We start from the raw sequence: 72,089 nt of genomic DNA, 5'->3' as shown, positions 1-72,089 counted from the left end.
GCGAGGCCTCAAGACTAGGACTTTTGACAAGCTACACAAGTGCGGAAGGCACTGGATTGACGAGTTGCCGATGGTTCTTTGGTCGATCAGAACGACGCCAAATCGAGCCACCGGCCAGACACCCTTTGCCCTGGTATACGGGGCGGAAGCAGTTCTCCCAATGGAACTCATATACAGGTCACCTTGAGTGAACGCTTATGATGAGCTTGAGCAAGAGCAGTTGCGCCAAGATGATGCGACACTCCTTGAGGAAGATCGTCTTTGGGCTGCTATGCGGGCCGCTCGCTACCAGCAAGCCTTGCGTCGCTACCATAGCCGCAAGGTTCATGCCCGAGGCCTTGAGGAAGGCGACCTTGTTCTTCAGCGAGTTCAATCCGCCAAGAATTCCAACAAGTTGACGCCAAAGTGGCAAGGCCCTTATCGGGTGATACGAGTCACCAGGCCCGGCGCAGACCGCCTGGAGATCAAAGATGGGATTCTAGTGAGCAACTCCTGGAACATCGAACATCTTCGCAAGTTCTACCCATAAGGCGCGGGTGCCGGGCCTCCCGGCAGACCACCTTTTGTACAAGCCTTGCCGACAAGGCATGTAACCATTTGTACAAAGCCAGGCGCAGACCCTGAGCATTAGATAAATAAATGAAGCATTGGCGCCCTAGAATTTAGCATGCATGCTAGGTCGAGTCTCTCTCTCTCTCTCTGTTAGGGTTGATAGTGCTCGGCGGCAACTAACCCCTAGCATAGAGGTCAAGTGCATGTCTTTCTGTCTCTTCGAGTTCTCTTTTGGTACGCAGGCTGCACAAGCGTTTCTGCAGAACCATTTGGAGAAAAGAAGATGGACCGACACCCCGACCCCGGCGAGCCAAGGTTGCCGGGGGGCTGCAGATTCAGATAAGTCTTTTCTCCCCCGTTGTGCACTTCCGTATGAAGCTTAAACGTACGGGACTTTGTTCACCCCTAGGCCACCGTGCTCCCTCCCTATTCCCAAGGACTCTCCTTTGGGCCGAGACTTGGTTGTAGTCGCGGTAGAAAGGGGACGAGCAAGGGGCCTAATCCTGCTTTGCCCCTACCTCCGCCAAGGGCGTGAGTGTGGTCGGGCTATAAAGCGGGAGGACGGCAAGGTTTGTTGCCGGGCGACGTTGTTTGCTTAAAATAACAAGGACTCCCTCCTTGGTGTGGGCCTCGCTCACACACAAAAGGACCCGGCAAGCACCCCTTTTCATTAATGCATTGATTAAACAAGTACAATTCATACGGAATGTAAACATGAGCAAGGGGTTACAAGGTCTAAATTCGACAAGTGCCCGCAGGCTTAAGATCTAAAAAAATATAAGTTGCCCGTAATCCCTTTCTTGTCCCTCTCCTCAGGGAGCGGATCAGGATAAGCAGGAGGGCAAAAGGAGTGCCTAGGCGAGGTACGAGCAGCAGAAGACACCAACAGAACGTCCCAGTGGCCGCCCAGAAGAAGGCTGGTGATGATGGTGCTGGGGAAGAAGCTAGAAGATGAGGCAGTGGGCCGCAAATACGCGACGAAGGCGTCGGTGCCATCGTACTCCGACTTGACAGCCCGCCACCCGCCTTCTTCGTCTCCGGCCCTCCAGCGCTAGCAGCCAGGAGCAACAGCCCCGAGAAGTTCAAGGAGCTGGCTCAAGGAGTCGCTGCCAAGAGCTACCCCTCCCAGGCAAACCACTCTGCCGGGGAGAAGGCCATGTGCAGATGGTGCTGCTGCCGGCGTCGCCTAGGGACGGGGCGTCCGACGTCTAGTCGGACCCGTCCCCGTCGTCCTCCCCACCGGTCCCCTCCTCATCGCCATCGTTCGAGCAGGAGCTCTCATCATCGGTCGAGCTTTCCGCGGAGCACCCTGACCTGTGTCCCAAGCGCCCGAAGACCTTGACGGAGAGCAGGTCGCTCTCCACTAACTTGAAGCAGAGAACGTGCCCCCTCATCAAGCAATGGGCACGTGCGAAGGTTTTCCAACCCCGACGAAGGAGCATCACATGAGGGACGGGGAACCCTGTGTTCACCCACATGTCGCCATTGCAACACGCCTTCATGTGGAGCCTCAACCTCAGTGGTTGGTCGATCTCTAGCACCCTCGCAAACGCCTCGGGAAGGCGAAGGCGGCTACACGGCGGCTCGCGCAGTTGCAGGATGAACTCCAGCACCGTGTCCCTGACATGGCCGCTCGACGAAGCAGAAGGAGACGGTGGCGGAGATGGTGACGGAGATGGCGACGATGCGGGTGTCCCCCTGCCGCGCCCGCCTCTGTCTCGACCGCCTCCCCAACCGCGGCCCCGTCCGGCACCTCCACCTCGGGCGTGGCCTTCGCCTTGGGCAGGTGGCTCTTCCTTGATCGCCGCGGCTCTCTGGCGGGAGGAAGACCTGGTCGCCTCCACGGAAGAACGGCCGCGGCCACGCCCTCTCGCCATGGCAGTGGATGGAGAATGGAGGCGAAGGGAAGACACGAGAAGATGCCTCTCCTCTTCCTCCTGAGTCCCCTTTTTTATAGCCAAGCGGGGAAGGCTATAGACTGGCTCTACGCCTATGGAGAGCTCGTTCAAGTCCGGCTCATTAGGTTGGCAACTAGCGAGGTCATCGACCGACCTCCCTGCCCAATCAAAGGCGCATGAGTATCGGCCATAGCGCGCCTTCCCACATCCCGTGCGTCTGTCACCTACCCCACGTCGTGCATGCGGCGTACGTGGCGAAAGGGGCGGGCGTAGTGGGAAACATGGAACGACGGTTCCAAGGTGGGGAGAATAAATGAGCAACGGCCCTGCAGTTTTTCCCTCTTTTATAGGGAAGACGCAAGCCGCCTCTTTACTCTTCACCACGCGATGACGCAAGCATGCTGCGGTCATCCCACGCACGACGCCCACGTCACGCATTCAACACGGGTCGTGGGGAAGCGCAACTGGCGAAGGGGTTACCGCAGTCAAGTCTGCCACGCGTGCCCGCGCACCGTTCTGGGCCTGGCCCAACAATGCCCCGCGCTTATGTGTGGCCCAGGCCCAGGGGCTCCTGTCGGTGTACAAAAGTAGGGGCCTTCTGTACCCCTTTACTTGTGCACGGGCAGTTGTAGCCACACCTGCGGCCACGCTTGGCGGGGTAGAGGAAGCAAGGAACAAGACTACCAGAGCAGTGCTGAAACCAGAGGCGCGAAGAGTGAAGGGGCAAGGGGGGTTTCCCCCGGCAAGAGCCTTGCCGGGGACGACCTACGCTGCCCCGGCAAGAGCCTTGCCATGGCAACTTACCCAACACCGGCAAGACCGCCACCCTTGAGCCTGAGAGTTCCGACACATCGACAACATTGGAACCAAGGCTCGGGAGGCGCCTGCATGGTGGTATGCATATCTTTGTGAAGGCTGGAGGCATGCAAGACTAGATGAGGAACCAGAAGATGAGGGCCCCCGGCGAGACCCTTGCCGGGGACGCCCATGAGACCCCAGCAAGACCCTCGCCGGGGACATCTGTGGGGCCACAACCAGGCCCGCACTTACCAAGGTTTCGTTGCCCCATGGCCATTCCGACACAGCAGCCAGCCTGCCAACTAGGCACGCACCTATGTGGCAGCATGCAGTTTCCAGGCCAACCAGGCAAGCACCTGCATGGTGGCATGCACATCTTCATGAAGACCCAGCCACCGCACCAGCTTAGCAGCCAGCCAGCCAGCATGGCGCTGCATGCCTCCTCACCCTGGGCGCGTGTAAAAGCAAGGCGAGGCGGCAACGGGCGAGACAAGCTTCCTTGCCTTCCCCGATAAAGCAAGAGGACACGTCGGCAGCGCATTAAATGTGTTTTGTCCCACGATGTCAAGGATAGACTTGTACACTGTAGATACTTTCCACCTCCTGTGTGCCACTGTGGCAGCCCCTTTGACATATGAAAGGAGGCCCGAGGTGTACTGAGGGAGGATTCAGACTTTTTGCGCTAGGCATGCACCGCAGCTAGTTCAAGATCTCAAGAACACCAAATATACACCCAAAGTAGGACTAGGGTATTACGCATCGTTTGCGGCCCGAACCTGGATAAAATTCCCCCGCGTTGATCTTCTAAACCCGCTCTTTCCACAGCTCCGCGCCCTGTCAACCGTAGTGGGAATTCCCTGTGATCCCATAGGTGTCGTTTCCCCGACACCGAGCATGAACCCTGCGGCTATGATAGCGACGCAGGGCTTGCTGATAGCGTGCAGCACGAGTAGCAGCCCGGAGACGGTTCTCCTCGAGTAGCACATCGTCATCTTGCCGGTGCTGATCTTACGCTACTTCATCGTAGGATAACTGCTTCTGCTCCATAGACCAGGGAGAAAGGAGTCTACCCGGTAGCCCGATTTGGTGTCGTTCTGAGGGCCCAAAGGACTATCAGCAGCTCATCGATCCACCGTCTGATGTGCTTCCGCAGCTTATCAAAGGTTCTTGTTTTGAGTCCCCGCAGCACTTCAGCATTCGCCCTCTCAGTTTGTCCATTGTTTTTGGGATGTGCGACAGAGGTAAATGAGATTTTGCTTTCGAGGGAATGAACATATTGCATGAAGGCGCGGCTCGTGAACTAGGTGCCGTTGTCGGTAATGATCCTTGCCGGGACTCCAAAACGACACACCAGTTCTTTCAAGAACTTGATAGCTGACTCAGCAGTCACCTTTCTCACGGCAGTCACTTCCGGCCACTTTGTAAACTTGTCGATAGCAACGAACAAGAATTCAAAGCCCCCGATTGCTCAGGGGAAAGGGCCGAGGATATCGAGCCCCCAGACCAAAAATGGCCATGACAAAGGGATTGTCTGAAGAGCTTGGGCGGGCAGGTGGATGTTCTTGGAATGGAACTGGCAGGCTTCACATTAGGTGACTAGCTCGACCACATCTTGGAGGGCCGTGGGCCAATAGAATCCTTGCCGGAGTGCTTTCCCGACCAATGCCCTTGATCCAATGTGGGAGCCGCACATGCCTTTGTGTATCTCAGCCAGCAGTTCCTTTCCTTCTTCCCGGCAGATGCACTTCAATTTCACACCGTTGGGCCTCCTTCTGTACAGAGTGTCATCGACAAACTGATACATACTGGCCCTCCGGGCTACTCTTTCAGCCTCATCTTGGTCATTGGGGAGTTCTCCAGTTTGGAGGAAGTGGACTATGTGCCATGCCCAAGTTGGAGCCTGGGGCTCGGCAACGAGGACTAGCCGCACCTCCTCAACTACGGGGGCACATTCCTCGTTCAAGGGGACCATGGGCCCGGCTGGAGGGTGCGGTCCAGCAAGTTGAGAGGAGTTGTTTCCGGCAGGGTCCTTGCCAGGAGCGGAAGGCTCTACCGGGAGAGGCTTACCAGAGTCCATCTTTCTCCTTTTCTGGACCATTGTCGCTGGGGATACAGAGGGCTGGGTGAGATGGAGAACAAAAGTCCCTGGTTCCACAGGAAGCTTCTGCGCAACACACTTTGACAGGTGATCAGCTATGCTGATTTCCGCACGGGGTACGTGCTCTGTTTGCAATCCGTCAAAGTGCTCGTCCAATCTCCTCACTTCCTCGACGTATGCCTCCATCAATGGACTTTGGTAATCCTTATTGACTTGTCTCACCATAAGTTGTGAATCTCCTCGAGTGATCAGCTTCTTGATTCCCAATTCTGCGGCAATCCTGAGCCTGGCAAGGAGCCCTTCATACTCTGTTGTATAGTTGGTTGCCTCTTCCCGAGCAAAATGCATCTGGACGACGTACTTCAAGTGCTCACCTTGTAGGGAAAAGGCACCATCGAAATACATGATCCATTCTTGGGGCGCCTCCTTGCCGGGGAAAGTTGTTTCTGGCACTTCCTCGTCAGGGGTTCGCGTACATTCCGCGATAAACTCTGCCAATGCCTTGCTCTGGATTGTTGATGTGCTTTCAAACTATTCTGCTGGTAGCCTCAGAGTTTTGGAGTATCCTTTGCAACAGGAAGCGAGTGACAACCATGATCTCATGGGCTTGGAATTAGTGGCGCAGTTTCCTTGAGGCCATGATGAGACCAAAAATCAACTTTTGCACACCAGAGTACCTCGATCGAGCCCCCTGTAGTAGGGAACTGACAAAGTACACTGGGCGATGCACTACTTTCTTCCTTGTCGTGTCATTGGGGTTTCTCTCTCTATCGTGCTCACTTCTGTCCTGATTCTTGCCTGGCTCTGCCGGTCCTTGATCACTCTCTGTTTCATCCACTTCCTGTTGTGCCACCAAGGCTGCGCTAACCACTTGGTTGGTTGCCGCTAAGTATAGCAGCAACGGCTCCTGTGGCTTGGGTGAAACCAAAGTGGTCAGAGAGCATAAGTAGGCCTTCAACTCTTGCAAAGCTGCATCTGCTTCTGGGGTCCACTTCATAGGTCCTGCCTTCTTCAGGATCTTGAAGAACAGCAGGGCGCGCTCGACAGACTTGGACATGAATCTGGCTAGCGCGGCAACGCACCCTGTCAGACGCCTCACATCCTTGATTGTCCTTGGCGCCTGGATCTGCTCGATAGCTTTAATCTTGTCAGGATTGGCTTCGATGCCCCGATGGGACACGAAGAATCCAAGTAGCTTGCCGGAGGGAACGCCAAACACACACTTCTCCGGCTTGAGCTTCAAGTTGATCTTGCGTGGGTTAGCAAACGTCTCCTCCAAGTCCTGGATGAGGGTTGCTCTGCCCTTGGTCTTGACCACAATGTCATCCATATAAGCTTCAATGTTTCTGTGCAGCTGTGGCTCAAACCCAATCTAGACTGCCCTTGCAAAAGTAGACCCAACACTCTTTAATCCGAAAGGCATGCGGATAAAATAGTACGTACCACATGGGGTGATGAACGATGTCTTCTCTTATCTTCCTTGGACATGAAGATCTGATGATACCCAGAATATGCATCCGGAAACAAAAGAAAATCACAGCCCGAAGTGGAATCCACGATCTGATCGATGCACGACAAGGGAAACGGGTCCTTCAGGCAAGCCTTGTTGAGATCTGTGAAATCTATGCAGAGCCTCCATTTCCCGTTAGCCTTCCGGACCACCACTAGATTTGCTAACCATGTGGGATGTGGCACTCCTCTGACCAAACCAGCTACTTGAAGCTTCTTGATCTCCTCCGCAATAAACTGTTGCCTCTCCAAGGCCTGTTTCCGGACTTTCTGCTTGACGGGTCAGGCATGTAGGCAGACAGCATGGTGGTGCTCGATTACCTCCCTGGGAACACCGGGGATATTAGATGGTTGCTAGGCAAACACATCGATAATCGTTCGCAGGAGGGCAGCAAGCGCGCTTTCCTATTTGTCATCAAGGGTGGCGTTGATGGTGAAAGTGCCATCAACGCCAGCCAGCCCTACTGGGACCTTCTTCACTTGTGGAGCAGCAACCTTGGATCTGTTGCTGTTGGAACTCTCCGGCAAGTCATCAACGGGTGTAGCATACTCCGGAGAAGCACGCTTCCCGGATTCCTTGCCAGCATCCTTGCTATCCTTCTTCTTTCCTCTGTTTTCCTTGGCGGGAACTGTTGCCGCTGCCTCTGCCGCGACTGCGTCCCGGTACATATTGTCCACACAAATGATTGCGTCCTTCTCATCTGATGGGATGGAAATGACTCCCGCTGGCCCAGGTATCTTCAAGGTGTTATAGGCATAGTGGGACGCCTCCATGAACTTAGCCAAGGCCGGGTGCCCAAGGATCCCATTGTACGGCAGGGGGAGATCGACCACATCGAACACAATCTTCTCAGTCCGATAGTTCAACTCCCCTCCAAGCGTCACTGGCAAAGTGATCTTTCCATTAGGATGAATCCTGTCAGGATTAATTCCTTGAAACGTGCCGGTGACCTTCAACCCATCCTCTGCTATCTGGAGTTTGCTGAGAACCTTTGGGGAAATCATATTCAACCTGGCCCTGCCATCCACCAACATTTTTGTGACCTCGAGTTTGCGAATTATCGAAGAGACCAACAATGGCAAACATCCTACCGCAGTGGTGTGGTCAGGATGGTCCTCTTCGTCTAAGATGATGGGCGTGCGTGACCATTTGAGTGGTTTCCATGCCTCTGGCGCTGGTTCCACGGCATTGACCTCATGCGCCCACCGTTTGAGTTGGCGGTGAGAGGCGTGTAGAGATGCACCCCTGTCAATGCACAGCGTCAGTGGCCTTCTGAAACACCTGCTCACTGGTTTCCTCTTCATCCCTTCCATCGCTCTCATCGTCACAGGTTTCCTTCTCTCAATCCCTACCGGGGGTTCCTTTGTTCCGAAAAGGTTTGTCGGGTCTACTTCACCGCCCCGACCCTTGCCGCCAGCGACATTATGACTTTTTTCCTTGTCACGTCTCCGATACTCTGCTCTCTGCCTCTTGACGAGCTGCTAAACCTGATAACACTCTTGATAGAGGCAAAGGTGTCCCGTCTTTCGATGAGATGATGAATATCGCTTTGATGGAAGTCGACTTTGACGATCCGACTACGAACGTGCGAGGACGTCGCGCCTTAGAAATCGCTAAACCAACTCCGAGAGGTTATCGACCACGCCGGAGCACGATCAACCTGACCACGAGGGTCTGTTTCCTGCGAGCAAACGAAGAACAGGCAAGAAACTGAGATTGCAATCTGGATATTGCGAATATAAGATGAAAGCTTTATTGATCAAGGTGGGGTTCTGTGACGCCTTTGTCTGGTCGCTGAACACAAACGAAGTACGCGAAGTTGCAGCTATGGCGAACTTTTAATCTAAACAAAACCCAAAGTCTAAACGACGCCCTAAGGGCTGTATATATGGAGGAAGAGGGGGAATTTCGTGGCCCTTGAGGAAGGGGTCCGAAACCAACCCTATCTCTTGTTTCCCCACACATACGGACTCTAAAAACAGCCTATACTTATGTATTTCGAAATTACATGGGCCTGGCCCAATAATAAGGTGACGCAGCACCTAGAATAGCCTCTGGACGAAAGTTATGAAGTAGCATCTTGTATATTTCGTCCAAGGCTTCATGCACGCATTATGGTGGCTTCAACGTCCTGAAATCATCACTTGTAACTCCGTTCTTGTTCCCCATGCGCATGCCATCATCTCCATGCTTGTTCTTGCTCCAATGTTCATCCTTCTCAAAGCTAGGCCCTTCATTTGTAAGCAAAACAAATGTATCCAATTTAGGCAGCATCATATTCTCATGAACATTAGAATCATTAGCAAGAAACGAAAGTACCTGGTAATTTAATTGGCGTGCGCGAGCTCTAGTAATTGGTCCAGTATGTATAGCAGCAGGGCCTGTGGGTGTAATAATTGTATTGATGTCCTCATCATCCTCCCCTTCTTGAAATGAAGTCGTCCTCGACGGAAGCTCATCTTCCTCACCCAAATAAGGCTTCAAATCTGCAATATTAAAAGTGGGACTAACCCCAAAATCTGCAGGCAGCTCAAGTTTATATGCATTATCATTTATTTTCTCTAACACCTTAAAAGGACCATCAGCACGTGGCATTAGCTTTGATTTGCGCAAATCAGGAAATCTATCCTTACGCAAATGTAACCAAACAAGATCTCCAGGTGCAAACACAACATGTTTTCTACCCTTATCTCCAGCAAGTTTATATTTAGCATTCATACGCTCAATGTTTTCCTTAGTTAACTCATGCATTTTTAAGATCAATTCAGCACGTTGTTTAGCATCAAAATTAACCTTCTCCGAAGATGGAAGAGGCAACAAATCAATAGGTGCACGAGGTAGGAAACCATACACAATTTCAAAAGGGCACATCTTAGTAGTAGAATGCAATGAACGATTATAAGCAAACTCAATATGAGGCAAGCAGTCTTCCCACATTTTCTTATTATTCTTCAAAACAGCCCTAAGCATAGTAGACAATGTTCTATTGACTACTTCAGTTTGTCCATCAGTTTGGGGGTGACAAGTAGTACTAAAAAGCAGTTTAGTCCCCAACTTAGCCCATAAACATCTCCAAAAGTGGCTAAGAAATTTAGTATCACGATCTGAAACAATAGTATTTGGCACACCATGCAAGCGAATAATTTCACGAAAGAACAAATCAGCAACATTAACAGCATCATCGCTTTTATGACATGGTATAAAGTGCGCCATTTTCGAGAATCTATCCACGACAACAAATATGCTATCCCTCCCCTTCTTTGTTCGAGGTAAACCTAAAACAAAGTCCATAGATATATCCTCCCAAGGAACACTAGGTACAGGCAAAGGCATATATAAACCATGAGGATTGAGTCGTGACTTAGCTTTTTGACATGTAGTGCAGCGAGCAACAAAACGCTCAACATCCCGTCTCATCTTTGGCCAAAAGAAATGTGTAGCAAGTACGTCCTCCGTCTTCTTCACGCCAAAGTGTCCCATTAATCCTCCTCCATGCGCCTCCTGCAACAACAAAAGACGAAGAGAGCTAGCTGGAATGCATAGCTTGTTAGCACGGAACACAAATCCATCATTAACGACAAACTTGTTCCAGGTTCTTCCTTCTTTACAATTCTGCAATACATCTTTAAAATCAGCATCATGCACATATTGATCTTTGATGGTCTCCAAACCAAATATTTTGAAGTCAAGTTGTGAAAGCATAGTATAGCGACGAGACAATGCATCAGCAATAACATTTTCTTTACCCTTCTTGTGTTTAATGACATAAGGGAAAGTTTCAATGAATTCAACCCATTTAGCATGTCTACGATTCAGTTTAGCTTGACTTTTAATATGTTTCAAAGATTCATGATCAGAATGTATAACAAATTCTTTGGGCCATAAATAATGTTGCCATGTTTCTAAAGTCCGAACAAGAGCATATAGTTCTTTATCATAAGTAGAATAATTCAGACTAGGCCCACTCAATTTTTCAGAAAAGTATGCAACAGGTTTGCCATCTTGTAATAACACACCTCCTAATCCAATGCCACTAGCATCACATTCAAGCTCAAAAGTCTTATTAAAATCAGGAAGTTGGAGTAAAGGAGCATGTGTCAACTTATCTTTCAATACCGTGAAGGCTTCTTCCTGTGCGGTACCCCAAACAAAAGGCACATCCTTCTTTGTAAGCTCGTTGAGAGGTGCAGCAATGGTGCTAAAATCTCTCACAAAACGCCTATAGAAACCAGCGAGTCCAAGAAAACTCCGCACTTGTGTGACCGTTTTGGGCTGCGGCCAACTCTCAATAGCTTCAATCTTGGCTTTATCAACTTCAATTCCCTGTGGAGTAACAACATAGCCAAGAAAAGATACTCGGTCGGTGCAAAAGGTGCACTTCCCAAGGTTACCAAACAAACGTGCATCACGTAGAGCAATAAAAACAGCACGTAAATGTTCCAAATGTTCTTCCAAAGATTTGCTATAAATCAGTATATCATCAAAATAGACCACCACAAATCGTCCAATGAAAGCACGTAAAACTTCGTTCATTAGTCTCATGAAAGTACTAGGTGCATTAGTTAACCCAAAAGGCATGACTAACCACTCATATAAACCAAACTTAGTTTTAAATGCAGTTTTCCATTCATCTCCCAATTTCATACGAATTTGATGGTATCCACTACGCAAATCAACTTTGGAGAATATTGTAGAGCCACTCAATTCATCAAGCATATCATCGAGCCTAGGAATAGGATGACGATAACGAATAGTAATATTATTAATGCCTCTACAATCAACACACATACGCGACGTACCATCCTTTTTAGGCACGAGTATAATAGGAACAGCACAAGGACTAAGAGATTCGCGTATATAACCTTTGTCGAGCAGCTCCTGTACTTGACGCATAATCTCCTTCGTCTCCTCTGGATTGGTACGGTATGGTGCACGGTTGGGTAGCGATGCACCGGGAATTAAGTCAATTTGATGCTCAATCCCTCGAATAGGTGGTAATCCCGGTGGCACGTCTTGTGGGAAGACGTCAGCGAACTCCTGCAAAATGTGAGTGACAGCAGGGGGCAAAGAGGAAGGCACGTCCTCGAATGAAAATAATGCCTCTTTGCACACAAAAGCATAGCAAACAGATTTGCTGAAATCTAGTTCATCAATATCAGATTTTGTGGCAAGTAAACATGCACTTTTCAATTTAATTTCAGAAACAACACTAGATGGTTTATTATTAGGTTTCATTTGTTGCTCAAATTCCTTTGCCACAATCTGATTTTCACTCTTATTTTTCTCCTGTTTTGCTTTATTAGCTCTATTAATGTCATCTTTCAAAATGGAATCAGGAGTCATAGGAAGCAAAGTAATATTTTTATCCTTATGAACAAGAGTATACTGATTGTTTCTACCATGGTGTACAGAATTTTTATCAAATTGCCATGGTCTACCTAGTAATAAGGAACATGCTTGCATGGGTACCACATCACAATCAACATAATCAGCATATGTAGAGATACTAAAATGCACACGAACAGTACGTGTTACCTTAACCTTGCCGCTGTTGTTGAACCATTGGATGTAGTAAGGATGTGGATGTGGTCTTGTGGTGAGAGATAGCTTCTCCACCATCTCCATGCTAGCCAAGTTGTTACAGCTCCCTCCATCTATGATGACGCGAACAGAACGTTCCTTCACAACTCCCTTTGTATGGAACAAATTATGCCTCTGATTTTGCTCTGCTTGTGTGACCTGCACACTCAAAACACGTTGAGCAACTAAACATTCATACCTGTCAGCGTCTTCAGGAGCCATGTATTGCGTCTCATTTTCAGAATCATCTCCACCATGTTCTTCACGTGTAATAAGAGCCAAAGTCTCCTCATCATAGTCACTAGCGGACTCATACCCACCATCCTCAGTAGCAATCATGACACGCTGAGATTTGCATTCTCTCGCAAAATGTCCTCTTCCCTTACAACGACGACAAATAATATCACTTGTGTGCCCTGTCGATGCCATGGAAGAAGAAGAGCTCTGCACAGGCCCGGCAGGTGTGCTCTTGGCAGAGAGTGGTGGTTGTGCCTGCTTTCTTGTATCACGGCTGGAGGTGGCACCTGATGGAGGTGATGGTGAAGTGGAAGTAGAAGATGCACGCGGTGTCCATGATGAAGGTCGACCTGCAGAAAAGTTAGTTCGCGCCAATGGCTGTCGATCCTGCACTTCACGTTCAGCTTTACAAGCAAGATGGAATAAACGAGTGATATTATTATAATCCTTATACTCTAGAATGGTCTGAATCTCTTTATTTAATCCACCCATAAAACGTGCAAGCATAGCTTCATTCTCCTCAACAATACCACATCTAATCATGCCAGTTTGTAATTCCTGATAATATTCTTCTACAGAATTTTTTCCTTGTCTTAAACGCTGCAATTTTTGAAGTAATTCACGTTGATAATATGGTGGAACCCAACGAGTACGCATAGCAGTTTTCAAAGCAGCCCAAGTAGCTGGAACAGGATATAATCTACAATGTTCAGACCACCAAACACATGCAAAGCTAGTGAAAGCACAAACAGCAGCAGGAACACGTCTCTCCTCAGGATATTGTAAACATGTAAATCGTTGTTCAGTTTCTAACTCCCAAGTAAGATATATATCAGGAACATATCTACCCTCAAATGGTGGAATATTCAATTTCAGTTTAGGGAGATGGTCATGATCTCGTACCTGAGGTGGTGGTGCCGGCCTACCGTTGCGAATATATACCTGAGGTCGACCTGCTGGTGGTGGTGCTGGTGGCTGCACGTAGTTCTGATTTTGATCAACCTCATCCTCATAATCGCCCGCATAATCGTCATCCTCCTCAGCCGCCGCAGGAGCAGGAGCCAAAGAAGCATCAACAGTAGGGACAGCAGCACCCGAATTTTGACCAATCTCAATTGGAACGCGCTGTGCCCGTCCCACTTGATTTGGAAGGCGGCGTTGGAGATGTGGTTGTTGTTGTTGTAGAGGTGCGACATGTGCAGCCGGTGGTGGTTGGGGAAGACGCTTTAGTAATTCAGTAAACTTGTTATCCAGCTTTGTCTCAAACGACTTCTCCACGGCATCTATCTTCTCCATAGCCTCTTCAAATCTGTTTAGCACATCTCCCACCTGGCCACTCATCATTTGCTGAAATTTATCATGCAACTCCTTGTTCGTCATGTTCGCCCAATCAGTCTCATCGGCTTGTGAACCTGCCATGGTTAGCAGCAATAGAAACACAAAAGAATATGATCCTGCAGACTACTAGAAGTGGTGGGATGGTGGTGTGTCACAAAACCTTCAAGCGAATCTCAAATTCTTACCAGTTCTTACCCAGCAGCAGGTGGTGATCGGCAACCGTTGTAGTCAAAAACTCTCAAAGCTTGGATATAGCGATTACCAGGGAGAGTCAAACGCACGATGTAGACTTATGTGGAGCTGGGAAGGCTTATAATATGGTAGCAAAATGGTAAGCAATAATCAATTCAGAGATGCAAAGTTGAATAAACGCTCAACGACGGTACTGTGCTGGTCCTAGGCTAGACCGTGCTAGAGACGCGAGCCTAGAACACTAACAAAATCACGGCGCTGCACGTAAACAAGGGAAAAGCACACTCAGGAATTTTTTTTTCGCTCTTTTTTTTTTGCGCTCTTTTTTTTTTTGCGCTCTTTTTTTTTGCGCTCCTCTTTTTTTTTTTTGCGAAAAAATCACTATAATGGCGAGTGTCTCAAAACTCTTCCCAGGTCAAACTGACAGGATGGGCACAAAATTTTTGACTATTTTTTTTTTCGGAAATCAGGGCAGCGACGACGAAAAAGTGCGACAAAAAATCACTATGATGGCGAGTGTCTCAAAACACTACCCGGGGCCTAAAAATAGGATAGGGAAAAAATATTTTTGGTTGCCGGAATTTTGGCCTAAAAACTGCCCGGGGGTCTCCAGACTCTTTTTTTTTTTCCGAGACCTACTCAGGCAAGGAAACACGAAACGGAAAATATATGGATCTCTAAAACAAACCGACTATGAAAAGAACTCAGATTGGTGGTGGATATATGGCGGTAGTATATGGCAGCGGTGGTGGTATATGGATACGGATTCAAAGCGGTGGCGGATAAGCAATGGTGGTAGATGGCAAGGCGATGATGATGGTGCGGCGGCGGCGTGACAACTTATGACCAGAACTCGAAACTCTAAAAGACTAGACTCTAAGACCAGCAACTTGACACGACGATGCAACCGCAAATTCAACAAAGCAAAAACCCTAAAAAGATTATGCAAAGGCTCAGATTGGTTCGGATATGATGAACTAACCCTAATTTTTTTGTGGCTTTTTCGTGGACTGTAGGTATGAAGAACAGACTCGATCTAAACTACGAAAAACTGTAAAATCTCACCGAGCAACCTGGAAATCTGATACCACTTGATAGAGGCAAAGGTGTCCCGTCTTTCGATGAGATGATGAATATCGCTTTGATGGAAGTCGACTTTGACGATCCGACTACGAACGTGCGAGGACGTCGCGCCTTAGCAATCGCTAAACCAACTCCGAGAGGTTATCGACCACGCCGGAGCACGATCAACCTGACCACGAGGGTCTGTTTCCTGCGAGCAAACGAAGAACAGGCAAGAAACTGAGATTGCAATCTGGATATTGCGAATATAAGATGAAAGCTTTATTGATCAAGGTGGGGTTCTGTGACGCCTTTGTCTGGTCGCTGAACACAAACGAAGTACGCGAAGTTGCAGCTATGGCGAACTTTTAATCTAAACAAAACCCAAAGTCTAAACGACGCCCTAAGGGCTGTATATATGGAGGAAGAGGGGGGGAATTTCGTGGCCCTTGAGGAAGGGGTCCGAAACCAACCCTATCTCTTGTTTCCCCACACATACGGACTCTAAAAACAGCCTATACTTATGTATTTCGAAATTACATGGGCCTGGCCCAATAATAAGGTGACGCAGCACCTAGAATAGCCTCTGGACGAAAGTTATGAAGTAGCATCTTGTATATTTCGTCCAAGGCTTCATGCACGCATTATGGTGGCTTCAACGTCCTGAAATCATCACTTGTAACTCCGTTCTTGTTCCCCATGCGCATGCCATCATCTCCATGCTTGTTCTTGCTCCAATGTTCATCCTTCTCAAAGCTAGGCCCTTCATTTGTAAGCAAAACAAATGTATCCAATTTAGGCAGCATCATATTCTCATGAACATTAGAATCATTAGCAAGAAACGAAAGTACCTGGTAATTTAATTGGCGTGCGCGAGCTCTAGTAATTGGTCCAGTATGTATAGCAGCAGGGCCTGTGGGTGTAATAATTGTATTGATGTCCTCATCAGTTGTATCTAGTTTGCCCAATAAGATGTGAGGTAATAAATAAGGTGCTCTCTCATTCTACATTGGAGCTTGTGCAAGGGGTGTTGGTTCATGTACATACAACCTTTCTCTCTTCCCTCATTTATTGTATGACACATCATCAAAAATCCTATGTGGCAAAGTTTACCAACAACTATCTTACAACCATTGGAGATGCCCTTACACACCTAGATGGAGGGAGTACAAAGAGAAAAAATGAATTGTAGTTAAAAGAATGGCATTTCCAACAAAAATGTGAATGTGAACTACATATGTGTGGACGTGACCAACACATACATTGTCAATGCAAAATTTAATGCAAGAAATAACTTATGAGTAACATGAATGAATCGATGATGTGGTGCTTGCATGCATAGAGTAGAAAAAACAATGTGATTTATGACTTGCATGCATGACGTGTTCTTGTGCCATAGTTGCATGTCTAGGAAAAAAGCTACTAGTGGGTTGTACTAGCTATTTAGGAATATAAGATGTATACATGGAAGTTGTAGGGAAAGAGCTGACATGTATCTCAATTCCCATGAGTAGGTGGAAAAGAGATGTCATTTGGTTCACATCATAGGAACTTTTCTATTGAATCTAGAGATGACATGTATCTCAATTCCTATGAGGAGGGATTAGAAAAAAGATGTCATTTGGTTCACATCATAGGAACTTTTCTATTGAATATACGCTAATGTTTATTTTCCTTTGAAATTATGGGAGTATAGGAATCCATTCATATGAACCAAGTGGCTCTAAAGCTATAAAAATGATATCATGTTTATTTCCTTTGAAATGTGGAGTATATGAATCTATTCCTATGAACCAATTGGCTCTAAAGGAAAAAATCCTATAAAAATCATATCATATAGAGTTCCTATGATATTCCTCCACACCAAAGGATGGTTGAAATTGCTGCAGGTAATACGACGGTCTTTCTTTGTAGAATCCTCCCCCATCTTTATAGTTACCTCTCGAAGATGAATGAAATGATATATACTAGGTATTCTATATGTGCATTTTGGTACACGAAAACTCGATAAGAGTTTGCGAGGTTCGAATTTTCAATAAAGCTATATGCACTGCACTTTGGAACGGAGGGAGGAGCATACGGTAGTTGCTAACACTCACGTGGAAGATTTGTGTGTAGGAGGAGTGGCTGCTCTGTTAAATGACATGGAAAAACTGACACCGTCGGATGCCGATTTAACGGTTCTTACGGCGTTCGTCAGGAAACGGCTTGTGGCGAACATTTGTCGGATAATGATTTACGGACACATGCATTGCATTGATACGTGCCCCTCTCTCTCACGCACACACGCACCCTCACGAGTCACGACTCTCCCGAGTCCTCTCGCACCCATCGTCTATCTGCAGGTAGACGTCACACACATATGTGCTCTTCACACCCTACCCTCAAAACTTCTAAAAAACAAAAGACGTCACACAGCTTTTATTTTAGCTCACATGTCACACACTTATACTATTACTCTTGTGGCGAACATTCTTTGGGCATAGTATATTGTACTCTCACGAAAAGAAGCGGTGCACGCACGCACTAGTTCTCTCACACCCAATCGCAAGTACACGTAGGAGTGCATTTTTTTGAAGCTGGTACAACAAAATCACTCTACTATATATATAAGCAGGTGCCTTAGCACTTGCTTTACTAGGGTTCCTCTCTTTCACTCTATCATGCTCTCCAGATCTAAGCAAGACATATGTGGCCACACTCTTTCTCTGCTCACGGCTGGTCACAAATCCAGCCGGACCAACTCGACCGGGGCAGGGGTGTAGGTGCATTGTTCAGGCTGTCGTCGACGGCGAGGGAGGAGACCAACGGCTGCCCGCGCGTCCCGATCGGCGGCCGTGCCATTCTCTCCGAGAGAGCGCCGGCTCGGGAGGGCCTTTGACCCCTTCTTCCTCCCTGCGGTATTGTGGCCAAGATGCGGCCTCCCGACGCCGTCTTTGCCACATGCCGACGACCCTCGGGTATATATTCCTTTGAAACCTGCATTGCTCTACTGCCCCAGCTCCCCACATGGCTGTGTGTGGATCTTTTTCTACTTCTGTCGGCTGTTCCAAAGCCACCTAGACTTTTACTATTATTAGAGGTAAAGGTAGATCATACAGTCGAATCTAAGAGTTGGTTCAAACAGGGAAGAGAGTGGGAAAGCTGTAGCATGAATCTAGGACTTGGTTCTAGGAGGAAACGGGGGAAAGTAGTAGATACTGGCTACCCAACCTGTATATTGGTTGAAAAGGCGAACAAAGCATGGTGGATGGCGAAGGGTGGGGGAAGTGGACCTATCTCTTGGTTGAAAAAGGAAAGAAAGTGAGGGGTGTTGGGAGACAACGCAAATGAGAATGAGCAGGTCTAGATTTCCTGTGCTCACATAGGAAAATGTCGTCGAGGAGATAAAAATGGGACAAATGCAGACATGCTGCCTGAGTGTTTGCCACTCTCGGCACCCACGTCTGCCTCACCAGTTTATACCTCTGTTGTCCCTACGCCCATATCGCTACCATTAATGTCAAATCACATGAAGCATTAAGCAATGCCACCTAATGTCACTATAAGTAATGGTCTAGTGTCGTCGATAATTTGAAGCAATGCCACCACCATTTTATGAAGTTCTTTCGTCTTGCATTATTTCCCATGAATTGGGTTGTTGCAGTTACACTTAAATCTCACACTGCTAAAATTTCTTCATCCCAGTGGAACTGCACAAATTTGATTGCACATCTACTGACCATGTGCTACTCTCATGACACTAATACTAATGCTAATATTCTGCATGTTAATTTAGTGGCAGTGTTGATGTGATGTGATGCTACTTACTTAAGGCACTTTCATACTGTCAGTCTAGTGCCAATTATAACACAATAGATGCTGCTGTTAATCATACGCCACTGCAAATATCTGTCACTGTTTAAATAACTGTATTTCGTATTTGCGCAAACAGGGATGTCTGTCTCCATATCGTTTCTATCTGCGCAATCAAAAGTACACACCTCAGTTTTAGTACAACTACACAAAATGAGATGGCTATTCCTAGCTGCCGTCCTCTAACCACTAGTGTTCCAGGTATTCCTACATTGGTTCTAACTAGGTAGAATGACCAACACAATATAAAAGAAGCTGATTCGTACGTTTTACTTCCTGATTGTAGTGCAGGGACGAGCGGAAACAACTGCATCCTAGTCCAGAATGCACTTGCTTCCAGTTCATCCATGGACCGAGGAGTAGCTGGCACGGCTGCATGGAGGTTTTTGGGACAGGTGCGTGGACAAGTGGCATTGTGGTCTGCTTATTTCTGCAAATAGCATTCCAGAGCGAACTCCAGGAAAAACCAGGGTGAACTCCAGGAAATTTAAGCCTGCCTAGGGAGGCCCTTTGCTCAGAGAAGCCTTGCTTGATTTTTCCTGATTTGTAAACCTTCTCACAACTTTGTCTTTTGTTGTGAACTAGTATATGTTTGTTATGTTCTATGAATCATTGGGATGTATAAAATTGCTTAACTTATGCTTTTCACGTTTTTTATGAAGCCGAGTTTAATGTGAGTGTTCCACATGAACGCTGGACTAGCGTGTGAACGTTTGGAATTTACATTGTGGCCTCAGTTAACTGCATGAACCACTGTAACAAGGTACGTAGTTGCTTATATGTTAGACAGCAGATTATTGATTGTTAGCTGGTCGATAGCCTAGTGTTGAAGCGAGTTGAGCCAATGTGCCATGTTTGGCACAACTTCTTACAAGTGGGGTAGCACCAACCGTGTTTACAAGTACTTATGTATACGTCGGCGCACATTTCTCAAACGAGTACTCTATTTCATCAAACACAAACTGCTTGTATGATAAACCGTGACAACTTATGTCTTACCATGCCATATTCATGAAAAAACTAGTGAGGACGCATCTGTTTCGGCAACAATTATGATGGTTCTCACATGATTCACGGGCACACAAAAGTAGCATCGGTTCCCATAGAAGGATTCAAACAGAGTACTAGCCCCAAAGGGCTCGATAATAGGCAATGTTTGGATAAGTAGACACAATCCAAACTAGTATTAAACACTAGCTGGGGAAACTATTTCATGCCTCGATCTAACTTGGGCTGGACACAAGACGGACCTTGCCATGAAAATCATCGAGGACGTCCAGCAGCAGCTCAATCCTGTGAACCTTCATGAAGGTAACCTTGTGGCCTTGCCACTCATAAACTTGTTTGTGGAGGCATGTCACGTCATCTTCCTGCGTAAGCTTGACAAGAACAGTATGCCTCACAAACGAAGGAGTAGCTTTGAACTTCTTGTGCTTTAGTACACCCTGGACAACACGCCTGACAATAGTGAGGCTGGAATACAACTCCACATCGGTATAAGCGCAAATGGCTTCCAGGATCCAACAGTCTAAGAACTTTGTTTTCCCAGTGCGTATATTCAGGTCATCTGCCTCATAGCGAGTGACATGTACAACCACACAATCCTTGTCTGCATCAGGGCTCTAATTGAAATAGAAACAAATTCTGAATTACTTTCTAGTATAAGAAACACAAGTTATTTAAACCACTATGTATAGCATGGCACCGAAGCTAATAAAATTTTGCATTATTCATCACCACATACTTAGATGAAAAACCACAATCGAGATCGGCAAAGAAGAAAATCACCTTGGGCAGCTCAGCGCGCGGGGGGGGGGGGCACATCCTCGAAGGGGGAAAACTGCTCCTGCAGTGCCACGGGGGTTGTAACCTCAAACGGGGCGTTGACCATCTCAGTAGTGGCCGTGAGCGTATATGGGGTTGGCTCGGTGGCTGCCTCCATCTTCTTGGAGCTCTCTGTCTCATGGGGATCAGCCTCCCGTGTCTGCTCCAATATCGGCAGATCTTTGCCTGGTTCTCCTTGGTCCATCATGAAACTGACGAATACTAGGAGACCACTGAAAGAAAAACACAATCGCAATGACAATGAAACAAAAAAGAGAGTGAGGATTGGTTACTGCTTTGCAAAAGTTCTTTTTTTTCTCTGAACGAAAATATACCAATATCACGGATCCGCTTACCTTCCCTTCGTTGGGAGAGAAGAATAGTGGCAATTGCGAGTGTTGGCTTTCTTGAAGACGGTGAGGGTGAAGGGGATTCAACGAAGAGTGAAATGATGGTTGCTTCGTCCATCAAACTTAGACTACGGGGAGGTGGGGTTTTGTGATACGACGACTCGTTACTGCCGTGCTACGACCGGGGTGACTCTCCGCCTGCATACTGCCTTCTAATTTGGTGAATGGCATTTGGGCCTGTGCATGGCATGGCCCGCATGTCGGTGAACAAAAATAAAACGACATTCAGTAAAGGGAGACGTTTCGATGACCTAGGAGGAGCCAGAAGCGGTACTGTATCCACTATACTAGTAGTAATTATTTTTCTGGTAGTTGTAGAGTGTCTCCACTTTAATAGTAGTAATTGTTTCTCTGGGCCCAAGAGAAAACATCCCATCCACCCTAGTAAATAATAAAATCAATTCAAAAGCCCATATATTTACTTAATGAGAGGCGCTACCTACACCCAGCACACCGCCCCCCAAAAAAACCTGGGTGCTCTTCTTCCTCCTCACTCCCACCCACCTCATGTCACCTCGCTCCACTCGTACCCCCAAATTCCACACCTCACTCCTACAGAAAACCCAAGCTCCCCTTCTTCCTCACTACTACAGAAAAACCCCAGCTCCCCTTCTTCTTCACCCGCACTACAACTAGGCTCGCCATTCGTTACTCTGCTCAAATCCGTGAGCGCGACGCGACGCCCTCGAGGAAAATGGAGTCGGCTGACCCCAGCGCCAAGAAGATGAGGCTCCCGCCAGCGGTGACGCCCTGTTGTAGATCCCGCACCCGGCAGCGTGGGGAGAAGCGGCGACCCCGCCCCCACCGGATCCCAGGAACCCGTAGAATCTCTGGTGGACCACATCAGCGATCTCGCGGACACCGTCCTTGGGGAGATCATCTCACTTCTCCCCACCAAGGATTACTGCCGCACCCAAGTTCTCTCAATTCGGTGGCGCCCTCTATGGCGCACCATGCCCCTTAATCTTGATTGTCGTCAGCTATCTCTCTTCAATAATTTTGAAATTCCTAGAGCCATCATCTCCTCCCACCAGGGCTCCGTTCAAAGCCTCTGCATCCCGTCATGCTACCTGAGCAAGCATACCATGCCCAGCATGGTGGACGCCTGGCTGAAACCCCCTGAATTCACAGAACTATAGCTGCTTGAGTTCTACTATTCTCCTGAAAATCACCTACCAGATACCGAACGCCATCTACCTGTGCCCTCAGCACTGATGTCCATCTCACGGTTTTCCTCCGCTCTCCACACCGCCACCTTTGCGCTATGCTACCTACCAGACAATCTGGTACTAAACCTTCAACTCCCATTTCTCAAGAAACTTTCACTTGTGCGGGTTTGTATATCGGAGGCCTCATTGCACAGCATCGTCCACTCCAGTTGCCATGCCCTGGAGTGCTTGGTGCTTGTTTTCACAGTTACAATCGGTTTTCTCCAAATAAAGTCGCCAACCTTGTAAGATTGGAATTTCTTTTGACGGAAGGTAGCTCATCATCCAAGATGCCCCTTCACTTCAAAGTTTGATCCTTGATTCTGGTTATTCACCGTCGCATATAACCGTCCTCTCTGCGCCTAAACTGGAGACCTTGGGTGTAATACATGATCTCTGTGCTCATTTCAAGATGGTGTTTGGCTCCACAGTTCTTCAGGTACTTTATATTATCATCTACACTTGTAACCATAAGCTGCATTTTAAATTTCTGCGCATAAGTTATATATCATCTCGGAGTACACATTTTGTACTAATATTATGTTCTATGCTCAATGAAGAGTTTCTCCATGGATAGCCTATCAATGGTGCTGTATTCTGTCAAGATCTTATATATCCAAATGAATAGTTTTGATCTAAACAAGATTATTGGCTTGCTACAATGCTTTCCATGTCTAGAGAAGTTGTATATAAAGGCGATAATTTCACGCACATTGGAAGCCCGCATATAGTGTACTAGAATTAACCGTTCAGTTGTTGCTCTTTCCACACTCTTTTTTTAGATCTTTACTGTTTTCAATCTTCATGTTTATTTAGGCAACAAGACGGGGTAAGAAAGTTCTAACCAATCGGTGGATTCGTAAGCACCGAGATTTTCTCACTTCTCATGACATTCGATTGAAGACAATAACGCTAGAACGATATGTAGCCAACCATGCAAACACTAGATTTGTCACATTCTTCCTGCTGAATGCGAAGTTATTGTTGTCCATCGGGCTTAAGTTTATCAGCAGCATGGTTTTGACGGATGGGTTTGTCGAAGAGCAAAAAAAGGAGTTTCAGGTGGGCAAAAGAGCTTGTGAACGTGCCGGGCTTCTATTTGCAACATATTGTGGTCATAATCCAGTAAATTTTACGACCCAGGATGTTCATTCTATGGACCTGACCGATCCATTTGACTGTGACTGCCGAAAACAGTGCTGGAGTTAGATGTTGTTGCCTTTTTCAACCTGGGTCTTGTCTAAACCTGATGAACAATTAACCCTCGTGCTTTTGTACAGTTTGTAAGATGGAGTTAGATGTTCTTGCCCTTTTCAACTCGGCTGTGACTGTCATATTTGCTTTGAAACAAGGCAAATGGCTTGCCATTCGTTTAATTTAGAGTGAAATATTGTAACAAATCCCAACCAAGGGAAATAACATCACTCTTGCTGGCTGCTTGAGCTCACTATGCATTATAGAAGCCAAGAGATTAGCCCCCACCAGCACCCACAAACTTATTTCGAACTAGCACACCAAATGGGCTGTAAATTTTCATAAGAAAGGCTGCATGACCGTGACAGATTTGGATTCTGACATTTGGGACCCACCAGGAACTAGCCTATCCAAGGTGGTGTCGACTTACTAGCTAGTCAACAAACGATTATGCCTACCAGCCGTTGGATTGACATCGAACATCTGTTGTGTATCTTCTATCTCTGGTCTTCTTCCTCCAGCCGCCCAAACCAAACCACCCCATCGGCTCCGCCTACTCCCGCCTTCATGGATGGCTGCGCCTCCGCCGCCCAACCGTACCCTACAATGTTGGCCAGTCCCTCCCTCTATTCCCCCACATTTCCTGTTATTCTCCGGCGACGTCAGCCCCAACACGCACCCGCACCCGAAATCAACCCTCATACTCCCCTCCGCCTGCGACTAGACCGGCGCATCTTCCACGGCTCCTGTTCGTTCCATCCGAGGCCTCGCCGTCGTCCTCGGCCTTGGTTCGCTTGCCGTGCGCGGTGCGCCGCCCTCTTGCGTTGTCAACACCGTCAACAACCGAGAGGAACAAGGATATGACTGTACATGGAGAGGATGACAGTAGGGACCCACCAGCGTCATGGCAGTACGCAAGCAAGTGCTTGTTATTGTAAGCCCAAAAAATGGTTCCTCCTAATGGTTGGACATCTGGGGCTCACGCTATTGTCAACATAGTCAATAAACGAGAGAATTACACAACGAGCGGCTGACACCAGGGACCCAACAGGTCGCGCAGTTGTTATTTACTTTTTTAGGAACAAGCAGTTGTTATTTATACTAGTTTTAGCGATGGATCAGGGTAACAATGGGGCTGTGCGGGGGCTGTGGCCCGTCTAGCCAGGGTTTATTTATGTTTACGACATCACGAGCCCAGTTTTGTTTTTTTTTTCTTGCTGAGAATGGCTAGCCCAGTTCTTTTTTTAAAAGAAATACCCAAACGAGGCCTACTTGCTTTATCAGCCCTGCTCGGGTGCAAATCTTTCAAGATGAGGAGAGTTTCATTCGGTTTGCCCAGAAATGGGCTGTACATTTTTAAAACACATCAAACCGGGAATTAGTTTCATTTTTTTAATTACAAGATTTTAAATTCCATTGGTTTTTATGCATGGACAATTATTTGGATTTAATATTTATATAAACTATTTTTCAAAATAGTTTGAATGTGACTCGATATTTCGGGATTAAAAACAGTTGACCGCACTGAAATATGCAAAATTTCGTATAATTTTTTACCATGGCCACAATATGGGGTGTAATGCTAACAAAAAGAAGATGGGCACCAAAAAATTCTTAAGAATTGGCACGTATTACACCCCATAGTCGGCCGCGGGAGAATTCTTAAGCAGGCAGTCCCTCCTCCCGCGGCCAGCTATGCTGCCACGCAGGCCTCACCGCCCCATCGTTCTCCCATCGCTGGCCTAGCCATCCCTGTACTCACCCACACCTGCTGTTATTCTCTAGCGACGGCAGACAAACCAGTAAATCCTCGCACTCCCCTCCTTGTGGAAACAACTGTCGAGTTTTCCCTGGCTCCGTGTAGTTCCCTTCCTAGGCCTCGCCGTCGTCCACCGCCCTGGTGCTCTCGGCACGGCGTGGTCAATGTGGTCAACGAACGACATGCATCAGAAGTGGACTGTACGTGGAGAGGCTGACAGCTGGGTCCACGGCCGCTCGCAAGGAAATGCCTCCTTATTACCTGCAAAATAATGATTCCTCCACCTGACAGCTGGGACCCACTGGAAGGGCCTCTGTATTTCGCGAAAAAAATGTTCCGCCGCTGACAGGTCGGACCCACCAGCTATATCTTCGCACGCAAGGAAGTGCCTCATTATTACGCAGAAAAAATGAATACTCCCCCTGCTAGCTGGGACCCACCATAGTGGGAGGCTAACTTGTGGGACTACTAAGATGACGGGGACGGAGGGCTTTGTCAACTTAGTCAATATGAACGATTCTAGCTCCAGTGACCGTACAATGTCCATCCAACGGCCGTAGTGCTTCTTCAACCTCTGGTCTTCTTACTCCAGCCGCCCAAACAAGCGTCGGCCGTGCCGCCTACTTCTGACTCCCGTGTCCGGCTGTGCTGCCACCGCTGACCATGCCATCCCTCTATACTCACCCAGACCTCCTGTTATTCTCCAGCGACGGCAGCCTCACACCGCAGCTGAAGCAGTCAACCCACATACTCCCCTCCGCGTGGGCATCCACTGCCGCGTCTTCCCCGGCTCCGCGTCGTCCCCTTCCTAGGCCTCGCCGTCGTCCACTACCTTGGTGCTCTCGGCGTGGCGTGGTCAATGTGGTCAACGAACGACTTCCATCGGAAGAGTACTATATGTGGAGAGGCTGACAGCTGGGTCCACGGCCGCAGCAAGGAAGTGCCTCCTTATTATGCGCAAAATAATGATTCCTCCACCTGACAGTAGGGACCCACCGGACGGGCCATCATATTTCGCGAAAAAAAAACATTTCCCCCTGACTGCTGGGACCCACCAGCTACATCTTAGCACGCAAGGAAGTGCGTCCATATTACGGGCAAAACAATGATTCGCCCCCTGACTGCTGGGACCCACCAGCTACATCTTCGCACGCAAGGAAGTGCCTGATAGTCGGGACGCACCTGGTCGAAGTGTACGTAGCGTTGTCATTCTGGTCGTGTATGTGTACGTACAAACGATCGGTCTGTCTGCAGGCTGCAGCGAGGAACCGTGGCCGTGTAAGGAAGGGCACGTGTTGTAGTAGAGGCGCGCACGTAGCATGTACACGTACGTACAGCGGCCAGGGTGCAAGAAAGTAAATACGGCCACGTACGTCCATACGGGCGGGGTCTCAAACACCTACTCGCTCATACGTACGGCCAGTGCTCGTGTACATGGCTGGGTCAGAACGGAGAAACTGCGTCATCATCGTGATCATGGGGAGGCAACGGAACGCATGTTGTTCATTGGGAGCCAACCGGCTTGGACGGAACAGGCGATGGAAACGAGGCCTGGCGTACTGCAGAACAGAGGAAACGACCTTGTGTTCGACTGGCCATGGTCGAAACGGGATCCTATTCATCGGGAGGGGTCTGACATACCGCAAAATGGAGGAAACAGACCTCCTACGGTGGAAACGGGGTCCTGTTGATCGGGAGGGGTCTGGCGTACCGCAAAACGGAGGAAACAGACTTGTGTTGGAGCGCTACGGTCGAAACGGGGGTCCTGTTCATCGGGAGGGGTGTGGCGTACCGCAAAATGGGACTCCACGGGATGCTGTGCATCTCCACCGTCGACCTCCTCCAGCCTCCACGGGCTACTGTTCATCCACCGTCGACCTCCTACAGCCTCCACCTACGACTGTTCATCCAGCCTCCATCGCGTGCTCCTCCACCGGCTACTGTTCAACCATCCCTCTCCACGGGGTCCTGTTCAACACCTCTCCACGGGCTACTGTTCATCCAGCCCTCCACCGACTACTGTTCAACCAGCCCTCCACGGGGTCGTCCTGTTCATCCAGCCCTCCACGGGGTCGTCCTGTTCATTTAGCCCTCCACGGTGTCCTGTTCATCCAGCCCTCCACGGGTCCTGTTCATCCACCGGCTCGATCGATCTGGGTACTGTTCATCTAGCGGCAACGGCCTCTACTACCACGGAGTCCTGTTCATCCAACCCCCACCGGGAACTGTTCATCCAAACCCCCCAACAACGCTCACTGTTCATCCAGAGGCAGCATCAATCGGCTTCAGTTAGCAGCAGTAGCGAAGGAATCACTCGGGTTCAGTTAACAGCAAGGGATTGATCGCTCGGGTTCAGTAACGTAGCTAGTGCAATCGCTCAGGTTCAGTTAGAGCCCAACGCCACGCACACATGCGCGTACGTACGAGAGAAACGCGCATCGCTTGGCCCCGACCACCCACCGTAACCGGGAACTCCCCTAATATTTTCCTCGCCCTTGCTTCTACCACGGTTTTTTCCGTCATGGACGGCCCAAAGAATGTCATGCACCTGCGTCTTCGGCCCGCCCAGGACGAAAAGCCCATTTTCTGTCAAGATTTTTTGTCATAGAAGTAGGAGCCCACCACATCTATGATGATACCGGGTTTTGTCACAATAATCGTCATAGAAGTGTCATAAGTATGATAGAAAAGAAAATTTGTTCGGCCCAAAATGTCACGGATGTGTCTTTTTTGTAGTGAAAATTGGATTTCGAAGGTCCATTTTTTCAGAATCCTCTATATTAATTCTTCCACCCATGCAATAGAGAGGGAATGGGAAAAGAAGGGTTACTTTTATTTTCATTTTTCCCTTAAAAGATAGACTTTGAAATAGGAGTCTTGGAATAATGCTGAATTCAAAGGTTTATTTCTTTCTATAGTATAAGAAAGAAAAAAAATTTATTTCTATTTCTATAGTATAAGAAAAACAAATAGTATAAGAAAAACAAATCGAATCAAATTCATGGATTTACCACGACCTCGGTTGTGACTCCATAGATAAAAATGGGAAATTTCTCTCTTCGAGACCATTGAAAAAGGGCATTGAACGAGAAAGAAATCGTCCACAGATGATAAAACTATCATATGCCTTGGAAAGTGATATGAGGTGCTCGGAAATGGTTGAAGTAATTGAATAGGAGGATCACTATGACTATAGCCCTTGGTAGAATTCCTAAAGAAGAAAATGATCTATTTGATACTATGGATGACTGGTTACGAAGGGACCGTTTCGTTTTTGTAGGATGGTCTGGCCTATTGCTCTTTCCTTGTGCTTATTTCGCTTTAGGGGGTTGGTTTACAGGGACAACTTTTGTAACTTCTTGGTATACCCATGGATTGGCTAGTTCCTATTTGGAAGGTTGTAATTTCTTAACCGCAGCAGTTTCTACCCCTGCCAATAGTTTAGCACACTCTTTGTTGCTACTATGGGGGCCCGAAGCACAAGGAGATTTTACTCGTTGGTGTCAATTAGGCGGTCTATGGACTTTTGTAGCTCTCCACGGGGCTTTTGCACTAATAGGTTTCATGTTACGCCAATTTGAACTTGCTCGGTCTGTTCAATTGCGGCCTTATAATGCAATCTCATTCTCTGGTCCAATTGCTGTTTTTGTTTCTGTATTCCTTATTTATCCACTGGGGCAATCTGGTTGGTTCTTTGCGCCGAGTTTTGGCGTAGCAGCGATATTTCGATTCATCCTTTTCTTTCAAGGATTTCATAATTGGACGTTGAACCCATTTCATATGATGGGAGTTGCCGGAGTATTAGGTGCGGCTCTGCTATGCGCTATTCATGGAGCGACCGTAGAAAACACTCTATTTGAGGACGGTGATGGTGCAAATACCTTCCGTGCTTTTAACCCAACTCAAGCTGAAGAAACTTATTCAATGGTCACTGCTAACCGCTTTTGGTCCCAAATCTTTGGTGTTGCTTTTTCCAATAAACGTTGGTTACATTTCTTTATGCTATTTGTACCCGTCACCGGTTTATGGATGAGTGCTATTGGCGTAGTTGGCTTGGCTCTGAACTTACGTGCCTATGACTTTGTTTCCCAGGAAATCCGTGCAGCGGAAGATCCTGAATTTGAGACTTTCTACACCAAAAATATTCTTTTAAACGAGGGTATTCGTGCGTGGATGGCAGCTCAGGATCAGCCTCATGAAAATCTTATATTCCCTGAGGAGGTTCTACCACGTGGAAACGCTCTTTAATGGAACTTTCGTTTTAGCTGGTCGTGACCAAGAAACCACCGGCTTTGCTTGGTGGGCTGGGAATGCCAGACTTATCAATTTGTCCGGTAAACTACTTGGAGCTCATGTAGCCCATGCCGGATTAATCGTATTCTGGGCCGGAGCAATGAACCTATTTGAAGTGGCCCATTTCGTACCAGAAAAGCCCATGTATGAACAAGGGTTGATTTTACTTCCACACTTAGCTACTCTAGGTTGGGGAGTAGGGCCAGGGGGAAGTTCTAGATACTTTTCCGTACTTTGTATCTGGCGTACTTCACCTAATTTCCTCCGCAGTCTTAGGCTTCGGTGGCATTTATCACGCGCTTCTGGGACCCGAGACTCTTGAGGAATCTTTTCCATTCTTTGGTTATGTCTGGAAAGATAGAAATAAAATGACTACAATTTTGGGTATTCACTTAATTTTGTTAGGTCTAGGTGCTTTTCTTCTAGTACTCAAGGCTCTTTATTTTGGCGGTGTATATGATACCTGGGCCCCTGGGGGGGGAGATGTAAGAAAAATTACCAATTTGACCCTTAGTCCCAGTGTTATATTTGGTTATTTACTAAAATCTCCTTTTGGTGGAGAAGGGTGGATTGTTAGTGTAGATGATTTAGAAGATATAATTGGTGGGCATGTATGGTTGGGTTTTATTTGTGTATTTGGCGGAATTTGGCATATTTTAACCAAACCCTTCGCATGGGCTCGCCGTGCATTTGTATGGTCTGGAGAAGCTTACTTGTCTTATAGTTTAGCTGCTTTATCTGTCTTTGGTTTTATCGCTTGTTGTTTTGTATGGTTCAATAATACAGCTTATCCGAGTGAGTTTTATGGACCCACCGGGCCAGAAGCTTCTCAAGCTCAAGCATTTACTTTTCTAGTTAGAGACCAGCGTCTTGGAGCTAATGTGGGATCCGCTCAAGGACCCACAGGTTTAGGTAAATATCTAATGCGTTCCCCAACTGGGGAGGTTATCTTTGGAGGGGAAACTATGCGTTTTTGGGACCTTCGTGCTCCATGGTTAGAACCTCTAAGGGGCCCCAACGGTTTGGACTTGAGTAGGTTGAAAAAAGACATACAACCTTGGCAAGAACGACGCTCAGCAGAATATATGACCCACGCTCCTTTAGGCTCTTTAAATTCCGTGGGTGGCGTAGCTACCGAGATCAATGCAGTTAATTATGTCTCTCCTAGAAGTTGGTTATCAACTTCTCATTTTGTTCTAGGATTCTTCTTTTTTGTGGGCCATTTATGGCATGCAGGAAGAGCCCGAGCTGCTGCAGCAGGTTTTGAAAAGGGAATCGATCGTGATTTGGAACCTGTTCTTTACATGAACCCTCTTAACTAAGATTTTCTTATTTATACCTGTTCTACTTTTTTTCTGTTCTGGCTCGGTTATTCCATCTAGCCGAGCCATTCATTCCTTTTTATGAAAGAAAGATAAGGGACAGAAAAAAAAAAAAAATGAAAGAAACAAACGTATTCAATAAGCAAAAGGAGAGAGAGGGATTCGAACCCTCGATAGTTCCTAGAACTATACCGGTTTTCAAGACCGGAGCTATCAACCACTCAGCCATCTCTCCACAGCCTAATCCTTATTTTACTCCTACAAATAGAACATAGCCATATAAAAAATAAAAAGATTTATTAGCCTCTAGAAAGATATCAGATACAAGTTCCTTTTCGATATATCTCTGTATACTGTATACACGGATACAGGATCCGCTATACCCGCTTGTGAAATAAAGAGTAAATAATCTCTTCTCACCCCCATATCCAAATAAAAAAGCGGTTTAAGTAATAAATTTGAATTAAAGAGAAGAATCAATGGATTCATGATTAAACCCCTCCTACTTCTTGTATTTTTTTACAATTTTGGTTAAGTGAGGGATCAAATATGTAGTCAACTTTATTTGATGGTAGCTTGGAGGATTAGAAATATGACTATTGCTTTCCAATTAGCTGTTTTTGCATTAATTGCGACTTCCTCAGTCTTAGTAATTAGTGTACCCCTTGTATTTGCTTCTCCTGATGGTTGGTCAAATAATAAAAATGTTGTATTTTCTGGTACATCATTATGGATTGGACTAGTCTTTCTCGTAGCTATTCTGAATTCTCTCATTTCTTAAATTAAATTTGGTTAATATTTATTAACCCCATAAAAAAGAAATAATAAAGGCCATTTCTTCTAAAAAATTAGAATAGTGAGACGTATTAAAACGCAATTTGCGTTCCGAATTGCTAGCTCTTCTCTTTCAGTATTATGAAATTCCATTCCCATTAGAATATTCATTGACAGATAATAAAAAAAGGAAAACTCTAATATAATAGAAAATGAAATGAAACGGTCGACCCAGACATAGAAGGTCGACCCAGGCGGATATACGCTATAAAATATATACCGTAGCGAGCGTAGTTCAATGGTAAAATATCTCCTTGCCAAGGAGAAGATACGGGTTCGATTCCCGCCGCTCGCCCGCTTAATTTCTCAAAGTACTATGATAAAAAGTTTAGTCTAGTTAACTGTTTAACTACTTATATTAAATTAAGTATTAATTAGGTGTTAGTCTAGTGCCGTATCCCTTACTATCTTACCCTTCCTTTGCATCCCACTCAAAAAAAGAGGGCGCTCCGGAGGCAGAAATAGAACTCGCCAAGAGAGCTCCAAAAATTGGGTATTAACTGAGACAAACAACGGGCAAACTGTTTTTAAAGGGAAGGGAGAGGTAGACTGTCCCTTTCGTTTCATTTTTATTTTCTGCAGGGTAGGGAGAAGCCTTGCGCCTTCTTTTTTTGAAGGCAAGTGACTTCGCAAACTGCTCAATTTTGCCCTCTAGGGCCGGGAGCTAATGAATAAAAAAGGGTTGGATACGCCCCTCTACCATATCTAGAGAAATAGAATACTCCTTTTATACAGACTGCTAAGTGCGGAGACGGGAATCGAACCCGTGACCTCAAGGTTATGAGCCTCGTGAGCTACCAAACTGCTCTACTCCGCTCTGGAGTACCAGAAACTGGTGGACAAAAAAGGCTTGAATACAAGCCTCTAACATGTCTAGACAAATAGAATACTCCTTTTATACAGAATGGAGCGGGTAGCGGGAATCGAACCCGCATCGTTAGCTTGGAAGGCTAGGGGTTATAGTCGACGTTGGTTGATTATTTTTAACGTCTCTAATTCAAAACCGAACATGAAATTTTGATTTCATTCGGCTCCTTTATGGATATTCTCACCACTTAACATCTATGTCAGCTTTTCTATTTGAATGGAACCAAAGCTCTCTGCTTTCTAGATGATCCTTATAGAGTAGGAGATAGAAATTCTATCTAAATCCATCTAATCTACTTACTTCGTTCCCTAATTTCATTCAAGAGATCCTGAGGAAAAGAATTGGGTTTCCACCGAGCTGAAACAATATGCGGATGGTTCTAGTAAACCAAAACTATCGTTTTTTAGCTATTTGGCTTCCTTATTCCTTATTTTAAGAAGATTTAGTTACGATTGGAAATCAACTTTTTTGTATCTTCATCCATAGATCCTTTAATCATATTTTCAAAATTGGAATACTTAATCCAAACCAAAATTATGCTTCGCGATTCTATACTCATAATCCCATTTCTTCGTCAATATGCTATTGACAGGAAAAGGATTTAATCCTTTGTAAGAACTAAAGTTTTCATCAGAATATAAAAATAAAAAACTTAAGGATGCCTTAAGTATATCATTTCAAATTCAGTTATTAATAGAACGAATCACACTTTTACCACTAAACTATACCCGCTACATTGTAGATTATGGTATAAATGGTACCCTTTGTCAAGGATAGCCATTTGACAAGAAGGCTAATTCCCCCTTATTGAATCAGATGGAGAAGGTTCATGACACTGAGCCGTTGGTTCTTCTACTTCGATCGCTCACCTTTACTTTAGGATTTAGATAGCCCCTCTGGTCTGTAAAAAGGAAATCTTTTCTTACAATGCTAATAGCGCCTGAACCAAATGTATTTATTTTGATTAGGATCCTATTCTACGGTTACAACTACAATAACCATTATTTACTTTGCAAGGATGTAAGTGTGTTAGACTGCTAAATTGTTTCATTATTCCTACAATATAAACTAGGGGATATAGGTGTTTGGGGAATGTAGTAATTCAAAAAAATTCCTACCATCACGCATGATCTATCTAGGAGATGCATAGCAACGAGAGGGGAGAGTGTGTCCACGTACCCTCGTAGACCAAAAGCGGAAGTGTTTAGTTAACGCGGTTGATGTAGTCGAACGTCTTCACGATCCAACTGATCCAAGTACCGAACGTACGGCACCTCCGTGTTCAACACACGTTCAGCTCGATGACGTCCCTTGAGCTCTTGATCCAGTAGAGGGTTGAGGGAAAGTTCCGTCAGCAGGACGGCGTGGCAACGGTGTTGGTGATGTGATCTGCGCAGGGCTTTGCCTAAGCACTACGACGCTATGACCGGAGGAGTAAACTGTGGAGGGGGGCACCACACACAGCTAAGAAACAACTGTTGTGCCTCTGGGGTGCCCCCCACCCCCGTATATAAAAGGAGGAGGGGAGAAGGCAGCCAGCCTAGGGGGCGCACCAAAGGGGGGAGTCCAACTAGGACTCCCAATCCTAGTTGGACTCCCTTTCCTTTTCCGGAGGGGGGAAAGAGGGAAGGGAGAGGAAGAGGAGAAGGAAAGGGGGCGCGTCACCCTCCCTAGTCCAATTCGGACTCCCTATAGGGAGGGGGCGTGCCTACCCCTTGTGGGCTGCCTCCCCTCTCCCCTATGGCCCATGTAGGCCCAATATTCCCCCGAGAGGTTCCGGTAACCTCCCGGTACTCCAAAAAAATACCTGAACCTTTCCAAAACCATTCCAGTGTCTAAATACCTTTGTCCAATATATCAATCTTTACCTCTCGACCATTTCAAGACTCCTCGTCATGTCCGTGACCTCATCTGGGACTCCAAACAAACTTCGGTCACCAAAACACATAACTGATAATACAAATCGTCATCGAACGTTAAGCGTGCGGACCCTACGGGTTCAAGAACTATGTAGACATGACCGAGACACATCTCCGGTCAATAACCAATAGTAGAACCTGGATGCTCATATTGGCTCCTACATATTCTATGAAGATCTTTATCGGTCAAACCGCATAACAACATACGTCATTCTCGTTGTCATCGGTATGTTACTTGCCCGAGATTCGATTGTCGGTACCATAATACCTAGTTCAATCTCGTTACCGGCAAGTCTCTTTACTCGTTCCGTAATGCATCATCTCATAACTAACTCATTAGTCACATTGCTTGCAAGGCTTATAGTGATGTGCATTACTGAGAGGGCCCAGAGATACCTCTCCGATACACGTAGTGACAAATCCTAATCTCGATCTATGCCAACTCAACAAACACCTTCGGAGACACCTGTAGAGCATCTTTATAATCACCCAGTTACGTTGTGATGTTTGATAGCACACAAAGTGTTCCTCCGGTATTCGGGAGTTGCATAATCTCATAGTTACAGGAATATGTATAAGTCATGAAGAAAGCAATAGCAATACAACTAAACAATCATAATGCTAAGCTAATGGATGGGTCTTGTCCATCACATCATTCTCTAATGATGTGATCCCGTTCATCAAATGACAACACATGTCTATGGTTAGGAAACTTAACCATCTTTGATTAACGAGCTAGTCAAGTAGAGGCATACTAGGGACACTCTGTTTGTCTATGTACTCACACATGTACTAAGTTTCTGGTTGATACAATTCTAGCATGAATAATAAACATTTATCATGATATAAAGAAATGTAAATAACAACTTTATTATTGCCTCTAGGGCATATTTCCTTCAGTCTCCCACTTGCACTAGAGTCAATAATCCAGATTACATAGTAATGATTCTAACACCCATGGCGTCTTGGTGCTGATTATGTTTTGGTCGTGCAAGAGGTTTAGTCAATGGGTCTGCAACATTCAGATCCATATGTATTTTGCAAATCTCTATGTCTCCCTCCTTGACTTGATCGCGGATGGAATTGAACCGTCTCTTGATGTGTTTGGTTCTCTTGTGAAATCTGGATTCCATCGCCAAGGCTATTGCTCCAGTATTCTCACAAAAGATTTTCATTGGACCCGATGCACTAGGTATTACACCTAGATCGGATACGAACTCCTTCATCCAGACTCCTTCATTTGCTGCTTCCGAAGCAGCTATGTACTCCGCTTCACACGTCGATCCCGCCACGTCGCTCTGCTTGGAACTGCACCAACTGACAGCTCCACCATTTGATATAAATACGTATCCGGTTTGTGACTTAGAGTCGTCCGGATCAGTGTCAAAGCTTGCATCAACGTAACCATTTACGACAAGCTCTTTGTCACCTCCATAAACGAGAAACATATCCTTAGTCCTTTTCAGGTATTTCAGGATGTTCTTGACCGTTGTCCAGTGATCCACTCCTGGATTAGTTTGGTACCTCCCTGCTAAACTTATAGTAAGGCACACATCAGGTCTGGTACACAGCATTGCATACATGATAGAACATATGGCTGAGGCATAGGGAATGACTTTCATTTGCTCCCTATCCTCTGCCATGGTCGGGCATTAAATCTGACTCAACTTCACACCTTGTAACACAGGCAAGAACCCTTTCTTTGACTGGCCCGTTTTGAGCTTCTTCAAAACTCTATCAAGGTATGTGCTTTGTGAAAGTCCAATTAAGCGTCCTGATCTATCTCTATAGATCTTGGTGCCCAATATATAAGCAGCTTCACCGAGGTCTTTCATTGAAAAATTCTTATTCAAGTATCCTTTTGTGCTATCCAGAAATTCTATATCATTTCCAATCAGCAATATGTCATCCACATATAATATTAGAAATGCTGCAGACCTCCCACTCACTTTCTTGTAAATACAGGCTTCTCCAAAAGTCGATATAAAACCATATGCTTTGATCACACTATCAAAGCGTATATTCCAACTCCGAGAGGCTTGCACCAGTCCATAAATGGATCGCTGGAGCTTGCACACTTTGTTAGCACCTTTAGGATCGACAAAACCTTTTGGTTGCATCATATACAACTCTTCTTTAAGATATCCATTAAGGAATGCAGTTTTGACATCCATTTGCCAAATTTTATAATCATAAAATGCGGCAAATGCTAACATGATTCGGACAGACTTAAGCATCGCTACGGGTGAGAAGGTCTCATCGTAGTCAACTCCTTGAACTTGTCGAAAACCTTTTGCAACAAGTCGAGCTTTGTAGACAATAACATTACCGTCAGCATCAGTCTTCTTCTTGAAGATCCATTTATTCTCTATGGCTTGCCGATCATCGGGCAAGTCAACCAAAGTCCACACTTTGTTCTCATACATGGATCCCATCTCAGATTTCATGGCCTCAAGCCATTTTGCAGAATCCGGGCTCATCATCGATTCCTCATAGTTCGTAGGTTCGTCATGGTCTAGTAACATGACTTCCAGAATAGGATTATTGTACCACTCTGGTGCGGAATGTACTCTGGTTGACCTACGAGGTTCGGTAGTAACTTGATCTGAAGTTTCATGATCATCATCATTAGCTTCCTCACTAATTGGTGTAGGAATCACTGGAACTGATTTCTGTGATAAACTACTTTGCAATTCGGGAGAAGGTACAATTACCTCACCAAGTTGTACTTTCCTCCCACTCACTTCTTTCGAGAGAAACTCCTTCTCCAAAAAGGATCCATTCTTAGCAACGAATATCTTGCCTTCGGATCTGTGATAGAAGGTGTACCCAACAGTCTCGTTTGGGTATCTTATGAAGACGCATTTCTACGATGTGGGTTCGAGCTTATCAGGTTGAAGCTTTTTCGCATAAGCATCGCAGCCCCAAACTTTAAGAAACGACAACTTAGGTTTCTTGCCAAACCATAGTTCATATGGTGTCGTCTCAATGGATTTAGATGGTGCCCTATTTAACGTGAATGAAGCCGTCTCTAAAGCATAACCCCAAAACGATGGCGGTAAATCGGTAAGAGACATCATAGATCGCACCATACCTAATAAAGTACGGTTACGACGTTTGGACACACCATTACACGTGTTCCAGGTGGCGTGAGTTACGAAACTATTCCACATTGTTTCAAATGAAGACCAAACTCGTAACTCAAATATTCACCTCCATGATCAAATCGTAGATTTTTTTTTCTTATTACGAGGATTTTCCACTTCACTCTGAAATTCTTTGAACTTTTCAAATGTTTCAGACTTATGTTTGATCAAGTAGATATACCCATATCTACTCAAATCATCTGTGAAGGTCAGAAAATAATGATACCCGCCGCGAGCCTCAACACTCGTCGGACCGCATACATCAGTATGTATTATTTCCAATAAGTTAGTTGCTCGTTCCATTGTTCCGGAGAACGGAGTCTTAGTCATCTTGCCCATGAGGCATGGTTCACAAGCAGCAAGTGATTCATAATCAAGTGATTCCAAAGGCCCATCAGCATGGAGTTTGTTCATGCGCTTTACACCAATATGACCTAAATGGTAGTGCCACAAATAAGTTGCACTATCATTTTTAACCTTGCATCTTTTGGCTTCAATATTATGAATATGTGTATCACTACAATCGAGATAGACCACTCATCAAGGGTGCATGACCATAAAAGATATTACTCATATAAGTACTTCTCTGATTTAAATGAATAACCGTCTCGCATTAAACAAGATCCATATAATGTCCATGCTCAACACTGGCACCAAATAAAAATTATTTAGGTCTAAAACTAATCCCGACGGTAGATGTAGAGGTAGCGTGCCGACGGCGATCACATCGACTTTGGAACCATTTCCCACGTGCATCGTCACCTCGTCCTTAGCCAATCTTCGTTTAATCCGTAGCCCCTGTTTCGAGTTGCAAATATGAGCAACAGAACCAGTATCAAATACCCAGGCGCTACTACAAGCATTAGTAAGGTACACATCAATAACATGTATATCAAATATACCTTTCACTTTGCCATCCTACTTATCCGCCAAATACTTGGGGCAGTTCCGCTTCCAGTGACAAGTCCCTTTGTAGTAGAAGCACTTAGTTTCAGGCTTAGGTCCAGACTTGGGCTTCTTCACTTGAGCGGCAACTTGCTTGCCGTTCTTCTTGAAGTTCCCCTTCTTCCCTTTGCCCCTTTTCTTGAAACTAGTGGTCTTGTTAACCATCAACACTTGATGCTCCTTCTTGATTTCTACCTCCATAGCCTTTAAAATTATGAAGAGCTCGGGAACTGTCTTATCCATCCCTTGCATATTATAGTTCATCACGAAGCTTTTATAGCTTGGTGGCAGTGATTGAAGAAGTCTATCAATGACACTATCATCAGGAAGATTAACTCCCAGTTGAGTCAAGTGGTTGTGGTACCCAGACATTCTAAGTATATGTTCACTGACAGAACTATTCTCATCCATCTTGCAGCTATAGAACTTATTGGAGACTTCATATCTCTCAATTCGGGCATTTGCTTGAAATATTAACTTCAACTCCTGGAACATCTCATATGCTCCATGACGTTTAAAACGTCTTTGAAGTCCCGATTCTAAGACGTAAAGCATGGCACACTAAACTATTGAGTAGTCATCAGCTTTGCTCTGCCAGACATTCATAACGTCCGGAGATGCTCCTGCAGCGGGTCTTGCACCTAGCGGTGCTTCCAGGACGTAATTCTTCTGTGCAGCAATGAGGATAATTATCAAGTTACAGACCCAGTCCGTGTAGTTGCTACCATCATCTTTCAACTTAGCTTTCTCTAGGAACGCATTAAAATTCAAAGGAACGGTAGCACGGGCCATTGATCTACAACAACATAGACATGCAAAAACTACCAGGTACTAAGTTCGTGATAAATTAAAGTTCAATTAATCTAGTACTTAAGAACTTCCACTTAGATAGACATCCCTCTAGTCATATAAATGATCACGTGATCCATATCAACTAAACCATGTCCGATCATCACGTGAGATGGAGTAGTTTTCAATGGTGAACATCTCTATGTTGATCATATCTACTATATGATTCACGTTCAGCCTTTCGGTCTCAGTATTCTGAGGCCATATCTGAATATGCTAGGCTCGTCAAGTTTAACCCAAGTATTCTGCACGTGCAAAACTGGCTTGCACCCGTTGTATGTGAATGTAGAGTTTATCACCACCCGATCATCACGTGGTGTCTCGGGACGACGAACTGTAGCAACGGTGCATACTCTGGGAGAACACTTGTACCTTGAAATTTAGTGAGGGGTCATCTTATAATGCTCCCGCCGTACTAAGCAAAATAAGATGCATAAAAGATAAACATCACATGCAATCAAAATATGTGACATGCTATGGCCATCATCATCTTGTGCCTTTGATATCCATCTCCAAAGCACCGTCATGATCTCCATCATCGCCGGCTTGACACCGTGATCTCCATCGTAGCATTGTTGTCATCTCGCCAACTATTGCTTCTACGACTATCGCTACCGCTTAGTGATAATGTAAAGCAATTACATGGCGATTGCATTTCATACAATAAAGCGACAACGATAAGCCTCTACCAGTTGCCCATAACTTTTACAAAACATGATCATCTCATACAACAATTTATATCTCATCACATCTTGACCATATCACATCACAACATGCCCTGCAAAAACAAGTTAGACGTCCTCTACTTTGTTGTTGCAAGTTTTACGTGGCCGCTACGGGCTTCTAGCAAGAACTGTTCTTACCTACGCATCAAAACCACAACGATTGTTCATCAAGTGTGCTGTTTTAACCTTCAACAAGGCCGACCGTAGTCAAACTCGATTCAACTAAAGTTGGAGAAACAGACACCCGCCCGCCACCTGTGTGCGAAGCACGTCGGTAGAACCAGTCTCATGAACGTGGTCATGTAATGTCGGCCCGGGCCGCTTCATCCAACAATACTGCCGAATCAAAGTAAGACGTTGGTGGTAAGCAGTATGACTACTATCGCCCACAACTCATTGTGTTCTACTCGTGCATATCATCTACGCATAGACCTGCCTCTGATACCACTGTTTGGGGAACGTAGTAATTCAAAAAAAATTCTATGATCAGGCAAGATCCATCTAGGAGATGCATAGCAATGAGAGGGGAGAGTGTGTCCACGTCCCTCGTAGACCGAAAGCGGATTTGTTTAGTTAACGCGGTTGATGTAGTCGAACGTCTTCACGATCCAACCGATCCAACTACCGAATGTACGGCACCTCCGTGTTCAGCACACGTTCAACTCGATGACGTCCCTCGAGCCCTTGATCCCATAGAGCGTCGAGGGAGAGTTCTGTCAGCACGACGGCGTGGCAACGGTGTTGGTGATGTGATCCGCGCAGGGCTTCGCCTATGCACTACGATGCTATGACGAGTAAACTTTGGAGGGGGCACCGCACCCGGCTAAGAAACAACTTTTGTTCCTTTGGGGTGCCCCCACCCCTGTATATAAAGGAGGAGGGGAGGAGGCAGCCAGCCTAGGGGGCGCGCCAAAGGGGGGAGTCCAACTAGGACTCCCAATCCTAGTAGGACTCCCTTTCCTTTCCCGGAGGGGGGAAAGAGGGAAGGGAGAGGAAGAGGAGAAGGAAAGGGGGGCGCCCCCCTCCCTAGTCTAATTCGGACTCCCTATAGGGAGGGGGCACGGCTACCCCTTGTGGGCTGCCTCCCCTCTCCCCTATGGCCCATGTAGGCCCAATGTTCCCCCGGGGGGTTCCGGTAACCTCCCGGTACTCCGAAAAATACCCGAACCTTTCCGAAACCATTCCGGTGTCCGAATACCTTCGTCCAATATATCAATCTTTTCCTCTCGGCCATATCGAGACTCTCGTCATGTCCGTGATCTCATCCGGGACTCAGAACAAACTTCGGTCACTAAAACACATAACTCATAATACAAATTGTCATCGAACGTTAATCGTGCGGACCGTATGGGTTCGAGAACTATGTATACATGACCGAGACACATCTCCGGTCAATAACCAATAGCATAACCTGGATGCTCATATAGGCTCCTGCATATTCTATGAAGATCTTTATCAGTCAAACCGCATAACAACATACGTCATTCCCTTTGTCATCGGTATGTTACTTGCCCGAGATTCGATCATCGGTATCATCATACCTAGTTCAATCTCGTTACCGTCAAGTCTCTTTACTTGTTCCGTAATGCATCATCTTGTAACTAACTCATTAGTCACACTGCTTGCAAGGCTTATAGTGATGTGCATTACAAAGAGGGCCCAGAGATACCTCTCCGATAGATGGAGTGTCACACCCTGATTTTCATGCCACAACACTGAAGTCAATAAATCATGCTAAAATGTGGTTTGACAAAAACTTTTGAGTGTTTTTGTCTTTGCTTTGATTGAATGTTTGACTGCTGTTTGCTAGTGCTCTAAAAATCAAATAAATCCTCCAACTCTTATACTCCTTCTCCTTGCTCCAAACTCTTGAACCAATGATCATGCCATGTGTATAGTACCTTATAGAATTTTCTTACAAAAATAATTTGGCCAAAAAGTATTTTCAAAAATTAGTTTTCCAAAACCCCTGAATTGAGATTTGCACTTCAAGTACTTAATTAAGGGCAGTAAAAATCTTTCCAAAAATATATTTGACTCCTATTAGATATAGGACACCCAGAAAACACAAAAATATAATTTTAAAAGTTATTTTTCTATTTTATTTAAAGGCTTTTTCTTAAGTCCAGAAATGGTCTTTAATAGGTTAAAATTATTTTAATGCTTTAAAAATATTTGGGAAAAACCTAGGGAAACTCAATGGACATATATTGTCCATATATAAGAGTTTCAACACATGGTCATGTTCAAATTATTGGTCAAATCCCTGAAAAACTCTTTCTGGATATTTCAAGCTTTTGAAATATTTACAAAGGAAATATTACCCAAAAATTCCAAGAAAATTCCATCATGTCACAAATTCCCTATTTGGTGATCTTGCCAAGTCTCATGTCATGGAGAACAGTATAACCCCCTGAAACCCTCTCAAAACTATTTATGTCCTTTTTCAAGTTTGAACAACTTTACATTATCAAACTTGTCCAAATGCTCCCATACTTGGTCCACATGCTAAAATGGTTTAATTTTTCATCTATACCAAGTGGCACAAGTTGGAGAACAAGTTAACTTGATCAAAATGCCCCAAAACCCTTCCTGTCCAGAACCAAATTTGAACAACTCTACATTGGCAACTTTCTCCTTTTGATCTCAACTTTCGTGGACATGTTCAGGACCACAAATGATGACACTACACCAAGTGGTGCATCAAGGAGAACAGATTTGCATTACTAAATCTTGGGAAGTCCATTTCTATTGAATTCTAGGGTTTACAAAAGTTGCATTGGCAACTTTGCCCAAATGGTCTCAATCTTGGTGGAACCACTTGTTTTCTCATGCCATTTGGCCCTGTCAAGCCTTATGACAAGAGGAGTTCATCTTCTTGCCCAAATCAATAACAAACACCTTCTGCCATTTTTCTAAAAACACTAATTTGACCACTTCCACTAATCTCCATGAGTTCTCCTATTTACCACAACCCCCCTAGTCCCCCTCTACCTCTGGTGTGCTTCCCTGCCCGAGAGGCAATGATGAAGGGGGGCAGGGATCCACTTTTCTTCTCTGGGCAGCAGCATTTCCACTCTCTCTCAACTCCATCTCCCCTCAAGTGGATTCCCAGGGCATCCTATGTCATTGCCACATTGTTTACTCCCCCCTGCAGCTTCCAAACACAAGTGGCCGCGCCCATTCTGCAAAAAGGCATGCCATGCCGGCCAAAGACGCGCTCTGGAGCACGTCAGCATGCTCCCGACCGTTGACGCCGCTCTCCCCCACCACCTCGAGCCTCACCCTCGCGCCAGTCGAGGTGCCTCAACGTTCGCATCACGCCACCGTGCTGGCCCCCTCCTCTCTCCCTCTCTCTCACCTACAGCAGCACACGCGCCAGAGCCGCCCGAGAGCCCCAATGGGCGAGCCCACACGCGCGACGCTCTGCCACTCTCCCGCTCTCTCTGTCCTTCTCCCTCGACTTGGGCCATGCCCACGAGCGCCGCAGACAGCCCCGAGCCTCCTCCCGCGGCCACTGCGGCCATTTCCGCGGGTGCCCGTAGGCCACGTCCACGGTGAGCTACGGCATCGCTATATAAGGCCGCCCGAGGCCTCTCTCTGGATCCCTTTCGCTCTCTCTCCCTCCCGTACGTCACCCAGACCCGACCATCCCTCTCCCCGTGCCCCCATCCTCCACAATGGACGGAGTGCCGTTGCCGGCATCCACCTAAATTCAGCCGAGCCCGAGCTCTTCTCCATCTCCTCTCTCCACCAGAAGGCTCCCCTGAGAAAGGCGGAGCTCCCACGCTCTTTCCCTCGTCCGAGGGCACACCGTAGCACCGTGCCCAATCTCGCCCGACGCCACCGTCCGCCGGCGTCCAAGCCGCCGTCGCCTCGACCATCCCGGCAGCTGTGGCATACACAAGTGGATGCGGCGTTCGACGCCGAGCTCATCCATAGCCAAGGCGTCGCCGAAGGTGTTCTGTAGCCCCGGCAATCGCCGGCGGGAGCCGCTCCTCGCCGCGACCGGAGCGCGCGCGGGAGGTTGAGGGCGACCTGCAGCTCGGCCCCGCGCGTCAGCGACCCAGTGGGCGGGCCCCACCATTTAAGTGGAGACGGCTTCGGCAATGACGCCTTTGACGTCGCCCTGTCGCCCGCGTGGCCGAGCCGCTGGGCCAACCCAGTGCGCTGCCCCGCTATGTCTCGCCCAGTGCACGCTGTTGCCACCCAGATCCAGCCCGTTTGGGTAAAAACCGTGTTCCTTTTCTTTTCTGTACAATTTGTAAAACCCATAAATAATTCAAATTAACTCCAAATTTGATGATTCAAATTTCTAGTGACTCTATAAATCATGATCTACATGTTGGTGCAACATGCACATTTTTCCAGAGAATTTTTCTTCACAAACATTTCTCAAATCTTGTTTTTGCATTTCTGTAATGAACTTTAGAAAATCACAGAGAGCCCGTTTTTGATCCAAATTCTATGATTCAAAATCCTAGATGTCTATAAGTTCAAAACTTAGTTTTTGAACATTTTTACTAATACTTTCTGTACCACCTCAAATAATGGTCTATTTCTTCATGTATAGCCAGCTTTGCAAATCCATAGAATATTCATTTGAACTCCAAATACAGTGAAACCAACTCCGAGGTGTTTCAAAAATCATTCTTTGTTAAATGGGTGCCTTTCTCATTTAAAAATATATATTTCTGTACACTTCTTGCAAATCCATAAACCCCTTGATTCCATCATATCAAAATGTTTAGGAATATCCATTGACCCAATTCCAATGAAACCACTCTGGTTCATTTTCATATAACCAGAGATGTCCTAGAAAAGTCAAATTAATATTTTTAGAGCACTTTTATTTCTGCCCTGTTGTGTTGCTTATTATGGTTGCTTTCGACGATAGTTGACGAAGTAGACGAAATGCTCGGAATTGGACCAGAGAGATTTGAAGACCTTGAAGACTTTGTTAAAACAGGCAAGCAGCCCTTTGACCATGATGAACCATTTTACATCATAATAGTATTTTCGTTGCTTCACTGAGTGCATGATATACCTTGAATGGCAACCTTGCTAGGCTTGCCTCCATTGCATACTCCATTGATACTTGCATTGTTCATGACTCTACCCTTGCTTAGAGTTGTGTTGGTGGGTTATAGAAATATGATATAGTAAATGGCTACGCAAAGTGGGTCAGGGTTATGCATGGAAAGAAACAAGTGTGGTTTGACATACTTGCAAACAGACCCAGTGGGTGCCACTAATGCCCCTGGGAGATGATGATGAACTAGGTCACTACTTGGTGGAGTAGTGTACCGAGGCTTGATAAAAGTGATGTTTACAGAGACGGATTAGATTTAAGATTTGTCGACTGTCCCAACCTTACATGCGCAACCATTCTACCCTTATATGGGAAAGGGCATTATTGATTACCTAGGCCGATACTAGCTTGGAGCCCGCATTACTAGTGACGGGAGAGTCATTGTTGCGCTCTCTCGAGACGGGGTCGTGCCAGGTAGGGCGGCCATGACTGTTTTCACAGGGCACCGGACACACCGTTGGTACCCCAAGCTTGTGGTATGTGATGAATATGGGAGCGAGGCTCCACAATTTTAAGATGTGAAATGTTGGGCACGGGGGTTACTACCAATCGAGTGGACTCTATGTTAGTGTCGTCTAGGGAAAGATAGTGATCGGGTGCTTTCCCCGGGTACTTGAGGTACCGCGGGACGTGGATGACACGGAAGTTCCCCGGATCTTGTGGGTAAAGTGTGCAACCTCTGCAAAGTGTAAAACTATTCGAATAGCCGTGTCCACGGTCAAGGACAGTTGGGTGGTGCTGCTTAGACTACGTCCATATGTTTCTGGAAAACAACACGGTTTGGTAAATCTGTTGACGTGATTCGTGAGGAAGTCACGATGAGCTTGAGCATGAGTTGTTCACAACTCTCTCTCGATGTTGATGTCTGTAACCTCCTGATACTTGTTGCAGATGCATTCATATCCTTGATAAATGTTGATCATACTTGCATGAGAAAAACTAGCTTTCCGCAAAAATGCCAATTTAGCAGTAGTGCCTTGCATATTATTCTGTTGTCACCCTTGGGTTGCTTGTGAGTACATTCAAAGTACTCATTGGCTTGCCACTGGTTATTTTATTGGCCAGGCATGAAAGAACAGGATTTGATGAAGAATACTTTGTGACGAACATGCTTAATACATGAACCGTACAAATCATAGCCGTTGCAAGTGGTACTGGGAAGATTTAGCTGGTCAGATCTTACCTGTTAAGTCCTGGGGGTAGTCGCTGAGGCACTTCATCTGGGCCAGAGTCTGCACCATGTCGGCGGCGGCAGCGGAGGCGAGGTGTTCCTCCGGGTCAACACGCACAACAGCCATCGCGCCATGGACCGCCATCAGCTCCTGGCAGTGGGGATTTAGAGGCATGAGGATGTTTCGTAGGCGCCATTTAAGCAATCAGGCCTTGGCCGTGATAGAGATCGGTGGGTTACCTGACTGGATCCGAGTAGAACGTAGATATGGTTGAAGCTGTGGTTGCGCTGGTGGCGGTTTGAGATGCCGGTAGGGGGAGCCGTGAGGGGGGGGGTACAGAGGGTGGGGATGTGCTTGGAGGAATAAATTCTGAAATCGCGCGCCTAATGAAAATTTCGCTGCGAAACTTGAAACTTGGGAGGGGGAACACACAACACAGACGAAACGCGTAAAATACTCGTGCGTGAGAAAAAGGAAAGTTGGCAAATCCCGTCTCCAAAAAATGTACACGTGTAGTTGATTTTTTCGGTCAATGGTACACCTGGTTTATTAGGAAACATCGCACAGGTAACTGACTTATGGATCATTAACGCAAAAAAAACGCAGACGGGTACCGCATAGAAACCGTGTGTTTTGTGATCCTCTAACAATTGACGCAAAAAAGCACACGGGCACACATGCTAATCAACGCTCAAAGCCCTCAAAGGATGCTCTTACCGACATTGTACGTTAATACTACAAATTTAAAGTACTACTAGTAATTTGCTCTAATACTACAAACTTAAACTACTTCTCACATGCTGCCATCAGGGCATGCTGGCCAAACGCCGGCGTTCTCCTTCGCGGCCTTGTAGGCGGCAGCCCACCGTGCTTCGATCTCCGCCAAGCTCTCCTCACCACAGCGTGCGGCCTCTTTTTTCTTGCGGCGGCGGGACTCTCTTTTCTTGACTGCTATCTGCCTTCTCCGCTCATTCTGTGCAGCTTTGGCCGCCTCTAGATCCACCACCCATTCGGCCACGGTGTCAGGACCCCGATTCTAAGTCACACCGATCTAGCCTGTAACACTTCATATCACTTTGCGGCCTCACGCACGGTATTCCCACGGGTGTCGCCTTACCATGGCCCGGGACCGTTTGCGCCTTTTGGTTCACTTATATGATAGTGTCGCTAGCATCCATATGACAGAGAACTCGTGCCGACATGGCTAGTCGTGAACCCAAAGCGGCACTAACTTACGGGGACAGGCATACATGAATCATCATCGAGCATGTCGGTCAGCAGCGTGTGAATCCGGGCTGTAGCACTGGGCTAACAGGACTCCGGGAACCCGGGCTGTAGCAGGCTAGGCAGGACTCCGGATGTCACCGCGTGACATTTCCTCGAAGGGACAGACACAGGAACGAAGTGAAACACATGTCGGCCAGTCAAGTGTTCCGGAGCAGTAGTGCTGGGCTAGCAGGACTCCGGTGAACCGGGCTGTAGCGGACTACTATGGCTCATGGAAGCACTAGACTACATTTCCCTATAAGAGAGGCTGCCAAGGACAAACAACTAGATTGTCGGATCCCACACATACCAAGCATTTCAATCATACACACAATATGGTCGATATGTGTAAATACAACATGGCATTACAACAAAACTCTAGAACTCAAAGTACTTTATTTAAACGCTCCGGGGAGCCATACATAACATGTTCATACAGATAGGGGTCACATGACCCGACACTCAAGTCATACAAACATACAAGCACATGCAGAAGCAAACTAGTCTGAGTACAGACACTAGAAAGAAAGAAGGCTTGACGAAGCCTGTCTATCTACATAGGCCCTTCACAAGCTCAGATCACCACCTGGGTGGCAAGTCACTCGTCAACGTCGAGATCTACATAGAACCCATCGGAGGGGGCGGTGTTGTCGTCTGAAAACAGTAATTAAAGCAACATGAGTACAAAGGTACTCAGCAAGTCTTACAACAGATCCTACTATACATGCACATTCTCAAGAAGGTAGTGGAGTTATTGCAGCAAGCCAGCTTTGACTCTTGGCTAAGCTATCCTACGAGACACCACTTGTAAAATAGTTTTCGCACACGAGTCCACTAATCACCATCTCAATACTCCACCGTGGATCCTCCCTCGTCATCCTACGAGAGGGCCATCCGCGGTACTCACACTTATCTTGAGGCTTTTAGTAGTAACCATTAACTTGTCTATGAACTGCATAAGCGACCAAGTAGTCCTTTACCGCGGACGCGGCTATTCGAATAGTTTTATACCCTGCAGGGGTGTACTTCTTCACACACGCTTTCACCACCTATCGCCGTTTACACGACATGTACTCGGCAACCTTCAAGCGGAAGCCCAGCGAGGGTGTCGGCCACGACCTGACTAAACACACGAGTCCCTATTCCAGGTTTATCGCCTATTCGGGTTCCATCCACAAGGAAATCGGTCCGGGGTGTCCTCAACGGCCCGAAACGATGTGTGCAGGGTTCCCGAGACACCAAACGGGCGACTCGGTACACCGGGCCACGAGCCTACCGCATCACAGCCCACCCCTAAGGTCAGTGCTGCGCACGGCCTCCAGCATACTACAAACACCAGAAACTACTTGCAACTCCTGGACAGAGGACAAGAGTGGTTAATAAGTCGAGAGGGTCCATTGGTTTCGGGCCCAACGCGTGGTAGTAGCTGATCTTAAGTCACACATACAGATCTCAGTTCTTAAGGATGGCCTCAATGAAACAACCCACCATGTACTCCTACATGGCCTCTCATCGATACCTTTACCAAATCATATTCAACACTTCACTCTCATTACCGACACAACCATTCACTCTAGTTCATCACCCCGATGAGCCAGATCTGACACGACTCTAAGCATAGCAAGCATAGCATGGTAGGAAACACAAACATGGCTCAATCAACTCCTACACATGCTAGTGGGTTTCATCTAGTTACTGTGGCAATGACAGGTCATGCAGAGGAAGTGGGTTCAACTACCGCAACACACAGCAGTTTGAAACGCATTGTCTTAATGCAGTAAACGAGAGCAGAAGCGAGAAGATGGGTTTGTATCGAAATGATCAATGGGGTTGCTTGCCTGACAGAGTGGTAGTGGGATACTGCCCTTTAGTTGGGTACTCGTGAATATCCTCGGAGGCAGAAGCTACCACGAAGAACACATCGAAACACAATCACCACATGGCAATATGCAACAATATGATGCATGCAAGGACATGGCAAAATGAGTGTGTATGGGCTAATGCAACTTAGAACAGATTAGTTTGAGTTCATTTGGATCAAGGATTCAAATGCTAACCCAAAGAAAGAGGTGATATAAGTGCATTAACTTGTTTCATATAAACAGCAAGGTTAAATTGTTCTGACATGCATGAAACAAATACAGATGGAAAGATTGAATTTTTCTGATCAAATTTCATATATAAATCTTTGCATTTGGAGTTACAGATTAATTTCTATGATTTTTTGAAGTTTGTAGTATTTTCTGGAATTTCCTATATAAAAATAAATCCAGAAAATACTTATTGCATCAGCAGTGCGTCATGGTGACGTCAGCGGTCAACAGAGAAGGTCCAGGTCAACCCTGACCTGTGGGTCCCGTCAGTCAGTGTCAATTAAACTAACTACATTTAGTTAGCGTTAAACTAATACTAACTTAGTTTAGTTAGTGGCCTGGGGCCCACACGTCAGTGACCCAGGGGGGTCAAACTGGGCCCACCCGGTCAACGGTCAGCGGGGTCAACTCGCCGGCGTTTAGCCACCGGCGAGTCCAGACGCGGCGGGGCGATGCGGGTTGCGTGCTTCGGTGACCAAAACGACGGCGGAGCACATCTACGTGATGCGGAGAGTGAGCCGCGTCGAGTGGTGGTGGCGGTTGGGCTCGGGGTCACCGGAAACGATGCCGGCGATGAGATGTGCGGCTGTCGGCATTCGGGCGAGCTTGGGCTTGTCGCTAGGGAGCACGGCAAGGGGCGTGCGGTGGTGCTACGGGTTCCTGGCGATGCGGTGAGTGTAGTGGACAAGGTGGTGTGGCCGTTGGGTGGCCGGAGCGTCATCGGCGACGAGCTCGGCGGCGGCGCGTGCGATGAAGCTTCATGCGGTCGCTATGGTGCTCGAGAGAGAGAACGGGAGGGATGGGAAGGTGGCTGAGCTCACGGCGATCACGACGGAGCAGACGGCGAGGTCGGGGACGAGCTAGTGCGGCGGGGACGACGAGGGGGATCTCCGGCGGTGTTAGGTGAAGACGAGGTCGAAGGAGGCGGTGCAGAGCGTGTGAGCGCTCGGGGCTCGGCTAGCTCGGCGTAGCGGACGGCGGCGGAGCTCATGGACAAGACGGGGCGGCGTGAGGACGACGGAGAGCGCGGCTACGTCGGCGGTGCGGCGGCAGGTGCGTCGTCCATGGCAGGAGAGGGCGAGGGACAGAGGCGGGGGCGTGTGGGGGTGTCCAGGCGGTCGAGGGGGCGACATGGAGGTCGACCAGCGCGTCGAGAGGCGAAGCGGCAAGCAGGTGGCGTGGTGGCGAGCTCGCGCACGCCGGCGTCACCTCCCTGCCTGCCTGGCGGGGAAGAAGCAGCTGGCTGGCACGGGCCAGCACAGTGCTGGGCCGCCAGGTGGGCTGGGTGGTGGGTTGCAGCCAGGTAAGTTGTTTTCTTTTATTATCTGTTTTCTTTTATTTCTGCAAGTTTGTGGCATTTCTAAAAATACCTAGGCATCTCCAAAATTCACCAAACTGCACATGCTCACTGTATGGAACATATCCAACATGGAACATTTCAGTTTGGGATTATTTGGACATTTAAATATTTACTAGCATTTAAATGCCCAAATGCAAGTTGCATATGATTTAATTCAATTAACTTAAGATGACCTAGAAAATTGTGAACCCATTTTGTCAGAGGTTCTAACCCAAGACAAAATGGGTGGACTTTTTAGAAGGGCATTTCAGGTTTATTGAAAATGATATTAGTAATCCCTAGTTGTTTTCAAGGGGGTGCTGGGGGTTCTATCATCCCCATATCAAGTTTCTGGAAAAGTAAACATGATGCAACACTCTAATGCATGAACTAGCTAGGATGTGACACACGGTAGCCTCAAAGTCCGCATGTAACTGTCTGGCTGCCGCCGGCGATGAACTCGGCGCGGCGAGATGCCATCACTTCCTTACCATGTGTGTGGTCGTGGGCGGCGAGGAACGCGGCGCGGCGCATTGCCATCGCTTCCTTACCAGTTACTATGCGTCGCGGTGCCATGGACGACGCCTGGAGAGAGCTATAGGACGGAGGGGCCGAGCAGCCATATAGTGCGGTGGTATTCAAGAGCTCAACGACAAATGACAACAGAAATTTGGCTTCCCTTACAATTTTGCTCGTTCATTATCTCACACAGTTCATCTCCGTCGCTTTCGGAAACAGTGTGCACTGAGCCTATTGTGTGTTGTGTTATGATTGGCCGGAACCCCAGCCACGCGGATCGCGCGTGTGCACCATAGGATGCGCCATGATCGAACGACAATCCACGTCCCTCACATCACACCCGTGCACCTGTAGCTGGATTCAATTTGTATGCGCTAAATGCCTAGAAAATGCACATAATCCCCTAAATATGGTAAATGAGCCCGGAAAAATGCCAAATTTGAACAAGGTGGTAAATGACGCCTGGCACCATGCCAGGCGTCATGTTTTCCTGGCGTGGTCGATACGTTACAATTGGTTTTTTATTCTACATGTCAATAGAAATTGCCCCTGTAGCAGTTCCTGGATCGATTTCCCGTCGTGGTCGAATTACACTTGTGCCTGCTAATAACGCCAAAGTGATTGCAAGGTACTGCATTTCCCGCAGAAATGGAACCATTAAAATTAACAAGTTCTCGCTTCTCGTGGCAATGCATCCATATTGGAAAATTGGAGACACTGTTCTACTCATGCTCTACCAAGGCACAGGAGGGCTCTTCCCTTTTCATTGACGAGATGCCGAGTGACCGTGATCAAGATGCTTCGAGTGGATAGTTGTGGTTGTTGGCCCTCAGCCTCTTATAATGTGCTAGCTGTTACTATAAACGTTAAGTATGTAGATATGGACCATATGGTTGTTGGCCCTTAGCCTCTTAAAATGTGATAATTGTTACTATGTTAAGTATGTAGATATGGACCATATGGTTGTCAAAACTGTGTTACGAAGATCGTCCTTTTGTCGAATAGTGTAACCACTATATATATGTTACTCAAATGTTGTTACCCAAGTTCATAAATTTTCATGGAAGGTATTAGTATCGTACACAGTTCATTGAGTTTAAGCGTGTGCCCGATGTCCAGAAGGAATTTGCATATTAACTGTCCATATTGCAAACTCACACACATGTTAACATAAGGAAACTGTAACACCCCGAGGATCATGCTACAGTAACTCTCTGTGATTAAGCTAATCATGTTGCTAAACAGGGCTTGATCACATTGGAATCAGATTTCTTTTCAAACTCCTAATTCAAACTTCAATTAAAATTAAAGTGGAAAATAAAGTTTTCAAAATTTAAACAAAAATGTTCGGGCCATGCCAGAAATTGCACTGATAATTATTGTGGAGAAAACACATTTTTATAAAATGCCTAAATACTTTTAAATGAAATAAAACAGAAAAGAAAATAAACAAATAAAAAAGAAAAAGCAAAAGAACACAGACAAAGAAAAAGAAAAAGGAGAAGGCCCCCCCCACAGCACCCCTGGCCCAACTGGGCCGACCCCCGGCCCAGCCCACCTCTCCCACTCGCCCCTTCCCTGTTCCCCCGACCGGGGTCGGAACAGGGGCAGTCCCCGCCGCACCACCTCGCCGGCGACGGGGAGGATAAGGGCGCCAGCATCCCCCGCCTCCTCGGGCCTCTCTCCCACTCGCCCCCGCTCTCCTCTCGGCCTCTGCGCCTCTCTCTTCTCCCCCCCAGATCCGCGCCGCTCCTTCCTTCCCCACGCCCGACACGGTCGCCGCCGTTCACCGTCGTTCACACGGCCACCGTACCCACCTCGCCGCCCCAAGGTGTCTCCAAGGACCGCCGTCGCCCGCTGCTTCGTCTGGTGCAGCCCGTTGGAGACCGGAGCCCCTGCAACGACCTCCCCGAGCTCTTCTTCCCCGCACGGCCGCCGTCGATCGCCGCCCCGTTTCGCCTCCGACGAGCCTCCCCGAGCACACTGCCGTCCCCCTACAGCCTCGCCATGAGCTTCTCCCCCCTCCTCCCCTATCCTTTCGCTCTCGTGCGCCCCCTAGCTGCTTCCCCACGCGCGCCCGAACGCCGCGCTGCAGAGCTTGTCGCCGGCGGGTCTCCGGTGACCAATTGGTCATGGGCGTAGGCCCGTTAGCTCGACCGCATCGTGCCGCACCCGCCTAGCTAGTTAGTTCGGCCGCTCGCGCGCTCTAACGCCGCACCCACCCCAGCCCGAAGCACCTCGCCGCCGGCGAGCTCGAAGCGCTCGCCCCCGCCCGTTCCAGCCACTCCGGCCACCACCGTTGGACGCACGGCGCCGAGCCGCGTCGAACGCGCCCAGCCACAACCCCGCAGACCCCCTGTGCGCGAAACCCGCGCTCCTCCCGAGTCGCGCCGCCGCGTTTGGCTCGTCGGAGTCGCTCCGGCGCCGGCCGCCGACGTGGCTGGCCTGGGGCCACCCCAGGGCCACTGCTAGTGGGCCCCGTGGGTCCCAGTTGACTGGGTTGACCCAGTCAACTGCTGACTGGGCAGGCCCAGTCACTGACATGCGGGCCCCGCCGCAAAATTAAAAAAAGAAAGAAAATAAAAATGTTTTTATAATTAAAACTAATTAATTAATCTAATCACTCACCGACAGGTGGGCCCAGTAGTTAATTAACTAAAAATTAATTAGTTTAATCTTCTGTTAGCCCACTGTCTATGACAGATGGGGCCCACTGGTCAGTTTGACCTGGTCAGTCGCTCTGTTGACCTGCTGACGTCAGCATTGCCTCATGCTGACGTCATAATTCATTTTTGCTTAATTCAAATAATTCCAGAAATTCAAATAAACTTTGAAAATTCATATCTTTTAAACCGTAACTCGGATGAAAATGCTTTCTACATGAAAGTCGCTCAGAACGACGAGACGAGTCCGAATATGCAGTCCGTTCGTCCACCACACCTCCCTAACCTATCGAACTAGCAACTTTCCCCCTCCGGTCCGTCTGTCCGAAAACGCGGAACATCGGGAATACTTCCCGGATGTTCCCCCCTTCGCCGGTACCACCTACTGTCGCGTTAGGACACACCTAGCACCGCTCATTGTCATGTCACGCATCGTCATGCTTATGTTTGCATTGTATTTACTGTTTCTTCCCCCCTCTTCTCTTCGGTAGACTACGAGACCGACGCTGCTGCTGCCCAGTTCGACTACGGAGTCGACGACCCCTCCTACTTGCCAGAGCAACCATGCAAGCCCCCCCCCTTGATCACCAGATATCGCCTATTCTTCTCTATACTGCTTGCATTAGAGTAGTGTAGCATGTTACTGCTTTTCGATATCCTATCCTGATGCATAGCCTATCCTTGCTACTACTGTTGATACCTTTACCTGCAATCCTACATGCTTAGTATATGATGCTAGATTTCCATCAGTGGCCCTACATTCTTGTCCGTCTGCTGTGCTATACTATTGGGCCGTGATCACCTGGGCGGTGATCACGGGTATATACTTATATACTACATACATGACACATGTGATGACTAAAGTCGGGTCGGCTCGTAGGAGTACCCGCAAGTGGATCTTTGAGGCGGAGCGACAGAGCAGGTTGAGACCGCCTAGGTGAGAGGTGGGCCTGGCCCTGGTCGGCGTTCGCGGATACTTAACACGCTTAACGAGATCTTGGTATTTGATCTGAGTCTGGCCATTTGGTCTATACGCACTAACCATCTATGCGGGAGTAGTTATGGGTATCCCGGCGTCGTGGTATCAGCCGAAGCCTTCTTGACGTCAGCGACTGAGTGGCGTGCGCCAGATTGGACTGGAACGCCACTAGGCTAGGTCTGCTTCCGGCCGCGTACGCAACATGCAGGTGTGCATAGGGCGATGGGCCCAGACCCCTGCGCGCTTAGGATTAGACCGGCGTGCTGACCTCTCTGTTGTGCTTAGGTGGGGCTGTGACGCGTTGATCTTACGAGGCCGGGCATGACCCAGGAAAGTGTGTCCGGCCAAATGGGATCGAGCGTGTTGGGTTATGTGGTGCACCCCTACAGGGAAGTTTATCTATTCGAATAGCCGTGTCCCTCGGTAAAAGGACGACCTGGAGTTGTACCTTGACCTTATGACAACTAGAACTGGATACTGAATAAAATACACCCTTCCAAGTGCCAGATACAACCGGTGATCGCTCTCTAACAGGGCGACGAGGAGGGGATCGCCGGGTAGGATTATGCTAAGCGATACTACTTGGAGGACTTCAATCTACTCTCTTCTACATGCTGCAAGATGGAGGTGGCCAGAAGCGTAGTCTTCGACAGGACTAGCTATCCCCCTTTTATTCTGGCATTCTGCAGTTCAGTCCACAGATATGCCCCTTTACACATATACCCATGCATTTGTAGTGTAGCTCCTTGCTTGCGAGTACTTTGGATGAGTACTCACGGTTGCTTCTCTCCCTCTTTTCCCCCTTCCCTTTCTATCCGGTTGTCACAACCAGATGTTGGAGTCCAGGAGCTAGACGCCACCCTCGACGACGACACCTACGGCGCTGGAGGTGCCTACTACTACGTGCAGGCCGCTGACGACGATCAGGAGTAGTTAGGAGGATCCCAGGCAGGAGGCCTGCGCCTCGTTCGATCTGTATCCCAGTTTGTGCTAGCCTTCTTAAGGCAAACTTGTTTAACTTATGTCTGTACTCAGATATTGTTGCTTCCGCTGACTCGTCTGTGATCGAGCACTTGTATTCGAGCCCTCGAGGCCCTTGGCTTGTATTATGATGCTTGTATGACTTATTTATGTTGTAGAGTTGTGTTGTGATATCTTCCCGTGAGTCCCTGACCTTGATCGTACACATTTGCGTGCATGATTAGTGTACGGTCAAATCGGGGGCGTCACAGAAACGTATGTGTAACATACTAATCATCGCACACGAGTACTCACAGACGCATCGTGTGCGATACTCCTAGCCACCGCAAGCAACTAGTTTGCATTTTTCAAAGTTTTTTGTACACACAGAATCGCACACGAAGTAACTGTATTGACCGTCTGTGTTGTCATTTCTCAACGCAAACAGTTCATCCGAGTCGCCTGTTTGCCACATATCACACACATCTTGTTTACACGACTCATTTGTGTTCTTTTGGCTCATCGCAAACAGTTCATCCATGTGAACTGTATGCCGCATATCACATACATCTTGTTAAGTTGAACCGTTTCTGTTGTGTTCCCTAACCGAAAACAGTTCGTTCGAGTGAACCGTATGCCTTATATCACACACACATTGATATGGCTGCATGTTTTTGTTGTTCTACCTCATCACAAACAGTTCGAATGGATTAACCGTGTGTCCTGCATCACACACACATTGATATGACTGCCCGCTTCTGTTGTTCTGCCTCATCGCAAACAGTTTGAATGGATTAACTGTGTGCCCTGCATCGCACACGCAACTAAAATCTGAACCGTGTTTGATGGCTCTGCCATGACAAACATTTTGCACCTTTTCTGGTGGTTTTTTCACACCACCGTTTGCGATTATTGCATAGCACACAGTTTCAGCAAAGGGTCTCTGACCATAGTGTCGCGTTAGCAGTATCCTACAGTAGTGTGATTTGATAGATCTGATATACATAATATTGAATTAATTCAGTATTATCAGAATGCAAGCCCTACCCTTGAATTTACAAGATACCCATTTTTCCTCTCCATGGGATTACATCCCGAGTCATTGTGAAAATAAAAAATAAAAAGGTTATGGAAGTCAATATTCTCACATTTATTGCTATTGCACTATTCATTCTAGTTCCTACTTCTTTTTTACTTATTATTTATGTAAAAGAAGTCAGCCAAAATAATTAATTGGAATTCCAATTAATCATTGAAGAAATTAAAAAAGGGATTAAATAAAAAAATCCAAGTCTTAAATGAAAGGATCTGGTTGGAATCTTAAAGTGTGGTAGAAAGAATTACATATAGTTTTTTCTACAACACTTTAGATTCTTTCTATTATATTATATAGGGTCGCGCTATTCGTCACCCTGGGTGAGGAATAGTTATTCTTCACCCCCTCTCTATTTTGACATCAATGCACCGTATTTTTACGTTTCGTAAATTTTGTCTTATTTCATACGTAAAAAGAGAGCGTAAGAAAATATATACTTGCCGTAAAAAATATTTTATGTTACGTAAAGTTACGAACGTAAAAACATACATAAAATGCGATATTTCTGGTCTTATAACCTATTTTTTTGTTTTCTTATACCAAATTTTACATAGTGAATCAATATAAATGTAACTATTTGTATTCCAAATGTAATTTATTTATGAAGCGATCGTAAGACTACCTCGGACGAAGAATAACTTATTCTGCAACCTGGGTGATGAATAGTATTACTATATCTTTGAATCTACATAGAATAGATTAGTACATTGAAATAGTTAAGTAGTCTAATTCAACTTCTTTTTTCATTGCATCCGCTTAATTTCAATCAGGTCAAAATAAAAAAAACTAAGACAATTCTTGACCAAAGAATCCATGGAAGGAAAGAAAAATAATATTAAGAATAGACAATAGTAAAAAGTAAAAGGAAATGGAAAATGTGTGATATGTCATGAATAGTTCTGTGGAAGAAAGTCTAATTTTCTTATGTATAGAACTTTTTTCAACCATTCGTCACTTCTAGTAGAAATTCTGGATTGGTATAATGGCTCTTTCTTACAACTTACAATACAAGAGTTTCTTACAGGAGTGAAACAAAACTAAAGAAAAAGATTAAAGAATAACGTTTGACAAAATGATTAATGCAAAATGTTAAAGAAAAGAATTGATACAACAATTTGATTACTTAATCAATTAGTAGTATCCCTAGAGTCCACTCCTTCCCCATACTACTAGTGAAAGAGAAAATGTAAAGACTACCATTAAAGCAGCCCAAGCGAGACTTACTATATCCATCTAAATTATGTCTCCTATTTCTATGAAGGGATTATTCTACTATTGATCAATAATCATAGTGGAATCAAGGGTAGAGAGTCAAAAAGGGATTCCGCCCGAATATACCATAAAATTATCGATAGATAAATATTTATTGGATACCTACCTTACCTATGTTTATTTTTGACCTAAACCCTGCAGCCTTGCTTTGTATCATTCTATGAAAGAATGAAGAGACTTCATCCATAACAGAACTCCTAAATTGATTTTTGATCGTCCTATTTCTTATGATTCTCGTTAAAATTAAATAGTCCTTACTTTAGTGTATGTAGGTAACATAAGATGTACTATAAAAATGTATAATAATTAGTAAGTCTTGATATTCTTTCGTGGAGTTCCTTCTTGAATCTTAGATTGAAAAAAAAGAATGCCCCTTAGGGACATTTCTTTGGATACCAAGATTTCTGGCATCTTGTCCTCATATTTTAAAATTATCAAATCGAATCTCAATTAAGAACCAATTCAAATTCATGTAATAAAAGAATAAGGAAACACTACCTCACCTTGATAACCATTTTGGCCACTACCGTCAAAACAAACCCTAACCCTAGTTTGAGGATAGAACTATGGTATGGTTTCTCTAAACCCAGTATCGGCAGGCCCAGTTACTCTCTTGCCCGAACTTATGCGAAGTAAAAATTTATCGAATTCGATCAGCACTATAAAAAACCTAAGTATTTTATTGATCAGGCGGCACCCAGATTTGAACTGGGGATAAAGGATTTGCAGTCCCCTGCCTCACCGCTTGGCCATGCCACCAAAAAATCCGATCAAAAATATAGAAAACAACAAGTATTCATCCACGTTTTCTTAAGAAAAGCCCCTTTCTTTTATTTTGAATATAATTCTACTTACTTTTTTCCAATCTTTTTCAAAAAATCTATTCCTGCTTTTTTTGATCCAGTTTCTATTATTCTCCTCGATAGATTCTATCTTAAAACATACATTGTTAACACAATAAAACTTCCCATTTCTTTCTATTGAGATGAAAAAGAAGAAAAATTGGATTTCTATTCACAGGCTGCAAAATTCAGAACAAATTGGAACCGTTAACTAGAATTCTCTTTTTTTTATTGCAGTAGTGAACTACTCTTAAATCGGTATTATCTCCCCCCCCCTTCAATGGCATAATAAAATATTATGGCTTTATGCTTAATCCGTGTATAGGTAAACTTTAGGTCCGAACAGCATTATTATCCAAAGATCCCCTTTATGTACATATCTCTATGGGGAATCATGCTTTAATTTTTCAAAGTATTAAATTAAATATCTTGAATAAAAAAAGGAAATTTGCTCTGATATAGAGTATAACCTGACTATCTTGGCCTACCCAAGTGAAATTACGATAAAAGAAAAGCATGGATATGGGGAGAGGTGGATAACTAGATTGGCATGTACTTAAAAAAGGGACTTACTTTATTTTAGAATTCCACAATGAAATACTGAATTTTCTAGCAATTATACTACTCCGATCCGAAATAAAAAAGAACCCTCAAATTATTTTGAGAAATTAAAGTAAGCACGCTATTCTAAATCGAAGTAAAGTCAAACTTTCTAGTATATTATATTACGGCTTTATTACATTCATAGAAAGGAGATAAAATGAGAAATCTTTGCCATCCAATCTGATTAGAATATCATAACATAAAGTATAAGTGGCAGAATTTTTTTTGTAGGAATGTTTTATCAATTCATTTTCATTTCATTTGTACCCCTGGCAAACTCGAACTTTCGTCGAAATGGTCTCTATTCATATGTATGAAATACATATATGAAATACGTATGTGGAGTTCCCTAGAATTTCATGTGATTCAGTAAACAGAATATAGATTCCATGATTGCTAGATCGATCCATAGGGATTGATGAAGAGTGAGCTGATAATGGAATTTTTCTTTGATAAACAGGAAACTTAAGATTAAGATGCTCCGGAATGGAAACGAGGGAATGTCCACAATACCCGGATTTAGTCAGATCCAATTCGAGGGATTTTGTAGGTTCATTAATCAAGCCTTGGCAGAAGAACTTGACAAGTTTCCAACAATTAAAGATCCAGATCACGAAATTGCATTTCAATTATTTGCGAAAGGATATCAATTGCTAGAACCCTCGATAAAAGAAAGAGATGCTGTGTATGAATCACTCACCTATTCTTCCGAATTATATGTATCTGCGAGATTAATTTTTGGTTTCGATGTGCAAAAGCAAACCATTTCTATCGGAAACATTCCTATAATGAATTCCTTAGGAACCTTTATTATAAATGGAATATACCGAATTGTGATCAATCAAATATTGCTAAGTCCTGGTATTTACTACCGCTCGGAATTAGATCATAAGGGAATTTCTATCTACACTGGGACTATAATATCAGATTGGGGAGGGAGATCGGAATTAGCAATTGATAAAAAAGAAAGGATATGGGCTCGCGTGAGTAGAAAACAAAAGATATCTATTCTAGTTCTATCATCAGCTATGGGTTCGAATCTAAGAGAAATTCTAGATAATGTTTCCTACCCTGAAATTTTCTTGTCTTTCCCGAATGCTAAGGAGAAGAAGAGGATTGAGTCAAAAGAAAAAGCTATTTTGGAGTTTTATCAACAATTTGCTTGTGTAGGTGGGGACCTGGTATTTTCGGAGTCCTTATGCGAGGAATTACAAAAGAAATTTTTTCAACAAAAATGTGAATTAGGAAGGATTGGTCGACGAAATATGAATCGGAGACTTAATCTTGATATACCTCAGAACAATACATTCTTGTTACCACGAGATGTATTGGCCGCTACGGATCATTTGATTGGAATGAAATTTGGAACGGGTATACTTGACGATGACGATATGAATCACTTGAAAAATAAACGTATTCGTTCGGTTGCGGATCTGTTACAAGATCAATTCGGATTGGCTCTTGGTCGTTTACAACATGCAGTTCAAAAAACTATTCGTAGAGTATTCATACGTCAATCGAAACCGACTCCCCAAACTTTGGTAACTCCAACTTCAACTTCAATTTTATTAATAACTACTTATGAGACCTTTTTTGGCACATACCCGTTATCTCAAGTTTTTGATCAAACGAATCCATTGACACAAACTGTTCATGGGCGAAAAGTGAGTTGTTTAGGTCCTGGAGGGTTGACGGGGAGAACCGCAAGTTTTCGGAGCCGAGATATTCATCCGAGTCACTATGGGCGTATTTGTCCAATCGACACGTCTGAAGGAATCAATGTTGGACTTACTGGATCCTTAGCAATTCATGCGAGAATTGATCACTTGTGGGGATCCATAGAGAGTCCGTTTTATGAAATATCTGCTGAGAAAGCAAAAGAAAAAAAAGAGAGACAGGTGGTTTATCTATCACCAAATAGAGATGAATATTATATGATAGCAGCAGGAAATTCTTTGTCCTTGAATCAAGGTATTCAGGAAGAACAGGTTGTTCCGGCTAGATACCGTCAAGAATTCTTGACTATTGCATGGGAACAGATTCATGTTAGAAGTATTTTTCCTTTCCAATATTTTTCTATTGGGGGTTCTCTCATTCCTTTTATTGAGCACAATGATGCGAATCGGGCTTTAATGAGTTCTAATATGCAGCGCCAAGCAGTTCCGCTTTCTCGGTCCGAGAAATGCATTGTTGGAACTGGATTGGAACGCCAAACAGCTCTAGATTCGAGGGTTTCCATTATAGCCGAACGCGAGGGAAAGATCATTTCTACTGATAGTCATAAGATACTTTTATCAAGTAGTGGGAAGACTATAAGTATTCCTTTAGTTAACCACCGCCGCTCTAACAAAAATACTTGTATGCACCAAAACCCTCGGGTTCCATGGGGTAAATCCATTAAAAAGGACAAATTTTAGTAGAAGGAGATGCTACAGTTGGGGGCAAACTTGCTTTAGGAAAAAACGTATTAGTAGCTTATATGCCATGGGAAGGTTACAATTTTGAAGACGCAGTACTAATTAGTGAGCGTTTGGTATATGAAGATATTTATAACTCTTTTCACATCCGGAAATATGAAATTCAGATGGATACGACAAGCCAGGGTGTGATAGCCTGGCTTAATAGGGATGATAGAGTACTCATATAAATAAGGAATTCCTTATTTTCCGGAAGCCCATCGGACAGAACTCCAAAGTTAAGCATGCTCGACTTGGAGTAATTTCAGGATGGGTGACCGATCAGGAAGTTGCTCCCGGGTGCGCACGAGTGAGGACAAAGTGCGCAGAAAAGACTAGTATTGATCTGTGGGGCCAGTCTAGATCCCGCCAGGAGTAACGACCACCGGCGGGTGTGCCCGGGGCGTTAGAAGTTGGTATCAGAGCCGACCCTCGCAGGTACACGGATGTTTGCGGACAGGTGCGCGGTCATGTTGTTCATGATGTTTGTGACCCGTCGTGGCACACGGCATGGCACATGTACTAGACTGGATGCACAGACGTATGTGCCAAGAGGGAACGTTCTTGTGGCACGACGAGGACGTCGGTTCCTCTAAGTAGGGGTGTATGTGATAGCCTGGCTTAATAGGGATGATAGACTACTCATATAAATAAGGAATTCCTTCTTTTCCGGAAGCCCATTTGGACAGAACTCCAAAGTTAAGCGTGCTCAGCTTGGAGTAATTTCAGCATGGGTGACCGATCGGGAAGTTGCTCCCGGGTGCGCACGAGTGAGGACAAAGTGCGTAGAGAAGTCTAGTATTGATCTGTGGGGCCAGTCTAGATCCCTCCAGGAGTAACGACCACCGGTGGGTGTCCCCAGGGCGTTACACAGGGCTCCACTGAAAAAATCACTAAAGAAATACCACATCTAGAAGAACATTTACTCAACAATTTGGACAGAAATTGAGTTGTTAGGTTGGGATCCTAGGTAGAAACTGGTGATATTTTAGTAGGTAAATTAACGCCTCAGATAGTGAGCGAATCATCTTATATCGCGGAAGCTAGATTATTACGGGCCATATTTGGCCTTGAGGTTTCCACTTCAAAAGAAACTTCTGTGAAATTACCTATAGGTGGAAGAGGGCTGATACGTCTCCATCGTATCTACATTTCCGAACACTTTTGCCCTTGTTTTGGACTCTAACTTGCATGATTTGAATGGAACTAACCCAGACTGGCACTGTTTTCAGCAGACTTTCCATGGTGTTATTTATGTGCAGAAACAAAAGTTCTCGGAATGACCTGAAACTCCACGAAACGTCTATTTGGAAATAATAGAAAATCCTTGCAAAAGATGAAGACCAGGGGGCCCACACCCAGTCCACGAGGGTGGGGGCGCGCCCCTACCTCGTGGGCCCCCTGGAGCTCCTCCGACCTCAATTCCAACTCTATATATTTGCTTTCAGGGAGAAAAAAACTTGAGAGAAGAATTCATCGCGTTTTACGATACGGAGCCGCCGCCAAGCCCTAAAACCTCTCGGGAGGGCTGATCTGGAGTCCGTTCGGGGCTCCGGAGAGGGGGATTCGTCGCCATCGTCGTCATCAACCATCCTCCATCACTAATTTCATGAGCTCACCGCCGTGCGTGAGTAATTCCATCGCAGGCTTGCTGGACGGTGATGGGTTGGATGAGATCTATCATGTAATCGAGTTAGTTTTGTTATGGTTTGATCCCTAGTATCCACTATGTTCTGAGATTGATGTTGCTATGACTTTGCTATGCTTAATGCTTGTCACTAGGGCCCGAGTGCCATGATTTTAGATCTGAACCTATTATGTTTTCATGAATATATGTGTGTTCTTGATCCTATCTTGCAAGTCTATAGTCACCTACTATGTGTTATGATCCGGCAACCCCGAAGTGACAATAATCGGGACCACTCCCGGTGATGACCATAGTTTGAGGAGTTCATGTATTCACTATGTGGTAATGCTTTGTTCCGGTTCTCTATTAAAAGGAGGCTTTAATATCCCTTAGATTCCATTAGGACCCCGCTGCCACGGGAGGGTAGGACAAAAGATGTCATGCAAGTTCTTTTCCATAAGCACGTATGACTATATTCGGAATACATGCCTACATTACATTGATGAATTGGAGCTAGTTCTGTGTCACCCTATGTTATGATTGTTACATGATGAACCGCATCCGGCATAATTCTCCATCACCGATCCAATGCCTATGAGCTTTTCCTATATTGTTCTTCGCTTATTTACTTTTCCGTTGCTACTGTTACAATCACTACAAAACACCAAAAATATTACTTTTGCTACCGTTACTTTGTTACCTTACCACTATCATATTACTTTGCTACTAAATACTTGCTGCAGATACTAAGTTATCCAGGTGTGGTTGAATTGACAACTCAACTGCTAATACTTGAGAATATTCTTTGGCTCCCCTTGTGTCGAATCAATAAATTTGGGTTGAATACTCTACCCTCGAAAACTGTTGCGATCCCCTATACTTGTGGGTTATCAAGACTATTTTCTGGCGCCGTTGCCGGGGAGCATAGCTCTATTCTTTGAGTCACTTGGGATTTATATCTGCTGGTCACTATGAAGAACTTGAAAGACGCTAAGACAATAATTTATCCCTCAACTACGAGGGGAGGTAAGGAACTGCCATCTAGCTCTGCACTTGATTCACCTTATGTTTTGAGTAAGCTTGCGACACCTAAACACGCTTCTGCTATTCGTTCTGATATGTCGCATGTTATTGATGATGCCACTTCTGCTATGCATGATACTTATGATGAAACTACTTCTATGCTTGATAGTACTTTGTCACTTAGTGAATTTCTTTATGAACAAATTGCTAGGGCTAGAGAGAAAGAAATTATTGAAACTGATTATATTGATGAAAGTGATGATGAAGACTTGCCTGTTATTCCTGAGGGTTATGTTTTGATAAAGATAGATATGAGCTCAAGAGATTATTAGCTAAATGGAATCAGCAATCTCTTAATGATAGAATGAGACCTGACCCTGCTTTTGCTACTTCACCAATCTGTGTTACCGATAAGGATTATGAATTCTCTGTCGATCCTGATATAATTACTTTGGTTGAATCTGATCCTTTTTATGGCTATGAATCTGAAACTGTTGTGACACATCTTACTAAATTAAATGATATAGCCACCCTGTTCACTAATGATGAGAGATCTCGCTACTTTAATATCCTTAAAATATTTCCGTTCTCATTAAAGGGTGATGCTAAGATATGGTTTAATCCCTTGATCCTGGTTGTGTGCGTAGTCCCTAGGATATGATTTATTACTTCTCTGCTAAATATTTCCTTGCTCATAAGAAACAAGCTGCTTTGAGGGAAATATACAACTATGTGCAAATTGAAGAAGAGAGTCTCCCACAAGCTTGGGGGAGGCTTCTCAAGCTACTTAATGCTTTGCCTGATCATCCTCTTAAGAAAAATGAAATACTTGATATCTTTTATAATGGAGTAACCGATGCTTCCAGAGATTACCTGGATAGTTGTGCTGGTTCTGTTTTCAGGGAAAGAACACCGGATGAAGCTGAAATTCTATTGAATAATATGTTGACAAATGAAAATAATTGGACACTTCCTGAGCCAGCTCCAGAGCCAATTCCTGAGCCTATTCCTAAACCAACTCCGAAGAAGAGAGGTGTTCTATTTCTCAGTCCTGAAGATATGCAAGAGGCAAAGAAATCTATGAAATAAAAAGGTATTAAAGCTGAAGATGTTAAGAATTTACCTCCTATTGAAGAGATACATGGTCTTAATTTACCGCCTATTGAAGAAACATATGATCTTAATCCATTACCTATTGAAGAAACTCATGGTCTTGATAACCCAACACAGGTAGTAAAGGTAAATTCTCTCTATAGATATGATAGTGCTGAAATCCCTCCTACTAAAATTGCTAGCCAATGCTTGGATGAGTTTGATAACTTTATGGTTAAGCAACAAGATTTCAATGCTTATTTTGGTAGACAATTAAAACAAAATGCTTATATGATTGAACACTTGGGTGATTACATGGCTAATGTTAGATGTGAACTTAAACTCATTACTAAACATGCTTCTATGGTTACCACTCAAGTATAACAAGTACTTAAGGCTCAAATTGATTTGCTCAATGAATTGAATAGTAAGAAAAATGATTATGCTGTTAGAGTGGCTACTAGAACTAGTAGAATGACTCAGGAACCTTTGTATCCTGAAGGCCACCCTAAGAGAATTGAGCAAGATTCTCAGAGAAATAATATTGATGCACCTAGTCCTTCTAAAAAGAAGAAAAAGAAAAATGATAGGACTTTGCATGCTTCTAGTGAACCTGTTGCTGAACCACCTGAGAATCCAAATGATATCTCTATTTCTGATGCTGAAACACAATCTGGTAATGAACATGAACCTAGTGAAAATGTTAATGAAGATGTTCATGATGATGCTCAACCTAGTAATGATAATGATGTAGAAATTGAACCTGCTGTTGATCTTGATAACCTACAATCAAAGAATCAACGTTATGATAAGAGAGACTTTGTTGCTAGGAAACATGGTAAAGAAAGAGAACCTTGGGTTCAGAAACCCATGCCTTTTCCTCCCAAACCATCCAAGAAAAAGGATGATGAGGATTTTGAGCGCTTTGCTGAAATGATTAGACCTATCTTTTTGCGTATGCGATTAACTGATATGCTCAAAATGAATCCTTATGCTAAGTATATGAAGGATATTGTTACAAATAAGAGAAAGATACCGGAAGCTGAGATTTCCACCATGCTTGCTAATTATACTTTTAAGGGTGGAATACCAAAGAAAATTGGAGATCCAGGAGTACCTACTATACCATGCTCCATTAAAAGAAATTATGTTAAAACTGCTTTATGTGATCTTGGAGCCGGTGTTAGTGTTATGCCTCTCTCTTTATATCGTAGACTTGACTTCAATAAGTTGACACCTACTGAAATATCTTTGCAAATGGCTGATAAATCAACTGCTATACCTGTCGGTATTTGTCAGGATGTGCCTGTTGTGGTTGCAAACGTTACTATTTTAACGGACTTTGTTATTCTCGATATTCCCGAGGACGATAGCATGTCTATTATTCTTGCAAGACCTTTTCTGAATACTGCAGGGGCTGTTATTGATTGCAACAAAGGCAATGTCACTTTTCATGTTAATGGTAATGAGCATACGGTACACTTTCTGAGGAAACAACCTCAGGTTCATAGTATCAACTCCATTGGAAAAATTACATCGATTATTTTTGGAGGTTTTGAATTTCCTCTTCCTACTGTCAAGAAGAAATATGATATTCTTATTATTGGGGATGTGCATATCCCCGTTGAGGTAACATAGTGTTATTCGAAATTTCTCCGGTTCCATGTTATTCGGAATGAGTTTGTTAACATGACTTGATCAACCTTGTAAGTGGATTCTTTTTGATGAGCAAGAGATGGATGAAACTAGAAGGCCCAACCTTCTATACCCTCCTTCTACTTTCTGTTATTTAGTGAAATAAAGTAAAAATAGTATTTTTCTGTCTGTTTTCTGATTTATCTGTGCAATATAAAAATACCCCGAAAATAAAAGTTCTCCAAATGCCCTGAAAATGGAATATGATTTTTTCTGAAATATTTGAGAATTTCTGGCACTGAGAACACAGCAGGAGGGGCAAGCACCTGGCCACGAGGGTGGAGGGCGCGCCCTACCCCCTAGGGCACGCCCCCTGCCTCATGGGCCCACGGTGGCCCTCCTCCACTTATTCCTGCACCCATACACTCCTTCTTCCTCCCACAAACACCAATATCCTGCTCAAGCACGAGTTCTAGCTCATTTTGCTGTGATTTTCGATCTCCTTGCTCAAAGCACTTCTCACAAAACTGCTTGGGGAGATTGTTCCTTGGTATGTGACTCCTCCATTGGTCCAATTAGTTTTTGCTCTAGTGCTTTATTCATTGCAAATTTGTGCTGCCTAGGTGACCATGTTCTTGAGCTTGCATGTCAAATTTATATGGTTCCAAGTAGTTCTAATGCATGATATAGTCTCTAGGCACTCGTAGGAGTAGTTGCTATCAATTTTGTTGAGCTTGGTTCACTTTTGTTTGAAGTTACTAAAAAATTTAGAAATTTTTCAGAGGAAGAAATATGCTTTGGAAAATGTTCCAAGGTGGTTCTTCAAGGAAGCAAGGACCCACGCTTGCAATGCGTGATGCTGACGAGGAGCCACCAAGGGACGCTCCAGTGCGGCCCTGTGAATGGCCTTCAGAAAATTTTATGGATCGAGCGGGAATCAAGGAAGAATTTAACGCATATTTGCGTAACGCTGATCTTGTAAGCTTCGAGGCAGAGAAGTGCAGCCAATACCATTATCTCACTAGTACATTTGTGAGGAGGTTTGAATTTTCATCTTCACATAATTCTCCAACTGTCCTGTTTGATCTTTATGAAAAATCTTATACCATGGACTTAGAGGATTTTACTTCTGCTTGCAAACTTCCACAATGGGGTAGTGTTAGTGAACCCCGTAAATCTGAATTTAGAAACTTTCTTGCTGGTATAACCGTGGGGAAATCTAGAGATATAGCACAAGCTACCATAGGGAGCATTCACTTTCCTGCTATACATTATTTTGCTCTCTTCATAGGTAGGTGCATAAATGGTAAAGATGAAGCATGTCATATGTGTGTCCCTGACCTTAGTGTTCTTAGGAGTGCTGTGTTAGGAGACAAATCTTATAATTTGGGAGCCATTGTTGCACGTAGGTTGCACAATAATAGATTTAATGGAGATTTCTTTGGTGGAATTTATGCAACCCGCTTAGCTGATTTTCTTGGTGTGGATGTTCGTGAGGATGACATTGAGTTGCCTCCTACTTATTTAGACTATAACTCTATGGTCTACCACCAGTTTGTCGAGAGGAATGAATCACCTAATCGATATCGCTTAATCTTTGACAGACGTCATGCTGTCCGTATTACTCTCCCTGCTCCTGCCTTCTTTGATTATCAGGCAAAAAGAAGACATTTTATTACCAGAGAGGAGGCAGATGAGTATGAGAGGAGGGCGGAGGCAGCTCGCCGCCACGCTGCAGCTCAGGAGGCGATAACCGCTGCATCTCAGTACGACCCCAGCTACAACTACGGATGTCCACCAAGCCACCCCTGGCAATGAACCAACTTAGGCCAAAAGCCTAAGCTTGGGGGAGTACGTATTTCTCACCGACATTACATTTATGTTCACACACACTCATTGCTAGATGGCGGTGCTCATACTTTTTCACTGTAATATCCATGCTACACTACTGGAATCAGCTAATTTGCCATCTGCCAGCTCTTTGCCGTCTGCTAGCTGACGGCAAAGAAGCTCTTTGCCATCAGCTACCCAAAAGCAGACGGCAAAGAAAGGGCAGACGGCAAAGAAGCTCTTTGCCGTCTGCCCGCTCTTTGCCGTCGGGACGGCAAAGAGTGAGGTGGCCCCCACCCCCCGCCCGTTTTTGAAAAACTTAACGGGCCACCTCTTTGCCGTCCGCTAGCAGACGGCAAAGAGGCAAAAAAGCGGACGGCAAAGGGGGGCGGACGGCAAAGAGCCTACTACCTAACGGCCCGTACCCCCCGCCCGTTACTCACTTCTTCCCTCTCCCTCGCCGTTTCTCTCCTCCCACGCCGCCGCCCGCCGCGCGCCGCCGCCGCCCCGTCGCCCCCGCCGCCCCGGCTCGCCGCCGCCCCGGGGCCCCGTCGCCCTCACCGCCCCGGCCCCCCGCCGCCCCGCGCCCCACCGCCCGGGCCCGGCCCCCCGCCGCCCCAGGCCCGCCCCCTGCCGCCCCAGGCCCGCCCCCCCCCGCCGCCCCAGGCCGCCTCCTCCACCGCCCCGCCCCCTCCTCCACCGGCCTCCTCCACCCCCAGGTGAGCCCCCCATTTTTCAGTTTTTTTTTTCGGTTTTTTTATTTTTTTCCTTTTTAGTTTTAGTTTTAGTTTAGATTTAGTTTTAGTTGTAGTTTTAGGTTTAGTTTTAGGTTTAGGTTTAGTTGTAGGCTTAGTTTAGTTTGAGGAAAGAAGAAGAAGAAGAGAAAAAGAGGAGAGGAGGAGAAGAAGAAGAGGAAAAAGGAAAGGAAGAAGAAGAAGAGGAGGAGGAGAAGAAAAAAGAAGAAGAGGAAGAAGAAGAAGAGAAAAAGAGGAGAGGAGGAGAAGAAGAAGAGGAAAAAGGAAAGGAAGAAGAAGAAGAGGAGGAGGAGAAGAAAAAAGAAGAAGATGAAGAAAAGGAAGAATAGGAAGAAGAAAAGGAAAAAAGAGGAAAAAACCCCGACCCGACACGGCACCCCGACCCCGACCCGGCACCCCGACACGACACCCCGACCCCTAGACCCCGACCCCGACACCCCGACCCCGAGCCTGACCCGACACCCCGACCCCGACACCGACACGGCACCCCGACCCCGACACCGACACGGCACCCCGACCCCGACCCCGACCCCGACACCCCGACCCCGAGCCTGACCCGACACCCCGACCCTGACACCGACACGGCACCCCGACCCCGACCCGGCACCCCGACCCGACACCCCGACCCCGAGACCCCGACCCCGACACCGACACGACACCCCGACACCGACACCCTGACACCACACCCACCCTTACCCCGACACCGACACGGCACCCCGACCCCGACCCGGCACCCCGACCCGACACCCCGACCCCGAGACGGCACCCCGACCCGACACCCCGACCCGACACCCCGACCAGGCACCCCGACCCGAGACCCCGACCCTGAGCCTGACCCGACACCCCGACCTCGACACCGACACGGCACCCCGACCCCGACCCGGCACCCCGACAAGACACCCCGACCCCGAGCCTGACCCGACACCCCGACCCCGACACCGACACGGCACACCGACCCCGAGACCCCGACCACGATACCCCGACCCGGACCCCGACCCCGACACCCCGACCCCGAGCCTGACCCGACACCCCGACCCCGACACCGACACGGCACACCGACCCCGACCCGGCACCCCGACCCGACACCCCGACCCGACACCCCGACCCCGAGACCCCGACCCCGACACGGCACCCCGAGACCGACACGACACCCCGACCCCCGACACCTCCCGAAAAGGTGTTCTTTGGCCTTCCAGAAGCCGACGGGGTCATATATTTGTGAATTATTAGTTAGGTCATATATCTTTCGATTTTGTTATGAAAAACATCATATATAATTGTGTTGATCGGGTAGTTTTAAATGTGCAGTTGTTTCATCGCTGCGAGGTTTGGTGTTCGACGACCTCGCCGTGCGTTTGA

At 46.0% G+C, this 72,089-nt stretch overlaps 2 protein-coding genes and 3 non-coding genes across 5 annotated transcripts; 3 read left to right on the top strand and 2 right to left on the bottom strand.

The window, feature by feature from the left end:
• Nucleotides 1-28,286: 28,286 nt before the first annotated feature.
• LOC123097282 (photosystem II D2 protein) lies at nt 28,287-30,344 on the top strand. The gene has a single exon (XM_044518986.1). It carries the CDS (start codon nt 28,702-28,704, stop codon nt 29,761-29,763), a length of 1,062 nt encoding a protein of 353 aa, XP_044374921.1. The 5' UTR covers nt 28,287-28,701; the 3' UTR covers nt 29,764-30,344.
• Nucleotides 30,177-32,186, top strand: LOC123097283 (photosystem II CP43 reaction center protein). The gene has a single exon (XM_044518987.1). The coding sequence runs from the start codon at nt 30,177-30,179 to the stop codon at nt 31,128-31,130; it is 954 nt and encodes a 317-aa protein (XP_044374922.1). The 3' UTR covers nt 31,131-32,186.
• On the bottom strand, nt 31,278-31,365 carry TRNAS-UGA (transfer RNA serine (anticodon UGA)). Its single transcript has one exon. It is a non-coding gene; the product is annotated as a tRNA-Ser (tRNA).
• Nucleotides 32,187-32,188: 2 nt separating the features above from the next.
• TRNAG-GCC (transfer RNA glycine (anticodon GCC)) lies at nt 32,189-32,259 on the top strand. The gene has a single exon. It is a non-coding gene; the product is annotated as a tRNA-Gly (tRNA).
• A 448-nt stretch (nt 32,260-32,707) lies between these two features.
• On the bottom strand, nt 32,708-32,781 carry TRNAM-CAU (transfer RNA methionine (anticodon CAU)). The gene has a single exon. It is a non-coding gene; the product is annotated as a tRNA-Met (tRNA).
• Between the last annotated feature and the right edge of the window lie 39,308 nt (nt 32,782-72,089).

The sequence above is a fragment of the Triticum aestivum genome, chromosome 4D (genome assembly GCF_018294505.1).
Source record: "Triticum aestivum cultivar Chinese Spring chromosome 4D, IWGSC CS RefSeq v2.1, whole genome shotgun sequence".
Taxonomy (NCBI): domain Eukaryota; kingdom Viridiplantae; phylum Streptophyta; class Magnoliopsida; order Poales; family Poaceae; genus Triticum; species Triticum aestivum.
Note: the sequence above shows the minus strand (reverse complement) of the source record. Positions and strands in the feature narration are given on the sequence as shown.

Coding starts and splice junctions, on each gene's coding strand:
- LOC123097283 (XM_044518987.1), top strand. CDS start 30,177: ATGACTACAATTTTGGGTATTCACTTAATTTTGTTAGGTCTAGGTGCT.
- LOC123097282 (XM_044518986.1), top strand. CDS start 28,702: ATGACTATAGCCCTTGGTAGAATTCCTAAAGAAGAAAATGATCTATTT.